The sequence below is a fragment of the Lacerta agilis genome, chromosome 8, assembly GCF_009819535.1.
Source record: "Lacerta agilis isolate rLacAgi1 chromosome 8, rLacAgi1.pri, whole genome shotgun sequence".
Taxonomy (NCBI): Eukaryota; Metazoa; Chordata; class Lepidosauria; order Squamata; family Lacertidae; genus Lacerta; species Lacerta agilis.
Genome location: NC_046319.1, coordinates 82,930,601 through 82,995,957, shown reverse-complemented (window position 1 = coordinate 82,995,957; position 65,357 = coordinate 82,930,601). Strand labels below are relative to the sequence as shown.

Here is a 65,357-nt window from a genome sequence, read left to right as displayed (position 1 = left end):
CTGAAGGGAGGGCGCCACCACCGAGAAGGCCCTCTGCCTGGTTCCCTGTAACTTGGCTTCTCTCAGCGAGGGAACCGCCAGAAGGCCCTCGGAGCTGGACCTCAGTGTCTGGGCAGAACGATGGGGGTGGAGACGCTCCTTCATGTCTACTGGGCCTTTGAGGCCGTTTAGGGCTTTCAAGGTCAGCACCAGCACTTTGAATTGTGCTCAGAAACGTCCTGGGAGCCAAAGCAGGTCTTTCAAGACCGGTGTTATGTGGTTTCGGTGGCCGCTCCCAGCCCCCAGTCTGGCTGCCGCATTCTGGATTAGTTGTAAGTTTCCGGGTCACCTTCAAAGGTAGCCCCACATAGAGCGCATTGCAGTAGTCCAAGCGGGAGATAACCAGAGCATGCACCACTCTGGAGAGACAGTCTGCAGGCAGGGAGGGTCTCAGCCTGCGTACCAGATGGAGCTGGTAGACAGCTGCCCTGGACACAGAATGGACCTGCGTCTCCATGGACAGCTGTGAGTCCAAAATGACTCCCAGGCTGCACACCTGGTCCTTCAGGGGCACAGTTGCCCCATTCAGGACCAGGGAGTCCCCCACACCAGCCCGCCCCCTGTCCCCCCAAAACAGTACTTCTGTATTGTCAGGATTCAACCTGAATCTGTTAGAATGCCCGTCCTTGGGTACTCCCCCCCCCAGAAAAGAGGAAAGGTTGGAATCAGTGGCCTAAGTTGTGTTGGATGTTTGAATTCTTTGGGAGAGTACACAATGCGATGCCTGGGTTTTATATCCTGCCTTTCCTCCAGGGAGCACTCAGTGGCTTGTACATGGCTGTCCCCTTCTGCAATTAATCCCCACAACAACCCTGCGAGGTAGGGTTAGACTGAGAGCGACACTGCCCAAGGTCACCCATTGAGCTTCATGGCGGAGTGGGGGATTTGAGCCCAGGTCTCCCAGGTCCTGGTCCAGCGTGCTGACCACTATATCACACTGACACTCAGGGAACCTGCCTTCACTTTAAAACAAGCCAGACGGTTTTTCAATTGAGCAGGGGTTGGCCTAGATGGCCTCTGGGGGTCCCTTCCAGCTCCTCAATTCCACGAGGGAGGGAGCCTCAGGTTGGTGAAGACCCAGGGGTCAGCAAACCTTTTCAGCAGGGGGCCGGTTCACTGTCCCTCAGACCTTAGGGGGCGGCGGACCATATTTTGAAAAAAAAATATGAACGAATTCCTATGCCCCACAAATAACCCAGAGATGCATTTTAAATAAAAGGACACATTCCACTCATGTAAAAACACACTGATTTCCAGACCATTCGCGGGCCGGATTTAGAAGGCGATTGGGCCGCATCCAGCCCCCGGGTCTTAGTTTGGGGACCCCTGGTGAAGGCTGTTCTAATGGGCAGGAAGCCTTGCGTCTTGCTACTCCCTCTGTAAACTGCTGCCGGGTTGTGGCCTCCGCAAGCAAGGAAGCCCTCTTAGGGTAGCTTGGCGTTTAATTGCTCCCTTTTCGGCTACTCGGAGAGCCTGCCGGATCCCTGAACGGCGGCTGCACACTCAACATCCTGAGTATCCGTTTCTTCACGCCATTCCCATTTTAATTACCGGCATACTGTTTTTATAGATGCGGCAAGCGTAAAGATCTTGGAGAGGGGGAATGGACTTTGAGCAGAGACTTCTGGAGCTGATTTGTGGTAATGGCTCCTTCGCTGCCAACTGAATTCCTGGCAAAACCTTGACTATCGTCCCAGCTGCAGGGGAAACGGACGCCAGCCCCCCCCCCCCAGACCCAGTTTCCATCCAGTCTCTCTCTGCTTCGGGCAGAGTCTTCGGATGGGGCCACTTTGCCCCTGCTCTCAACATCTGTAGGCGTTCTGGGTGGTAATTTGGGGACCTTGGACAGCAGCCATGAGGTTCAGCCATAGCTGTACCACTGGGGAACATGCGCACATCAATATTATTCATATATATAATCCAGGGCCCGATTTACGTATAAACTAAACATGCTATAGCTTAGAGCCCCACTCTCTTGCGTCCCCCCCCCTGCAAGAAACCTTGATGCACATTTCCAAAATATAAGATAAAAAATAAAACCATACAGCAACAGTGGCAAATGGCTTTAGATCTCTATTAGGTCCATAAATTACAATACAGCATATATTGAAGAAGTGTGCATGCACACGAAAGCTCATACCAAGAACAAACTTAGTTGGTCTCTAAGGTGCTACTGGAAGGATTTTTTTAATTTTTTATTTTGTTTTGACTATGGCAGACCAACACGGCGACCTAGCTGTAACTGAAATATATATTCAACAGAAAAAAACAGTGGCAATGTGTTCTCGGCAAAGGACAGCTGGACATACAAAGGGCCCCATTACCTTCAGGAGCTGAGGGCCGCATCAAACCTCAATCCGGCCCTGATATATTCCCACTTTCCTCCCAGAACCAGCATACAAGGCAGTTTGCAAAAATAAATACAGATAAAACATAGCTAGAAATAAATGAGGATGGTTCTAAGGTAGTTCGGTTTCCTATGGAATAAAACAATATTTTTTTAAAAGTATATTAAAATGCAGACAGTCAAGCCCACAAGCCCCAGTACAGCCCAGTATGAAGTGAGAAGCGGGTTGCACGTTGGAGCGCTCCAGAGCTCTGTGCGTGCACAAGAGATCCTTGCAAAATACAATGTGCAAATTACAGGTAGGTAGCCGTGTTGGTCTGCCATAGCCAAAAAATAAATAAAAATAAAAATAAAAAATTCCTTCCAGTAGCACCTTAGAGACCAACTAAGTTTGTGCAAATGTTAATCTGTCATACCAAGAACAAACTTAGTTGGTCTCTAAGGTGCTACTGGAAGGAATTATTTATTTTATTTTGTTTTGACTATGGCAGACCAACAGGGCTACCTACCTGTAAATAATACAAGTACAAGGAGAAGAACTAAATAAAAAAATTCTTCCCAGTAGCACCTTAAAGACCAACTGAGTTTGTTCTTGGTATGAGCTTTCGTGTGCATGCACACTTCTTCAGATACACTGAAACAGAAGTCACCAAACAGAAGGAGAAGAACTGGAAGTCTTTTATTTAGAAAGTCAATGAACGGTTGTATAATAATGTAAATTCTTGTTTTGTACAGGTGTTCTCCCCCCCCCCCCTCTCTTTTCTCGTCTTAATCTTTTCTTTTTTATCTTTATGTATGTATGTGTATATATATATTTGTATTTTAATTCAATAAAGATGATTAAAAAACCCAGCCCCGTGAAGTTGGCCACCGTGGGAGCTTGCAGCGTGAGCTCCCGGCGGAGAAGGGATCCGACCCCGGGACTTTCCCGTTTCCCTCCCCCCCTCCCCCCTTCCCCCTCCTCCCCTCCCCCTCCGCCAAGGAGGCGGGGACCAGCATCCCTCCGTCTGGTGCTGATGCTGCGAGGGGCGGCGCATGAGCCTCCATTCTCCATCCCCGTCTCCATCCATCCCCGTCGCCAGCGCCGAGCCAGGAGGGCGCGCAGCAAAGGGCACCCTCGGAGGGGACACCAGCCTCCCACAAGGTAGGTGATGGAGGGGTGTAGGGGGGACCCCCATCCATCCATCCATCCATCCCCACAGCGGAGGGAGAGGCAGGCAGCCATCTCTGGTCTCGGGCCCAGCCCCTCCATCCCTTGCTGAAGACCTTCAAAGATGCCAAAAAATAACCCCGCACCTGCGCCTAGATTCTCCCCATCTCCATCCTTCCCCCCCAAAAAAAGACAAGCTCCGCTGCTCATCCTCACGGCTACCTGTTCTCCCTAGACATCCCCCCCCACGTCCCTGTGTCCAACCCTCCCCCCCCCAGCTGCGCACACCTGAAACCCCCCCCCATGTCTAATCTGCCCAACCCTCCTCCCTTTCCAGTATTTCCCACCCCATCTCCATTCCCAGTTACGCCTCGCAGTGGATCGCATCCTGACACCCCCCCTTCCCATATTCTAGCACCCTGCCCTTCTGCAACAACACACCTATTTGTGCCTAAAGTCTCCAGAATCGCACCCGGTTCCATCACTTGTGGTAGAGGCCACACCCTAATAATAATAATAATAATAATAATAATAATAATAATAATAATAATACCACTACTATTCCACGGGCGTCAGCAACTGACATATTGCCATATCCCCCAGAATCCCTGTGGCCTGCCCTCTTCCTCGCTCACACCCATCACCCACTCCTGTAAACAGCACCTTCCAGTAGGGTCCCCCCACCCCAAGCACCCCCATTTCCCTCCTGTATTTGCCACCCCCCCCAGCTGTTTTCTATGCCTCCTCCTGGCATCCCCCCACGGCATCCCTTTTCCTTCCAGATGTTTGCTTGCCTAAAAACAACATGGCCATTTCCCTGCTGTCCCCACCCCCTAGAACTGCCTGTCAAGACGCCTAACCATCCCTGAATGTCTTTTGACAGCCTCTCAAGGCCGCAGGTTCGATGCCCCGCATCTCTAGGCAGGGCTGGGAGAGACTGTGCCTGAAATCCTAAAATGGAGAAGTAAAAGGCAGTGTCCGTACGTTCATCCCTTGCATGCTTACTCAGAAGTAGGCTCCGCTGTCTCCAGCGGGGCTTACTCCCTAGTAAGTGTGTTGCACAATCAGTTATACAATCGTGGTGCTGCTAAACACTGTCCCAAAACATTCTCAAGAGGTTATTTTATTTTTTGTAAAAGAAAAGAAAAAAGAAAACTGTTCTGGTGAGCTTAGTTGTATATTTGACTTTGGCATGGGACCGGGGCTCTTGCATAGTATTTTTTCCCCCTCCAAATTTTTAAATTAATTTTATCATAACACAAACAAAACACAACACAAAAAATACAAACAATAAAGACAACATACCCCACTACTCCACCAGAATACTTATCTAAACCTAACTATTCTTCTATATATCCTTGTAAATTGACTTCCTCACGTCCTCTCCGACTGCTTTCTTTGCAATTCATCTTTAGAAATTTCCTTACCTTTTTCTAATCTTATATCAAAATACTATTCAACTCATCTAAATTTTAATAACCTTAACATTACTTACTATATTACTAAACCTCATCTGTCTTCTACCTCTGTAGCCTAACTATTTCCACCTGACTCCTTTACATAATAATTTTAGCATTTTCCTTCAAATATGTTGTTGTTGTTCAGTCGTTCAGTCGTGTCCGACTCTTCGTGACCCCATGGACCAGAGTACGCCAGGCACGCCTATCCTTCACTGCCTCTCGCAGTTTGGCCAAACTCATGTTAGTAGCTTCAAGAACACTGTCCAACCATCTCATCCTCTGTCGTCCCCTTCTCCTTGTGCCCTCCATCTTTCCCAACATCAGGGTCTTTTCTAGGGATTCTTCTCCATCTTTCCCAACATCAGGGTCTTTTCTAGGGATTCTTCCTTCAAATATACTTTAAATTTAATCCAGCCTTTCTCCACCGCGTCGTCCCTCTGGTCTCGGAGTTTCCCGGTCAGTTCAGCGAGCTCCATATAGTCTATCATTTTCATCTGCCTGGGTCTCTTGCATTGTAAATGAAGAAAACCAGGCCAGCTGCGTGTGGGGGAAGTGTTGTGTAATGGTTAGAGTTTCAAACGAGGACCTGGGAGGCCTGGGTTCAAATCCTCGTTTAGCCATGGAGCTCGCTGGCTGATCCTTGGGCCAGGTACTGCCTCTCAGCCTATCCTACCCCACAGGGGGGTTGTGTGAGGATGAAATGGGGAGGGGAAGGGCCGTGTATGTAGGTACTGTGAGCTGCTTGGAGGAAAGGTATCTAGGTAATCATTAAATCAAACAAATAAATAAACGTGGCACGGGGAGTCGCATGAGAAATTGCCAGTACACAAACGTGTCTCTGTTTTAATCTGTGAAACCCAGGAAGATACCCAAGCCATATGCAGCCAAACTTCCTCTATAAACTCTTAAAGAGAGGGTTTTGGTTTTTTAAAATCCTCGGCAAATAAAGGGTGCTTCTGGGCATGTGTATATTGTGGGATGGATGCTCCTTGTGTGTGGACATATTTTTTTTTGCAGAGTCTGCACAGCATCCTTGGCATCTAAATGCCAGCCCATAACCTCCCTCTCAGCCCTCCCACACAAATTTAATCAGGATTTACCCTTTCCAGGGAAGTTTTTAATGTGTGATATTTTCATGTGCTTTAATCTGTTCGAAGCCGTCCAGAGTGGCTGGGGAAACCCAGCCAGATGAGTGGGGTACAAATAATAAATTATATTATTATTATTGTACAAATAATAAATTATATTATTACTACTACTACTACTACTACTACTACTGCTACTACTACTACTACTTGATAAGTTAAAACAAAACCTGTTGCCAGAGAAGCATCTGCGATATCTGAAAGATCTGTTTACAATATTAAGCCCCTATCTGGACGCGCCAAAAAATGATTGACGTTATATCCTGCGCCATCCATTGATTCCTCCCGACAGCTCTTTGTGCTCAGAAAGGAACACTTGCTCCCATTTCTACCTCTGGATACACATCCAAACACATAGAGTTGTTAAAACAAAATAAAATAAAATAAAGAAATTCCTTCCGGTAGCACCTTAGAGACCAACTAAGTTTGTTCTTGGTATGAGCTTTCGTGTGCATGCACACTTCCTCAGATACACCAAAAACATGCACACGAAAGCTCATACCAAGAACAAACTTAGTTGGTCTCTAAGGTGCTACTGGAAGGAATTTCTTTATTTTATTTTATTTTATTTTGTGTTGACTATGGCAGACCAACACGGCTACCTACCTGTACATAGAGTTGTTGGTTTTTTTTTAATACCAACAAGCACCATGGCATTCCAAAGGAGGCTTGGGAATAGCAGTTTTGCAAGTGCAAAGTCAATTTTAGGGATTTCAAAGTGCCCACTGGAAATTCCGCAAGGAACCGGAGATCGTGGTATTCTCCTGAAAGCTGTGTTGTAAAAGGATGTGATAATTACGTTTGTGTATCCTAGTCAGTATTTGGAGACACCGTCTTATATCTCTAGTTAAAAGGTAAAGGGACTCCTGACCATTAGGTCCGGTCGTGTCCAACTCTGGGGTTGCGGCGCTCATCTCGCTTTACTGTCCGAGGGAGCCGGTGTACAGCTTCCAGGTCATGTGGCCGGCATGACTAAGCCGCTTCTGGCAAACCAGAGCAGTGCACGGAAATGCCGTTTACCTTCCCGCCGGAGCGGTACCTATTTATCTACTTGCACTTTGACATGCTTTCGAACTGCTAGGTGAGCAGGAGCTGGGACCGAGCAATGGGAGCTCACCCCGTCACTGCGGGGATTCGAACCGCCGACCTTCTGATCGGCAAGTCCTAGGCTCTGTGGTTTAACCCACAGCGCCACCCGCGTCCCACCATATCTCTAGTTAAGAGCTGCCAAATCAAGCAGCCCCTTAAACTGAAAATTTTGGCTGCGTGCATGCTATAACTTTAAAGCACATTCAAATCAGCTTCTTTCCCTCAAAGGATTCTGGGCACTGTAGTTCATTGAGGCTTGGTAGGAGCCTTAACGCTGTGAGGTTACAGGTAGGTAGCCGTGTTGGTCTGCCATAGTCAAAACAAAATTAAAAATTAAAAAAAATTCCTTCCAGTAGCACCTTAGAGACCAACTAAGTTTGTTCTTGGTATGAGCTTTCGTGTGCATGCACACTTCTTCAGATACGCTGAAACGCTGTGAGGGTTAAACTACAGTGCCCAGAATTCTTTGAGGCGAATAACGTGTTTTAAACCTGCTTCGATTGTCAACCTGCAGGCAGGGCCGATCTCGTTTCTAAATTGTGGCTAAGCACCGTAGACAGATTTTCATCGTTATCCTTATCAACGTCAGTAACACCAATGTGCCTTTTGGAGGAAGAGGAACATTAATTTTACAAAATCCTCAATTGTTAAAAAGACAAGAGTCTGCTTAGAGCCTGATTTTTTTTTCTTAAAAAAATATTTTTATTGAGAAATAAAAAGTACAAAAGTACAAGTGCACAGAGTAAGATAAGACACAAAAAATAAGAAAAAATAAGAAATAGTACCCAAGGGGAAAAAAAACATAACAGGAAAAAAATATTGTGTACAGTACATAAAGGGGTAGGGGTTGTTGTTGTGGTTAACCAGACCTTAATCTAATATGGTCTTTATAAAAATCAATTCCAAGTATCATTAAATTTGTCCATGGCAAGTCTACGTTTGTACGCAACTTGTTCCCGTGTAGCGAGTTTGCGGCTCCCTTTAATGACTGGATTGAAGGTGTGCTCAGAGCCTCGATATGACAGTCCTAATAATGGGTTGAGTCTTCCAACAGAGTGTTCCAAAGTGTACAATGGATTTCAGAGGTACAGTATAGGCACATTAATCCATTCCTCTCCGCTCTATTGTGGCACAAGCTTTCGTGGGCGAAACCCCGCCGTGCATCTGATGGGCTCAACCTGTGAAATCGTACGCCACAAAAGTCTTGAAGCCGCCGTGGGACTTTTCATGGTTCTAGATTAAAAATAGCGTTTGCGGTGCTGTTTTGCTGGGACCGCTCAGGTGTTAAGGGGCAGGCCTATCTCCTGTTCCTTATCATCTAAAATCTGGAATGGCTCAGAGGCCATCTCTGTCACCTCGCTGCTAAATAAATACTTGCACCCAGTGTTCCCTCCCCCCCCCCAAAAAATGTTTAGGGGTACTCTCATTTTCCTACTCCTGTTGAAATACTGCTCCTCAATGAGGCCAAACTTAGATTCACAAAATGTTTAGGGGTACGCGTGCCCCCGCGTCCCCCCAGGGGAAAAAAATGCTCTCACCCTTTCCTGAAGGTGTCCGCCTGATAAGGCTTTTCATAGAATCATAGAATAATTGTGGAGGTGGAGGGGACCCCGAGGGTCATCCAGTCCAACCCCCTGCAATGCAGGAGTCTTCTACCCACTGTGGGACTCGAACCCACAATCCCATGCTCTACGATGTAAAGGCCAAGTTTGCACAGTGTGCAGATCATGAGCAGCGGTCCCCAAGCTACGGGCTGCGGGCCGGATGAGGCCCGAGGGACTTGTTTATCCGGCCCACGGTGACCCTCACCGCCCGCTGCCACAGCCCACTCTTACTGGCGCTGCGCTGCACGGCTGCCCACTTCTGGGTCGGAGGAACACCAGAAATAGCTTGTGTGCATGCGCAAGAGTTATTTCCGGTGCACATCCGGGTCGGAGGAGGCCCGTGCACACGCGCACAAGCTATTTCCGGTGCTCCTCCGATCCGGAAGTGCGCTGGAAATACCCTTCCATATGTGATCGTTCCCCAGTGTGAAGAACAACACACACACGAGCCATTGATGAGGCTTAATGATTTATTGTAGGTAAATTGCAGGATATGTCTCTGCTAGCCAGCTCAGATCGTCAGAGCTGTGCATAAAAGCGTCTAGCATGCCAGAAATGAAAGTAAAGTAATACAATAACATCACATGTGCGAGAAAGCAGGTAAGATTGCTGGCTTTCTCACGGGTAGGGGAACAGACACATGTCACACCAGCTTTTGCAGCTCGGTCTGTACAAATATCCCAACACGTGCTCCCTGGCCCTCCGCGCGATTGGCGCTGGAGACACCGGCCCGAGACTCTCTGGAGAGATGATTTCTCCAGCCCTTGGGCAAAAGTCATACACTCGAAATTTGTGTCCTTTGGGTTATCCCCATCCGAATTATTAAAATTGGACTTAGCCTCAGCCAAGAGAACTGTTATCCAAAAATTAGAGGAGATTGATCTCCAACATAATATCACAATGGGCAGTGGTACCTGCTCACCGATAAATCTTGGCTTAACGCCATCTCTGAAATTTCCATCTCACTTAACTACTCTATCCGTTGCGACATACAGGTATGCCTTCATAAAGGCCAGATTCAATGCTTTCCCGTCAAACGACTCTCCAACGGCCAGATTTCACTTCTATGCGACTGAGATAGTGGTTCTATAGAATCCTTGAATCATATAATCTTTTGTCGTCCATTACATCAGGCTGCTCGGACCAGGTTTCTGTCTCCATTTTTATTGCGAACTGCGGGTGAAACTAAGGAAGCCCAACTAATATACGTACTGAACGATGAAGAGTCGAGCAGATCCCTTATGGTCGCTAGATTTCTGATTAATGTTTTATTTCAAAAGAAGAGGAATGGATCAATTTATGATTTTGATAGCTCAGCTGAACCAAATAACCATTAATGGGAACCAGAACTTAGCTGTAAAATTATATTTTATTTGATAGAGTCTAAATTAAGTTTTAGATGGACGAATGAATTTTATTGAATACAACTGTCTTATCCAACTGGAAATTTTGTATATATATATATAGAGGCTGTTTTAATTTGGAAAACTGTTTTAAATTGTATCAGTTCAAATGTATTGTTGCTATTGTTGTTTTGATATGGACCAATGGTCGTAATAAAATTACTACTACTACTACCGAGGCCCGAGGCACGGTAAGTTTGCTGACCCCTGACATGAGGTTGGCCTAAGATAGGTCCACAGATCTGGAAGTTTCAAATTCTGCTCCGTTCAGCTCGATTCCTATTCTCCCCTGCTTCTCCCCTTTAACAGAGGCGGAAAAACTTCCAGGAACCATGACCAAAGACGACTCGACGGACCTCCCTTCGGAGGAGGACCACCAGCCGCTGGAATTCCGGAGCCCTGTCTTGGAGAGGAGGAAGAAAGCAATGGTCCACCCTTCTGCCCCAGCCCCACTCCCCAAAGACTATGGTGAGTCCATTCCTTTCATTCCATCATTTGCCTTGAATTCCGTCGTTCCAAAGATGGAAAGAGCAGCAGGATCCTCAGCCCAGTTTGTGCATATTCTGATAAAGACAGGAGGTGGGCAGTCAACGGGTCAGAAATTATGTCCGTGGCAATACCGGACAGGAGGACCCAAGGGGTTGCATGGGATCAGGGCCGGATGGAGGTTTGATGCGGCCCTCAGCTCCTGAAGGCAATGGGGCCCTTTCTATGTCCAGCTGTCCTTTGTCAACAACAAATGGTCTGTGTTTTCTGTGTCGAATATATGCTAGATGGTCATTTATGGACCTCAAAACATAAGATAAAAAAATCAAATAAAATAAAACCGACACACAGCAACTGTGTTTTGTGTTGTGCCGGCTCCTATGATGTAAGTCACGGGCCCCGCCTGTTAGCCTGCTCCCTAAAATATCCCTGGTTTCCTCCTTTCTATATATAGGGTGCCGACATTCTGCATGGACTGGTTGCACGACAACATGCGCAAATGGCTTGAGATACCTATGAGGTCCATCAATTACCATATAGCATATTCCTTCCAGTAGCACCTTAGAGACCAACTAAGTTTGTTCTTGGTATGAGCTTTCGTGTGCATGCACACAGATATCTGAAGAAGTGTGCATGCACACGAAAGCTCATACCAAGAACAAACTTAGTTGGTCTCTAAGGTGCTACTGGAAAGAATTTCCTATTTTGTTTCGACTATGGCAGACCAACACGGCTACCCACCTGTATTTGAAAAATAGGATAGTTGTTTATTTCCTTCCCATCTGATGGGAGGGCGTTCCACAGGGAGGGCGCCACCACCGAGAAGGCCCTCTGCCCGGTTCCCTGTAGCTTTGCTTCTTGCAGGGAGGGAACCGCCAGAAGGCCCTCAGAGATGGGACCCAGGTGTCCTGGCTGAACGATGGGGATGGAGATGCTCCTTCAGGTCTACTGGGCCTTTGAGGCCGTTTAGGGCTTTAAAGGTCAGCACCAACACTTTGAATTGTGCTCGGAAACATACTGGGAGCCAATGAAGATCTTTCAGGACTGGTGTTATGTGGTTTCAGTGGCCGCTCCAAGTCCCCAGTCTAGCTGCCGCATTCTGGATTAATTCCAGTTTCCGGGTCACCTTCAAAGGTAGCCCCACGTAAAGCACATTGCAGTAGTCCAAGCGGAAGATAACCAGAGCATGCACCACTCTGGCGAGACAGTCTGTGGGCAGGGAGGGTCTCATCCTGTTTACCAGATGGAGGTGGTGGACAGCTGCCCTGGACACAGAATGGACCTGCGCCTCCATGGACAGCCTTGAGTCCAAAATGACTCCCAGGCTGCGCACCTGGTCCTTCAGGGGCACAGTTACCCCATTCAGGACCAGGGAGTCCCCCACACCTGCCCGCCCCCTTGCTTGGGGTGTGTATGTGTGTGTGTGGCAGGTTCTGAGGCCGAACCCTGGTGAGAAGCAAATAACGGAAGCATTCAGGGATGGCCAGGTACAAATACGCAACGGCTGTGGGGTGCGCCATTTAGCCTGGTCCCTGCGGCGCCTGCCGGTCCTCAGCTCAACAGGCTTTTTTTTTGCATTCCGTTTTTGGCGCTGCCCATGGAGGAAAGCCATAAGCGAGCGAGTCGAGGGGGGCAGGAGTGAGGGAGAACAAGGGGAATTGGAAGCCCTGGGCATGGCTGAGGGCCGCTTCATTCCAGCAGAGGCTGGGAAAAGGGACAAGGGAGGCTTTTTAGAGGTTGCCCTGGAGACAGCAAGGGCCCATTGTTGGTTTCCTCTCGACTGCAAGGGAAGAGAATAAGAGCCGCTTCAAATGTGCTTCTTCTCCTTCCTGGCACAGAGGCAGGTCCAGTGCCAGGTTTATGTATAAGCTAAACAAGCTGTAGGCCCCACTCTCTTGGAGGCCCCCCCCCAAAAAAAAAGAAAATTGAAGGAAAACTGGATGTGCATTTCCAAAACACAAGATATTCCAAAACACAGCAGCAGGGCAAAATGATCCAGAGCGCTCCCGATTATTTTCATAAATTGTTGCTTTCCTTGAAGTTCCATTGTATGTAACAGAACTTGCATAACTGTCTCCTTAAGCGGTTTTTTCAGTGTTCCTCATTGCTTAGTCTCAGGGCCAGGGCCACATTTAGGTTTGATGTGGCCCTCAGTGGCTCCTGAAGGTAACGGGGGCCTTTCTATGTCCAGCTGTCCTTTGTCAACAACAAATTGCCGCTGGTTTTGGGTGTTGAATATATGCTATATGGTCATTTATGGACCTCACAGGTATCTCAAGCCATTTGCACGTTGCCTTGCAACCAGTCCATGCAGAATGTCGGCACCCTATATATAGAAAGGAGCAAACCAGGGATATTTTAGGGAGCAGGCGAGCAGGCAGGGCTCATAGGAGCTTACACAACACAAAACACGGTTGCTGTATGTAGTTTTTGTTTTATTTGTTTTATATCTTGTGTCATGGGCCCCGTCTGCTAGCCTGCTCCCAAAAATATCACTGGTTTGCTCCTTTCTACAGGTGAAACTCGAAAAATTAGAATATGGTGGGAAAGTCCATTTATGTAAGCAATTGTTTTCATTAGCTACTGGGGTTTAATATACAAGATAGACTCATGACATGCAAAGCGAGATATGCCAAGCCTTTGCTTGTTATAATTGTGATGGTTATGGCGTACGGCTGATGAGAACCCCAAAGTTGAAATTGTTAATTTGGGGTTCTCATCAGCTGTACGCCATAATCATCACAATTATAAGAAATAAAGGCTTGACATATCTCGCTCTGCATGTCATGAGTCCATCTCATATATTAGTTTCACTTTTTAAGTTGAATTACTGAAAGAAATGAACCTTTCCATGATATTCTAATTTTTCAAGTTTCACCTATATATATATATACACATACCTATATACATGTATATATACAGGTATAAGGCCTTGTTTTCTAACACTATGTATCACAGTTTTTGTTGATTAAACCGTAAATTATGCTGTAGGAAGGGTTCCCTTCAAGGAACCTGCATTATCGAGTTTGGGAATAGCGTGCTGATTAAATTGAATTGGTTAATCAGCAAAAGGGCAGGTGATGAATAGACTGCAAGGCATTCATCCGGTCAAGAAGTGCCTTGGTGGAAATTGGACCCGGCTCTTCTCCTGCAGCAAATGTTCATTTCAACGAGTTTAGCACAAAGGACCGTCCCGGCAGATTGAATTTATAGTTGGTTTATCATACGGAGATGAATTGCAGGGGTGGCCAATGCCCCCCAGATAATTGTGGGCTACCGATTCCCATCCGCCCCAGCCAATATCTCAGAAGCCCACTCTGCCGTAACGCGGAGGGGGGGGGCTTTTAATTTAGCTGCCCCTCTTCTGTGAAATAGCATTCCTGTCAAGATATTATAATAATTTATAATAATAATTTATTTGTTTATACCCCGCCCATCTGGCTGAGTTTCCCCAGCCACTCTGGGCGGCTCCCAATCGAGTGTTAAAAACAACACAGCATTAAATATGAAAACTTCCCTAAACAGGGCTGCCTTCAGATGTCTTTGAAAAATAGGATAGTTGCTTATTTCCTTCCCATCTGGTGGGAGGGTGTTCCACAGGGCGGGCGCCACCACCGAGAAGGCCCTCTGCCTGGTTCCCTGTAACCTGACCCTTGTAGATGGGACCCAGGTGTCCGGGCTGAACGATGGGGGTGGAGACGCTCCTTCGGGTATACAGGACCGAGGCCGTTTAGGGCTTTCAAGGTCAGCACCAACACTTTGAATTGTGCTCGGAAACGTCCTGGGAGCCAATGTAGGTCTTTCAAGACCGGTGTTATGTGGTCTTGGTGGCCGCCCCCAGTCACCAGTCTAGCTGCCGCATTCTGGATTAATTGCAGTTTCTGGGTCACCTTCAAAGGGAGCCCCACCTAGAGCGCAATGCAGTAGTCCAAGCGGGAGATAACCAGAGCATGCACCACTCTGGCCAGACAGTCCGCGGGCAGGGAGGGTCTCATCCTGTGTACCAGATGGAGCTGGGAGACTGCTGCCCTGGACACAGAATGGACCTGCGCCTCCATGGACAGCTGAGAGTCCAAAATGACTCCCAGGCTGCGCACCTGGTCCTTCAAGGGCACAGTTACCCCATTCAGGACCAAGGAGTCCCCCACACCCGCCCGCCTCCTGTCCCCCCAAAACAGTACTTCTGTCTTGTCAGGATTCAACCTCAATCTGTTAGCCACCATCCATCCTCCAACCGCCTCCAGACACTCACACAGGACCTTCACCGCCTTCACTGGTTATATTAAGACGCACCCCAAATATCTACACTTTGCCAGAACAGCTGAAGACACTTTTGATCTTCCCCAGCTAGATCAATGGGTCCAGGCCCTGTTTATTTTGTATTGTTGGAGGGTTTTTTTTAATGTTTTGGCTTTTAGGGGTTTATTTATTTATTTTTTGGCATAACAAAATATGGTCTGAAGCTCAACATCCAAAAAACTAAGATCATGGCCACTGGTCCCATCACCTCCTGGCAAATAGAAGGGGAAGAAATGGAGGCAGTGAGAGATTTCACTTTCTTGGGTTCCATGATCACTGCAGATGGTGACAGCAGTCACGAAATCAGAAGACGCCTGCTTCTTGGGAGAAAAGCAATGACAAACCTAGACAGCATCTTAAAAAGCAAAGACATCACCTTGCCGACCAAAGTCCGTATAGTTAAAGCTATGGTTTTCCCAGTAGTAATGTACGGAAGTGAGAGCTGGACCATAAAGAAGGCTGATCGCCGTAGAATTGATGCTTTTGAATTATGGTGCTGGAGGAAACTCTGGAGAGTCCCGTGGACTGCAAGAAGATCAAACCTATCCATTCTCAAAGAAATCAGCCCTGAGTACTCACTAGAAGGACAGATCCTGAAGTTGAGGCTCCAGTACTTTGGCCACCTCATGAGAAGAGAAGAATCCCTAGAAAAGACCCTGATGTTGGGAAAGATGGAGGGCACAAGGAGAAGGGGACGACAGAGGATGAGATGGTTGGACAGTGTTCTTGAAGCTACTAACATGAGTTTGGCCAAACTGCGAGAGGCAGTGAAGGATAGGCGTGCCTGGCGTACTCTGGTCCATGGGGTCACGAAGAGTCGGACACGACTGAACGACTGAACAACAACAACAAAATTTATTCACTTTCCAATTAAAACAAACAAAAACATCTACAACATTTTTTTCTTAAAAAACCATAGTTTTGATTGACTCCCCTCCCCCTCTCGGTTTCATTATTTAATACTTTCCCCGTGCACGTTCTTAAAACCTCATATTCTTACTGTTTCGATTTGAAATCTCCTTCATCTTATTCCAAGCGACATGTAGAAGTTTTCCTAATGCGAGGAGGATCTGTTCTAGGGTCCGAGCTTAGTAGAGAACACCGAAATTACTACTTGACTCTGAGATTATTTCAGAATCTATACACAAAGCTTGTGAAAAATATGCAGTTGTTTATCCCCTAAGATTGGGGGGGGGGGGGAGAAAACGTCGAAGTCCTTTCTTTCTTGGGTTTCAAATTAAATAATTTGTCCCGCATAGTTCAATAGTTTATTTTACCAATCTTCTTTTTATCTTCTTTGGCGGAGATTTTTTTTTAACAACAGGATCACACTTCAAAACAGGGGCGTCGCTAGGGGGGTGCGGTGGGGGCGGTACGCCCCCGGGCGATAGGGGCGAGAAGCGGCGGGTGGGGGCGACAAGCGGCGCCCCTCCCGCCACTCCCCAGGCAACGTCGGTCACCCCGGGAGCAGCAGCGCTGCACGGACGGGGTGCTCCCTCGGCCATGCGCTGTTGCTCCCGGGGCGACCGGAGCGAGCGGCGGCGCATGGGGGTGACAAGCGGCAGCCCCTCCCGCCATTCCCAAGCGCTGCCGCTCCCTCCGTCACCCCAGGAGCAACAGCGCACGGCCGAGGGAGCACCCCGTCCGTGCAGCGCTGCTGCTCCCGGGGTGACCGGCAGCGTGGGGAGTGGCAGGAGGGGCCGGCGCTTGTCAGCCCCACGCGCTGCCGCTGGCTCCGTCCCCCCGGGAGCAGCAGCGCTGCACGGACGGGGTGCTCCCGGGGGGACGGAGCCAGCAGCGCTGCAACGGAGCGAACGGCGGCACGTGGGGGGGACAAGAGGCAGCCCCTCCCACCATTCCCACGCGCTGCCGCTCCCTCCGTCACCCTGTCATCGGATCGCCGCTTCCACAGCCTCCTTTTGAGCCGGAGAGCTTAAAAGCGAGCTCTTCGGCTTAAAAGAGGGCTGCAGAAGCGGCGCCGGCACCCCCGGAAACGCCCTGGGGGCGGAGCGTCATGATGTCACAATGTGATGTCACGACGCCCCGCCCCCCGGGGCGTTTCCTTTGCCGCCCCGGGTACCGCGGAGCCTTACTCCGCCACTGCTTCAAAATGACCGTAACAGATTAGAGAACTGGGCCAAAGCAAACAAGATGAATTTTAACAGGGAGAAATGTAAAGTACTACACGTGGGCAACAAAAAATGAAAGGCACAAATACAGGATGGGTGACACCTGGCTTGAGAGCAGTACATGTGAAAAGGATCTAGGAGTCTTGGTAGACCACAAACTTGACATGAGTCAACAGTGTGATGCAGCAGCTAAAAAAGCCAATGCAATTCTGGGCTGCATCAATAGGAGTATAGCATCTCGATCAAGGGAGGTAATAGTACCACTATATTCCGCTCTGGTCAGACCTCACCTCGAATACTGTGTCCAGTTCTGGGCACCACAGTTCAAGAAGGATACTGACAAGCTGGAACGTGTCCAGAGGAGGGCAACCCAAATGGTCCAAGGCCTGGAATCGATGCCTTATGAGGAACGGCTTAGGGAGCTGGGTATGTTTAGCCTGGAGAAGAGAAGGTTAAGGGGGGATATGATAGCCATGTTCAAATATATAAAAGGATGTCCTATAGAGGAGGGAGAAAGGTTGTTTTCTGCTGCTCCAGAGAAGCGGACACGGGGCAATGGATTCAAACTACATGAAAGAAGATTCCACCTAAACATGAGGAAGAACTTCCTGTGAGTAAGAGCTGGGATTTGCTGCCAAGGAGTGTGGTGGAGTCTCCTTCTTTGGAGGTCTTGAAGCGGAGGCTTGACAGCCATCTGTCAGGAATGCTTGGATGGTGTTTCCTGCTTGGCAGGGGGTTGGACTGGATGGTCTCTTCCAACTCTAGGATTCTAGGATTTCCCACATTCCTCTCCAATCTTTATATATCTTCTCCCAGGCCTTTTAAATAATTTTGCATCACCACCACATATGATAACCTTTTATTGTCCTCCCATCCTGTTTCCTTCCTATTACAGTCAAAGCCTCCCAGATACTTTCACCCCAGATCTCTCTCTCTCTCTCACTTGGTGCTTTTAACTGCATTTTGCAGCTTTGATTGTACATCGCCTTGACTGTGCAGGATTAATAAACTTGCCATAATATCAATACCAGGTTGGCACCCCATGGCTCCAAGCCTGCAGACCTAATGAATACCCAAAGTCTTTCAATATGTACATAATAAGGAGCTGGACTCGGCTGACGTTGGCAGAGAGAGCCAAACTGGCAGATGACCAGTTTCTAAAATAATATTGCTTTGGCGGTGACTCAGGAATACAAGCAGAAGCGATGAGTCACTGAATGTGGTGATATACAGAATCTCTCCTTGCAGCCTGCTGTTCCCGTAAATTGACTAGGCATAAATAAGAATTTCTTTCTTTCTTTTTCTTTTTTGTCTGAGAGAAGGTGAGAGGGAGAGAGGCACAACTTTTAGTTATTAAAAATCCGGGATCGGCGTCTCTCTTTTTTGGGGGGTAGGAGGAGAGACAGGATAGCATGGCCATAGTTTTATTTGTGAAATACACACCTCTGCGATTATGCTTATGGTGCAAGCTTAGGAAAGATTTGAAAGAGCAGATTACGGGCTCTTTAATTATCCAGAAGCTTAGTAGTGAAAATAACGTGGTTATTTAGTTTTTTAAAACAAAATAAAAATTTCTTTCCAGTAGCACCTTAGAGACCAACTAAGTTTGTTCTTGGTATGAGCTTTCGTGTGCATGCACACTTCTTCAGATACACTGAAACAGAAGTCACCAGATCCTTAAATACAGTGAGGGAGTGGGGAGGGGTATTACTCAGAAGGGTGGTGGGAATGGGTGATCAGCTGATAGGTGTGGAAAACCTGTTGACGACTCTTAACGGCTGCAATTAGTCTTGCAGGGAAAGGCAAGGGGTGAGATGGCTAAAGATGGCTTTGTTATGTATAATGAGATAAGAATCCAATGTCTTTGTTCAGACCAGGTTTCTCCATGGTTTTAAGTTTGGTGATTAGTTGCAATTCAGCCACTTCTCTTTCCTCTTTTAAGGATCTGGTGACTTCTGTTTCAGTGTATCCGAAGAAGTGTGCATGCACACGAAAGCTCATACCTAGAACAAACTTAGTTGGTCTCTAAGGTGCTACTGGAAAGAAATTTTTATTTTGTTTTGACTATGGCAGACCAACACGGCTACCCACCTGTAACTAGTTTTTAAAAAATTGCTTAAGAAAGTATGAAAGTGGAGGAGCTAGAACATCAGGCCTGCCAGTTCTGTGAAGATAAGAACATGAGAGGAGTCTGGATCAGGCCAATGGCCCATCTAGTCCAGCATGCTGTTCACACAAGGGCCAACCAGATACCCAGACATAGGGAGACTCCGGCCCTCCAGACGTTTGGGACTACAGTTCCCATCATCCATGACCACTGGTCCTGTTAGCTAGGGATGATGGGAGTTGTTGTCCCAGAACATCTGGAGGGCCGGAGTCTGCCTATGCCTGCAGATATGCGTATGGGAAGAATCCCGCAAGCAAGACCTGAGCACAAGAGCATTTCATAGTGTTCATAGAATTGTAGCTCTGAAAGGGACCTCGAAGCTCATCTCGGTGGGTACGCAAGGGTGAGGAGATCTTTCAGCTTTTGAAAACCCACTTTAGTTTTTCGTTTCCTCTGGCCGTTTCCCCTTCCGCCATTTTACCCTCCCGCCCTCTTCAGCTTTCACTTTCTTCGACCCAAACGACCCGGCGTGTCAAGAAATCCTCTACGACCCCATCACCACCGTCCCGGAGTTGTTTGCCATCATCCGCCAGTGGGTCCCGCAAGTGCAGCACAAGATCGATATCATCGGCAGCGAGGTGAGTGGTGGGCGTCTCTTGGGGGACCGTGGCCCGAGTGGGGGGAGGAGGAGGAGGAGGGTGGCGTTGGAACCTGGGTGAGCCCTGCTGCGCTGCTCCTTGCTATTCCACAACCAGGGGGCCACCACTAAAACGGCCCCGTCGTGCGGGTGGGGTAGTTTCCGCAAACGCTGGCACACCCCCCTCTCTTGCAGGTCTGTAGCTAGGGGCCAAGAGGTGAAGGGGGGGGAAATGATGGACTATATGCAACTCGCAGAAATGACCGGGAAAATCCGTGACCAGAGAGACGACGCGGTGGATAAAGCGTGCAGAAAATTTAAACTGTATTTAAAGTCTTATTGTAAGATTGAAAATTAGATATATTTTGAGAATAAGATAGGCTGTAGAGGTGAAATTAGAAGTATTTGATATAAGATGATAAGATAAGAAATATAATTAATTAAATAGATAAAGAAATAGGAGGTTAGAGTGTTAAGAGATAAGAGATAATAATGGTTAAGTAAGAAAATAGATTAGAACTAGTTAAGATTAGGAAGTTACGTAAAAGGTATTCACAAGGGACGCAGAAGGAGGTGATAGGAGGAAGTCCTACTAAGATGTGAGGGAAAATTGAATTATTTCTATTAGAAGTAATAAGTTGTAATTTTTATTGTGTTTTTTGTTATTGTTTGTTGTTTATGTTTTTTATTATGTGAAAAATTCAATAAATATCATTATTTTTTTTAAAAAAAGAGGTGAAGGGGGAAGGTCCGGAGCTCCCAGCCGCAGCCTGTTAGCAGAAAGGGAGCATCACGGAGGACCCCCTCCCCAATTCCTCATAATATAATGTGCAATAAGTGCTGTATCGTTGGGGGGCTGAGGTTTTTTTAGATCGCAAGTGGGGAGCCTCAGGGCCCGAATGTGGCCTCCCTGTCCTTGCCGTTCAGCCTATGGGACTCTCCCAAGACCACCTGCCCCCTGTCCTGCTCTCCCCTGGCCGCACCCTTCACAGGCCTGCGACAAGCCCTCCATGAAGGCTTTCGACTGGATGGAGTGTGAGTCTTTGCACTGTGAGAATGCTTCTTCCTTGGCTGAAAGGAGGCGTAGAAACCTCTGGCTTTTGTGTGGCTGGAGTACAGCTTGCCGTACAAAGTTAAGCAGTCTTATTCAACATCTTCATCAATGACTTGGATGATGGGCTTGAGGGCATCCTGATCAAGTTTGCAGGTGACACCAAATTGGGAGGGGTGGCTAATACCCCAGAGGACAGGATCACACTTCAAAATGACCTTAACAGATTAGAGAACTGGGCCAGAGCAAACAAGATGAATTTGAACAGGGAGAAATGTAAAGTACTACACTTGGGCAAAAAAAAAAAAAAATATGAAAGGCACAAATACAGGATGGGTGACACCTGGCTTGAGAGCAGTACATGTGAAAAGGATCTAGGAGTCTTGGTAGACCATAAACTTGACATGAGTCAACAGTGTGATGCAGCAGCTAAAAAAGCCAATGCAATTCTGGGCTGCATCAATAGGTGGGTGGTCAAAGGCCTGGAAACAATGCCTTATGATGGTGTTTCATGCTTGGCGGGGGGTTGGACTGGATGGCCCTTGTGGTCTCTTCCAACTCTTTGATTCTATGATAAGCATCATAGCCCCACCTCAGCCCAACTTTTGCCTCTAGCCACATACCCTTTGCTTCTGCCCTCACCCATCCGATCCCTGGCGCGCGACCCCAGGAAAGTCGTCTCTCGGGGAATGTGGCTTTTAGGCTGAAAAGGCCGCTCTGCCCCTCTTTCAGATGCGTTTGCAGATGAGCTCCAAATTTAGGCAGGGGGTTCTTGTTGCCGGCAGGGGGGTGGGCTGCGCTGGATGGCTTCGGACGCCCCTTCCCAGCTTAAACTCATCGTCGGCCACGCCCAGCCTCACAGATCAACTGGTGTGGGTGGTACAGGGGAGAGGGATCCGTTTCCACCTCTGACCGGCTCCCTTCTCGGTGACTTGCACCCCCCCCCCAGATCTTGAAGCGAGGCTGCCACGTCAACGACCGCGATGGGCTGACGGACATGACGCTGCTGCATTACGCCTGCAAGGCTGGCGCCCACGGTGTTGGTAAGGAGGCCGGTGGGGTGGTGGCACTCTATTCTTGGCGGGGGCGGCTGGGTGTCACTCCTGGGCCTCAGCTCTCTCAGGAGAACCACGCTCCCGTCTTTTAAAATTTGACTCCCTGAAACCGCCGGTGGGTTTTAGTCAGTTTTGCATTCACGGCAATATCTGCGCTGCAACACACTAAGGCAGTGATGGCCAAACTCGGCCCTCCGGCTGTTTTGGGACTACAAATCCCATCATCCCTGACCACTGGTCCTGTTAGCGAGGGATGATGGGAGTTGTAGTCCCAGAACAGCTGGAGAGCTAAGTTTGGCCATCACTGCACTAAGGCGTTTGACCGTATGGATGAAGCAGTCTCTGGTGGTGATTGGCTGAGCTGCCTCTGACATCACAGAAGCTTTTGGTTTATCCAAGGCCGGATTTAGAGTTTTAGAGGCACTGAGCGCTGGAAAGATTGCCCCCCCCCCCAGATTCATAATTCAAAATAAAAACAATGTTAAACCATAAAAAGATTCCCCCCCCCAAATGAGACAAAACCTACATGTATGCTGAAATTAAATGACTACTTCAGTACTTTTACTTCTGATCGGCAAGCCCTAGGCTCAGTGGTCTAAACCACTGAGCCTAGGGCTTGCCGATCAGAAGGTCGGCGGTTCAAATCCTCGCAATGACGGGGTGAGCTCCCATTGCTCGGTCCCTGCTCCTGCCAACCTAGCAGTTCCCGGCGGGAAGGTAAACAGCATTTCCGTTTGCTGCTCTGGTTCGCCAGAAGCGGCTTTGTCATGCTGGCCACATGACCCGGAAGCTGTACGCCGGCTCCCTCAGCCAATAGAGCGAGATGAGCGCCCCAACCCCAGAGTCAGACACAACTGGACCTAACGGTCAGGGGTCCCTTTACCTTTACCTTTATGGTACCTCGGGTTAAGTATGCTTCAGGTTAAGAACTTTGCTTCAGGATAAGAAGAGAAATCGTGCTCTGGCACTGCAGTGGCAGCGGGAGGTCCCATTAGCTAAAGTGTTGCTTCAGGTTAAGAACAGTTTCAGGTTAAGAACGGACCTCCAGAACCAATTAAGTTCTTAACCCGAGGTACCACTGTATTATTTTTTTGTGCTCCTACTTTGCTGGTGCCCTAAGCCTGCGCTCCGCCTACCTGTTGGATAATCCAGCCCTGGGTTTATCGCTGTGTAGGGGCATGGCGGGGGGGCGGGCCGCCCCGGTTTTCATAATGGAGGGGGTGACAAATTATCAAGGAACATTTTCCTTTGAATTTTTTTTTTAATGCCTGCTCCGAAGGTCTTATCTTACTATACAAGGGATTATATAGCTGTATATGAAATTTCATGCATATCGGTTAATATCTTGACCCTCCTCCACCAAAATAGCTGTTCACTTGGCTGTTTTCCTTTTTTTTTTAATATAAGGAATTTATTAGGTTTTTCAAGATACAAAAAGAAAGTTAACAAAGAAAAAACAATAACAATAAAAACAGATACAAAGAAGAAAAAACAAAAACAAAAAACAACATATTGAAATACAACAATTATCTTGGCTGTTTTCCTATGTCGTGAAGGCTGGAAGTTCAGTTCAGATAACACTTACTGTTGTTCCCAACCCTAACCCTGCGGGAAGCCATCTAATTAGGCTTTAATTTGATTTGGAGATGTTTTTAGGAGGTAATTTAATTATTGTTTGATTTTATACCAATGTTATGTATCTGATGTTAGCCACCCTGAGCCCGACTTCGGCTGGGGAGTTTGGGATATAATTTTTTTTTAAATTACTTGTTATTATTCCTTTGTAAGAAAATATAAAATAACTTAAAACCATTTGGGGGGGGAATCAATGGGAGGGGGTTGACAAGAAATTTTCCGCACCGGGTGCCACCTGACATTCCCATGCCTCAGGGGAGGGGGGGGGAGACACAATTTTTTTTTTTTTTTGCCCCGGGTACCAATTTACCTTGCTACGCCACTGTTGCTGTGGTCCTCCCTCCCTCCCTCCCAGGTGACCCAGCCGCTGCTGTGCGCCTTTCCAACCAGCTCTTGGCTTTGGGCGCGGATGTGACCCTGCGCAGCCGCTGGACCAACATGAACGCCTTGCACTACGCAGCTTACTTTGACGTCCCGGAACTCATCCGCATCCTGCTGAAGGCCTCCAAGCCGAAAGGTGGGTTGGGGGAGAAGGGGGTGGGGCCTGCCCAGAAGAGGGGCGGGACTTCCTGCGCCTCGCCTCGGAGCTTACCTTGAGGGCACTTTGAGCAGGGCTGCGATGTTGGGTTGGATTAAATGGTGGAAAAAAAGAGAAGTGGACTTTTTAAAGTGTCCCCTTTTAAAGAAGATGGCAGGAGGTGTGTGTTTGTGTGTGTGCCATTTTCTCAATTCAGTCAAGTCAGGATCCAATGAGTGATATAGATAGAGATACGGTATATATAGATTTTTTTTATAGATAGATATAGATACCTTAATTGGTTAGAGCCTGGTGCTGATTTTTTTTTTTTTAAAAAAAACTTTATTGCAAAATAATTTACATATAACAACACAGACAAACAAATACAACACCTCAGTGACAACTCAACATTAACTAACAACACATCGTCTAACATCACACACGTTTTTGTCTTCCGATTCACCTCATTGTGCTTTCTACATATTCTTAACCTTTGCGAATTTCCTGTTATTATCTGTTACTGCATGCTTCCCTGAGTTATTCAAGCCCCTTCGCCACGACAAGGCAGTGATCCATGAAGGAGCAACAATTATCAGAGCAATATAAAATAATATCAGCATATAAAAGTGGGGTAAAAAATTCACGAAATAAATAACGAGTAGTCCTCTGTAAGGAAAGGTTAGTAAGGATACTGACAAGCTGGAACGTGTCCTGAGGAGGGCAATCAAAATTCTGGGCTGCATCAATAGGAGTATAGCATCTAGATCAAGGGAAGTAATAGTACCACTGTATTCCGCTCTGGTCAGACCTCACCTGGAGTACTGTGTCCAGTTCTGGGCACCACAGTTCAAGAAGGATACTGACAAGCTGGAACGTGTCCAGAGGAGGGCAACCAAAATGGTCCAAGGCCTGGAAACGATGCCTTATGAGGAACGGCTTAGGGAGCTGGGTATGTTTAGCCTGGAGAAGAGAAGGTTAAGGGGTGATCTGATAGCCATGTTCAAATATATAAAAGGATGTCATATAGAGGAGGGTGAAAGGTTGTTTTCTGCTGCTCCAGAGAAGCGGACACGGGGCAATGGATTCAAACTACAAGAAAGAAGATTCCACCTAAACATTAGGAAGAACTTCCTGACAGTAAGAGCTGTTCGACAGTGGGATTTGCTGCCAAGGAGTGTGGTGGAGTCTCCTTCTTTGGAGGTCTTGAAGCAGAGGCTTGACAGCCATCTGTCAGGCATGCTTGGATGGTGTTTCCTGCTTGGCAGGGGGTTGGACTGGATGGCCCTTGGGGTCTCTTCCAACTCTATGATTCTATGATTCTAAGGGGCATGGAGTCCATCTGTCATCGCTACTCCCTTCCAGATTTCGCCGCCCTATCCTCATGGGACAACGACAAAATTCGCAACTGGATTCTTGCTAGGGACGCAGCCCTTGATCAAGAACTATCTATTGCGGCCAGACTCTCCACGTGGTTCCCTCGCGTGAAGGCAGTTAGATCTCTGGCCCACTAGCTGAGTGATCTGATGGATCCTACGCTGAGAAGGGCTTTTACACTGGCTCGATTTCATGCCATTCCCACAGCATTCCTACAGGGGATATTTTCCAATACCCCTCTGGATCTTCGACTCTGCCCATGCAACAGGGGAAAGATAGAGGACTTTATTCCCACTATATGCCTCAATAAGATCTAGGCTTCTCCCTCTAATCCTGCCGACTATCGCCAGGGACGATGACCGCATGAAATATTTACTGGCGGATGCCAACCCCTTGGTTTCACGTGGAGTGGCCATCTACGCATTACAGGCCCTGAAACTCAGGACCACCTTTTTGGCTAACTTCCCTTAGCCTTAGTCTTATGTATCTTCCTGACATGGAATCTGTCGTCATGCCCTGCTATTGCTCTCTATTTTATTTGTATTTTCCAGCACGATTTTACCTCCAATGTTTTAACTGTATCTGTTGTATTCTTTGTATAATCGTGCCAGGCCACTGCCTGGTCTTTTACTACGTGCTACGGCCATATGGCTAATGTAATAAATAAACTGATTGATTGACTAAGCCCAAACTATGGCTTAGGGAGAGTGAGCATTTCACCCTTCTCCCAGTCTCGCTGCTGCCAGGCTACTTGGAGCTAAGCTATGGTTTGTCTCCCCCAACAAACCATGAGCTGTAACCAAAGTCGTTCCTGCTTTGCCGCTCGTGGTTTGTTTGGGGGAGACAGACCGTGAGCCTAGGTTTGAAGGTGACTAAGGCGAACCATGGCTTAGCTCTGGGACACGTGGCGAAAGGAGAGCTGGAGGAGGGCTGGAGCAGCCTCAGTTTCCTCTCTGGTTGCCTGCACGCTTGCCCATTCTCACTAAACCATGGTTTGCCTCATCGCTGGGAGGAAGTGCGAAATGCTAACAGTGGCAAGTTGGTTCCGATACCTGCGCGACCTGTATATCCCTTCTCCCTTCAGTTCTGAACTCGACGTGTAGCGACTTCAACCACGGAACCGCCCTCCACATTGCCGCCTCCAACCTGTGCCTCGGGGCAGTGAAATGTCTGCTGGAACATGGTGCCAACCCAGCCGTCAGGGTAAGAAAGGGAAGCTGTGGTGGATAAACGTATTGATGATGATGATGATGATGGTAGTAATAAATTATCATTTCTTACTTATACCCCGCCCATCTGGCTGGGCCTCCCCAGCCGCTCTGGGCGGCTCCCAACCGAATATTAAAAACACGATGTAACAGCAAACATTAAAAACTTCCCTAAACAGGGCTGCCTCAAGGTGTTTCCTAAAATTCAGATAGCTGTTTATTTCCTTTTACATCTGCTGGGAGGGCGTTCCGCAAGGAGGGCGCCACCACCGAGAAGGCCCTCTGCCTGGTTCCCTGTAACCTCACTTCTCACAGTGAGGGAACCGCCAGAAGGCCCTCGGAGCTGGACCTCAGTGTCCACTCTGGGCGGCTGATAGGAAATGCTCTGGGGGAAGGAGGGACAAAAAAAATGGGGGGTTGAGGAGGGTCCTTTGGGGGAAAGGAAGAGAGTGAGAAATGTCCCTATTTTCATTTGAGGTATGTTGGTGTGTGTGTGTGTGTGTGTGTGTGTGAGAGAGAGAGAGAGAGAGAGAGACTGAAAGGAGAAATCTAGTCTTTAACACAAATATAAGAACAGTTCCTGTACATTTTGCCTCCCATCTCATGTTCTGCAAATGCTAGAAGCTTTCTCTCCCTTTCCAGTGAAATCTGGTAGTCTGGGGGTTACGGTTCATGGGGTGTGGAGGATTTTCCCCACCCCCACGGACCCCCATGACGTCTCCTCCAGCTCAATAACTTCCCTGCCCAATGCCCTCTCCCAACAGAACAGCAAAGGCCAGGCGCCGTCCGACGTCGTCCCAGACCCCATGGACATGACCTTGGACAAAGCCGAGGCGGCCATGGTGGCGAAGGAGCTGAAGCAGCTGCTGCTGGATGCCGTACCCTTGAGCTGCAACCTCCCCAAGGTCACCCTGCCCAACTATGACAACATCCCGGGAAACCTCATGCTCATCTCCCTCGGCCTCAAACTCGGCGACCGGGTCATGGTGGACGGGCTGAAGGTAAGGCCAAAGTGGGGGGGTCCCTCGTCATGGCAGGTGGGTTTGGTGTCAGGAGGCGTCCTACACGTGAGTAGGACCTTGGCAGAGACACATGCCCGACTGGCATGTTTCCTCCCTCCTGGACGATCGTTCGGGAGCTTCAAAAGCATTCCTCAGCCTGAACATCACAGCGACTGATGCCAGAAGACATCAGCACACCTAGGGATCCGCAGAGGTTTGCGCAGTTGCGTAACAGAACTCAGCAACTCAGCATCTTGGCTAATCTACTTTATTTACATATAAACACACACGGAGCACTTCAACATGGCTCCCTCTCTCTCTATCATCAGACAGCAAAGAGAAAGAACTAAGGACAATAGTCCCATTTCAGGGAACACAGTAAGAATAACACCCTGTCTGCGTCACATCCTATTCCTGTGTTCTCAAAACACATGTGATAGACAATAAACCCATGACTGCACACGGGGAATGAATCTCCAACATTTGGGACCACCAACATGAGTGTCTCTTGGCTAGGACTGGACTTGGAAAGCCCACGGCGGTTACATCTAATGAGTTCTGTCCAATGCTAGTCCTACTCAGGGGTGACCCACTAACACAATACTGTTCGTGTTATGGAAAAATTCAGGGGTGAGAGACTACTCCACAGCCCAGCTTGTCGGGGTGCAAGTCCCCCGCGGGTCCATGCAGTCAGTAAAAGAAGGAAGTTCCAGCCAAGTAATTTGGAGCAAAACAGCGGTCAGTAGACCATGATCTTTATTGTTGCGCAACAGGTTCCTCCCAGGAGTAAGAACCCTGAGCACGGGGTGACATCCTCTTTTTAAAATTCCTCCCCCCCCCCCCGAATACACTTCGAGAGGCATCGTTGATACATCGTTGAGAGCCAGTGTGTGTGGGAATGTTGAGGGATGTGGGAGAGGATATCCTATCCCAACTTGCGTTTACAAGCTCGATAATATCAGCAGAGCTAACATTCCCTTTTTACCTCACACGCACAGTGGATAGTTTGCATAGACTCGCTAGAGTCATAAAAATGTTATCCTGGTGTCTTCCCCTTTTTATCCCTCTTTCAATAAGACACTTCACAGTCTTCGGTCAAGTGAAAAACGTTTACTCACAAGTAATCATCTAGTCACACACAGCATCCTAGAGGCAGGCTTAAAAGTTACTTAAACAATATACGTGTGGTGACTTTCTCCTTATGAGAGAAAGTCGCCCTTTACTACTCTTGGCCTAGTGCCAACGGTACATTTTTAGTAATGCTGCTTTTAAACTGTCAGAGAGAGAGAGATCAACACGACAACTGACCAGCGACAAAATGGAGCCCGGCCTGAGCTACAGTTGGCCGCTCCCAACTGTAAAGTTCCATATAAGGAAGTTTTGTCTCAGTCCAGGAAGACAGGAAGTTCCGGCTTGAGGACTGAGACAACCTTCTAGAAAAAGTTGGGTTTGACTGCCCCTGTTCCGTTTACATCCCACAGTGTGGTGTAGTGGTTAAGAGCAGTGGACTTGTAATCTGGGGAACCGGGTTCGCTTCCCCGCTCCTCCACATGCAGCTGCTGGGTGACCTTGGGCTAGTCACACTTCTCTGAAGTCTCTCAGCCCCACTCACCTCACAGAGTGTTTGTTGTGGGGGAGGAAGGGAAAGGAGAATGTGAGCCGCTTTGAGACTCCTTCGGGTAGTGATAAAGCGGGATATCAAATCCAGACTCCTCCTCCTCCTCCTCTTCATCATCATCATCATCATCATCATCATCATCACTACGTCAGCAGCATGTCACAAATGGGGAGGGGTACACAAGGGTTACACAAGTTCAACATTAGGTCACTTTCTCAGACACCTCTCCCAACACCTCTGAAGTCCCCATCACCGAAAGAACAATAAAACTTGACATCTCCTTGCCCTCAGGACTGGTCTGGAGATGGGCTTTCAGAACACCTGACTTGCTCAACTGCCTCTGCGGATGTCTAGTGTTGCCCCCCTGGTCACTCCCTGGGTGGGGTGCCGTGTCTGTGCTCTCACGCTTGGGGAATTATGGCGGGATGCCCTGTTCCTGCTGCCCGTGTGACTTCCTGCTTCTTGGTTCATGGAAGGAGGTGGAGCCCAAATTCGCCTTTCCTTCAGGTTTCAAATGGCGTTGGAATGAGGAGAGTCGGTTAAAGTATGGATTTTCTACAAATTCCCTGAGCTGTCAAGTCGAAGGGATACATTCAGGCGTAATATTTGTAACATTGTAACAACTTTAAAGATGGGGGGGCTTGTCATTTCCGTAACAGTTCGAAAGCATGGGAAGCTGCTTCCAGCCTGTGCCAACAATATTAATTTAGATGTGCCAGTGGTCCGGTTCATTATTATAAGGCGGCTTCCTCTGTTGTGTCTTCTTTCCCCAATCTCGCCATGCCTCCCTGCAGTTGGGCACCTTGCGTTTTTGCGGCACGACAGAATTCGCCAGCGGCCAGTGGGTGGGCGTGGAGCTGGACGAGCCCGACGGCAAGAACGACGGAAGCGTGGGAGGAATACGTTACTTTATCTGCCCTCCGAAACACGGTAATCTGAAGCGGGGTTGTGCCTGCCCGACACCGGCACTCCTCTGCCGTCAAATCCAGCAGCCGGCCAAGTCAACTACACAAATATCAAATCTGAATAATAATAATAATAATAATAATAATAATAATAACTTTTATTTATACCCCGCCCTTCCCAGCCAAAAACTGGGCTCAGGGCGGCTAACACTAATTAAAACGACAACAAAAACATAAAAACAATCCATTTAAAATACAGATTAAAATACAAATTCAAAATTAAAACTGCAGTCTCATTTTCAAATAGCCCACCAATAAAAGAATGAAGCATAAGTATCAAACAGAAACCAACCCAAAGGCCAGGTGGAACAGCTCCGTCTTGCAGGCCCTGCGGAAAGATGCCAAATCCCGCAGGGCCCTGGTCTCTTGTGATAGGCTGTTCCACCAAGTCGGGGCCAATACTGAGAAGGTCCTGGCCCTAGTTGAGGCCAACCTAGCATCTTTGTTGCTCGGGACCTCCAAAAGATTATTATTTGAGGACCGTAAGGTCCTACCCGGGACATCCCAGGAGAGGCGGTCCCTTAGGGACGAGGGTCCTAAGCCGCATAGGGCTTTAAAGGTCAAAACCAGCACCTTAAACCTGACCCTGTACTCCACCGGGAGCCAGTGCAGCTGGTAGAGCACTGGATGAATGTGGTCCCGTGGCAAAGACCCGGTAAGGAGCCTTGCCACGGCATTCTGCACCCGCTGGAGTTTCTGGGTCAGCTTCAGGGGCAGCCCCGCGTAGAGCGAGTTACAGTAATCAAGTCTGGAGGTGACCATCGCATGGATCACTGTGGCCAGGTCAGGGCGAGAGAGGTGGGGGGCCAACTGCTTAACACGGCGGAGATGGAAAAATGCCACCTTTGCTGTGGCTGCAGAAGAATGGAACTCCTGGGTTCCCCCCAGCACACGCCTTCTAGGCCAGGAGCTCCCAAAGTGGGTGGTACTGCCCCCTGGGGGAGCGGGATTTCCTAGCGGGATGCTAAGAAGGGGGTGTCAGGGCATCGCCGGAGGTATAAATGACTGCCATTTTGAAAAGCTGGTATCACCAATTTTATTTTTTTTGAATTGATTAAACTAAATGGTTCTAATTGGATTTCGAATAACGTGCACTTAATGGTTACAGTTTTGAACTTTATGCCGTTCTTTTTGTTACAAAAGTTGGGTGCCACAGGGTATTCCCCTCCCCCCAAGGCCAGGAGGGAAGCCCCCCCCCCAACACAAAGGCAGGCTTCCATGGTGGCACGCGATGGAGAGTCTGGTGGCCTCGTAAGGGCGATGGCAGGACCTTTCTCTGGAGCCCTGGGTGTCTCATGGGGCTGGATGGAGATAGCCCAACCGAGGAAGCAGGGAGAGGCGGAACATTGGGAGAAGCGGGGAAGGTGGAAACAGGGCGATGTCAAAAGTGGCAGGTTCAGAAGTGCAGAATTCCTTCGTGAAAGCCGCGCCCGTGCCCCCAACACAGCCCCAGCCCCGCCTAAGAACGTACAACCTTCTAAGATTATACAAAACAAAATAAAAAATAAAAAATAAAAAAAATCCTTCCAGTAGCACCTTAGAGACCAACTAAGTTTGTTCGTGGTATGAGCTTTCGTGTGCATGCACACCTCTTCAGATACCTGAAGACATCTGAAGATCATGAAGATATCTGAAGATCTGCACTCTACCTGAAGATATCTGAAGAAGTGTGCATGCACACGAAAGCTCATACCAAGAACAAACTTAGTTGGTCTCTAAGGTGCTACTGGGAGGATTTTTTTTATTTTTTATTTTGTTTTGACTGCGGCAGACCAACACGGCTACCTACCTGTAACTAAGATTATACAGTAATCTCATTCTTATGCAGTAATAAGAAGCAGGGGTGCATTGCAGCGATCCAGGCAGACCTCCAGATCTCTCATTTTCTGTGCCCCTGCCTGCATGGGCAAATGATCTGGAGTGCTCCAATATCAGCTCCAAGACTCTGGAGACAGGGACCTGCTGCAGAAATAGAAACAGGTCTTCAGGCCCCGCTCCTGCAACTTAGGACCACTATGCCTCTGGTTTTCAACCTCCTCCCTTCCATATCCGAGGCTACGGGAGAGGATACCTTGGGAAAACCATCTATCTAGCCTGGTGGTGGAGCTCCTCTTTGGGGTTATAACTTGCACAATTCTTACCCGCCACGTAAACTTTGGGCTTCCTGTTTTCCTTCCCCTTTGCCCTTCCCAGGAGTGTTTGCTTCTGTGTCCAAGATCACCAAAGCCGCCGATCAGACGCCTTCGTCGGTGACCTCCACCCCACGGACCCCCCGCATGGACTTTTCCCGCATGACCGCAAAGGGACGGAAGGAGAAAGACAAGGACAAGAAAGGCAAGCTGGACTCTCTTTCATTGTGGACTCTTCCTTTTAAGCAGAGGTTGGAGGGCGCCCTGTCATGGATGCTTTAGTTGAGGTTCCTGCACTGCAGAGCGTCAGACTAGAGGACCCTCGTGGTCCCTTCCTGTTAGGATTCTTTTCCCGTGTGTTTATCACATGACGGTGTATGTTTTCATTCCACATTGTGGGAAGCGACGGAGGCAGAATGTTTTTTTACTGTGTTTCCGTGGTGTAGGACATTTGTCCTTTGGTTCTCTCTCTTTAGGGATGCGGTTGGCGCCGTGGGTTAAACCACAGAGCCTAGGGCTTGCCAATCAGAAGGTCGGCAGTTCTGACGGGGTGAGCTCTCGTTGCTCGGTCCCTGCTCCTGCCAACCTAGCAGTTCGAAAGCGTGTCAAAGTGCAAGTAGATAAATAGGTACCGCTCCGGCGGGAAGGTAAACGGCATTTCTGTGCGCTGCTCTGGTTCGCCAGAAGCGGCTTAGTCATGCTGGCCACATGACCAGGAAGCTGTACGCCGGCTCCCTTGGCCAATAAAGCAAGATGAGCACCGCAACCCCAGAGTCAGACATGGCTGGACCTAATGGTCAGGGGTTTCCCTTTACCACTGCCTCCTTCAGTTCCCGTGGGAAAGTCCCCGTGCCAAGGGACAAGTTGATGATCTCACCCAGGGGGGCCCGTACCTCGTCTGGACACGCTCTAATCAGTCAGGATGGGCACGGGTCAAGGGGGCAAGTGGTGGGCCTTCCAGCTCAGAGGAATCTGTCTACATCGGCAGGGAGTATCCAATCAAAGTGGTACAATATTGGACCCGAGGACAGTAAGTGTGCTGATGCCTCTTGGTATCAGTCGCTGTGATGTTCGGGCTGGAGAAAGCTTTTGAATCTCCTGAAAGAATGACCAGGAAGGAGAGAACATGCCAGCTGGGCATGTGTCTCTGCCAGCTTCCTACTCGTGTGTAGGACCTCCTGAAACTTCCAACTCTACAGTTCTATGATTCTATACAGATAGTTTTACAAACAACAGACATAATAAAATTATAGACCTGGATATGTCGTAGGAATCCAACCCACAATTGTTTTCAGGTGTTCACCATGTTATTGGATGGTTTAAAATATGTTTTATTTTAATCGAGATAAATAAAACAAGATAAATAAGTTACGCAGCAAACTAAAGCATCCAGATCTCACTTCTCTCCACCCACCTGCTCCGTCCAGCTCTCAGGAAGAAGTCCTTATCTGTTGGCAGCCTGGACCGTGAAGGACTGAAGATTGAGATTGGGGATCACGTCTTGGTGGCAGGTCAGAAGCAAGGCATCATCCGTTTCTATGGGAAGACAGATTTTGCCCCAGGTAAGACAATAGCTGGTGAGCTGGGAGGCCATTTCCATTGGAGGAGTTAAGATCCTGGCTAGAGGGTGGGGCAGGGAATTGAGACCGACGTGCAGACTTTTGATTGGTAGCATTAAAAAAACAACCTCAGGAGTCCTAATTCGAGCTCAGGGTCCTGAATTCAAGTCCTGCCTCTGCTGTGATCTCCCTGGGTGGCCTTAGATCACTCTCAGTTTCACCCCTTTGACAATGGGAATAATCGTGGTGTACCTCATGTGTTGTTCTTTTGGGATAGTGCAAACGAGGACACCGATTGCAAAGCGTTTTGCGGGATTAAGGTTGTAGTCCTCAGCGTTACTGATGTGGAAGGGAGTCCCCTTTGGAATCGGTGAGACGAATTCCTAGTCTCTGTTGGAATTAGCAACAGTAATTTTAAAAATCTGCATTTCTGACTAATTTGCATATTTCTCTCTCCCTCTCTCTCCCTCTCTCTCTCTCTCTCTCTCTCTCTCTCTCTCTCTCTCTCTCCAGGCTACTGGTTTGGCATTGAACTTGACAAGCCCACAGGAAAACACGATGGCTCTGTCTTTGGAGTTCGCTATTTCACCTGCGCCCCTAAGCATGGAGTCTTTGCCCCTCCTTCCCGAGTGCAGAGGTGTGTGGGATTTATATTTTGCGTGATTTAACAAGCTACTAAAATAGTTTTTAACATGGCTACGGATGATCCTGTTCTAATTTGGGGAGCATATTCTATAGATAAGCTTCTGGTTCGTTTGCTACCTTTTCTTGAAAATTAGGCGGTATATATTATGGGATGTGATACATAAGCAGCAGTCAAGTACAAACATTCCTTGTTTTCCTAGAGTGGACATGCAAGGGGATGTTTGGTCCAGCCAGTCGAAAGCTTCCTGTTTCCTCCTGGCTGGGACATACTTCCTTTGCATGTGACTAGAGGTGGGCGTGACCTTACCTGTGCAGGTAACAAAAAGGACAAGGCACGCAGCACACACTCTCTCTCTTTGACTTCCTCCATCGTTGGAACAGCTTTTTAGCTAGAGATGCTCTGTTGGTTTCCAACCAACAGAGAACACTGGGATTATCCCCATATGGGATAGATCCACATGTATATACTTTGTAACTAAGTCTGCCTTCAGGGATCCAACTACGAACTGAATGTGAGTAAAAAAATATACTTTACATAAGATTGTGGCGTGTTTATTCTTTTAAGAGGGATATAAGGGGACTTACCAGGAAACTAATTGTGAGAGGCTTACACAAGCCTGCAACCAGTTATCTACTGTGCATTTAAAAGGGGAATGTGAAACTCTGCTAAGTAAAGAAACTTGCTAGCACAAGTTAGGAAGGATATTAATAAACCATATATCCACTCCTCTCCCCTGGACATTTTAAAATAATCATAGCAACTACTACAAACATCGGAGTTCCAAAGGGGGCATGTTGAGAAGGATGTTGAGAAGCTGGAAGGTGTGCAGAGGAGGGTGACCAAGACGATCAAGGGTCTGGAAACTAAGCCTGATGAGGAACGGTTGAAGGAGCTGGGTAGGTTTAGCCTGGGAAAGAGGAGAAATGAGAGCCATCTTCAAAAATCTGAAAGGAAGTTGGAGCAAGCTTCTTTTCTGCTGCTCCAGAGGGTAGAACCCAAACAGTGGCTTCAAATGACAAGGAAGGAGATTCCGACTAATAATCAGGTGGAAAATTCCGACGGCAGGAGCTGTTCGACAGTGGAACAGACTCCCTCAGAAGGTGGTGGACTCCTTTGCAGATTTTTAAATAGAGATTGGGTGGCCATCTGTCAGGGATTATTTAGTTTGTGATTCCTGAATTGCAGGGAGTTGGACTAGATGACCCTGGGGGGGGGGTCCCTTTCCAACTCTACAATTCTGTGGTCTCCTGGCGAGTAATCTGGGTTTTTTTTAATGCTTGCATTGTTCTTGGTTTGTGAATTAATCGTGGCCGTCTCTCTGCTGCAGAATCGGAGGCCCCAAAGATTCCCAGGGAGATGGCACTTCGGCAAAGAAAGTCCACCAAGTCACTAGTAGGTACACCCTGGGTTTTGCTCCCCATTTCCTCCCACGTGAGCAAAGATGCAATACGAGAGTTTCCAAATATCTATTTCCCACTTTTGTAGGCCTCCTGTGCTTTTTAATGCTGCCTGACAAGTTCAGCAGCTGATGTTTTCTCATATACAGTGGCACCTCTGGTTGCGAACGGGATCCGTTCCGGAGGCCCGTTCGCAACATGAAAAGCCTGCAACCTGAAGTGCCGTATCTGCGCAGGTGCGCGGCGCAATTTGACACTTGTGCGCATACGCGAAGCGCAATTTAGTGCTTGTGCACATGCACAAGCAGCGAAACCCGGAAGTAACCCTTTCCGGTACTTCCGGGTCGCCGCGGGACGCAACCTGAAAAAACACAACCTGAACCAAATGTAACATGAGGTATGACTGTACCGTATTGGCCCGGATATAAGCTGCATCCAAAAATAAGCTGCAGCTTTAAAATTCAGGGGGGGGGGAGACAATACCCAAATATAAGCCGCTCCCTTAAAATTCGACAGCACTCCCACCCGTTCCGTTTTACCATATGCCTGTTCCAGCAGCGATATAGCAAAATCCCATTTTTGTAAGGTCGCGAATTTAAGCTGCACTTTAACTTTTCACCGTCAGAATTTGGAAAAAAAGTGAGGCTTATATTCAGGCCAATACAGTAGATGAAGTGGCGTGAATTTTTTTTTTATCACATCTCTACCTAGACGTGTCCTATTATTGTGTACATTTGTTTTGGAACTGCTGACTTATTTACATGTTTTGATCAATTTTAGGTTAAACCTTTTTTCTTTTCTTTTTAAGAATGCTTCATTTCATTGCTCTTTTCAAATATTTTATATTATTTTATCCAAACCACTTAGGGTTTATTTTTGTTGATTAAATGGGATATGGATCTTGCTAAATGAATAAAAATTTGCTAGGTTTCGGGTGCAGGGGCCCACTCCCCCCTAAAAAATACCAACCATTTGGCAACCCTATGCAACAACCGGGGAGCAAAGGGCTGAATTGGTTCATGCGTGTTGTAAGACAGGATTTCGTAACAGGACATATTGTGCAAAAAGAAGAAATTATTTTGCAAGAATATACACCTGTGGGTGGGTTTGCTGTTTGTTTGTTTGTTTTTTGCAAGAGAGAAATGAATTAGGGGAATCTGAGAGATCCGTTTCACTTAATCTTCAGGTGTGGCGTGGATCATATTTTCCTCCTCTCCTGGATTTCCAGTGCCCATACCCTTCTTTCTCTGATGGATATGGGGGCGTCCCATTCCATAACGATAATTTTACCATTTATACCCCCCCCACATCTTACTGGGTTTCCCCAGCCACTCTGGTCAGCTTCCAACATACATAAAAACATAACAAAACATTAAACAAGCTTTTAATGTTTAACAGACTATTGTATTTTAATATTTTGTTGGAAGCCGCCCAGAGTGGCTGGGGAGACCCGGTCAGCTGGGCGGGGTGTAAATGGTAAATTTTATTATTATTATTATTATTATTATTATTATTATTATTATTATTAAAACTTCCCTATATGGGATTGCCTTCAGATGGCTCAGGGATAGGATAACTCCATACCCTCCAACATTTCTCCAATGAAAATAGGGACATCCTAAGGAAAAGTGGGACATTCCCAGATCAAATCAGGAACCGGGACGGCTTCTCTAAATCAGGGACGTCCCTGGAAAATAGGGGTACTTGGAGGGTGGCTGCGGTGGCTGGGAATGCCATCTTACCCGGGGCAGAGATAGGAACCCTCAGAAGGTGGGAGCAAGAAAGAGGCATCATTAACTGAAAGTGCCCCCCTTTCTCTGCTCTTAAAAGGACCCCCTCTTCCTTTTCCTTCTCCTGCAGTCTCACAGCCAAAGCGCAACTTCACAGCAGTCAGAACCCCAAAAGATATCACATCGGAAAACTCCATCTCTAGGTAAGGACAATCGGCACGAAATTTGCCTCCCTTTCTATTCTCTTCAATTCACACACAGCAGGCATGCCCAGCTCCTAAGAGACTGCGATCTACTCCCACTGTAAAAAACAAAACAAAACTGGCAGTGATTACCCACTGAATGGACCAAAGTTGTTGAGCGGTGGGGGTGGGGTGTCAATCAGGATCACGTGATCGACCAGGGACGCCCCGTGATCGACCGGTAGGATCTAGGAGTCTTGGTAGACCACAAACTTGACATGAGTCAACAGTGTGATGCAGCAGCTAAAAAAGCCAATGCAATTCTGGGCTGCATCAATAGGAGTATAGCGTCTAGATCAAGGGAAGTAATAGTACCACTGTATTCCGCTCTGGTCAGACCTCACCTGGAATACTGTGTCCAGTTCAAGAAGGATACTGACAAGCTGGAAGGTGTCCAGAGGAGGGCAACCAAAATGGTCCAAGGCCTGGAAACGATGCCTTATGAGGAACGGCTTAGGGAGCTGGGTATGTTTAGCCTGGAGAAGAGAAGGTTAAGGAGTGATATGATAGCCATGTTCAAATATATAAAAGGATGTCCTATAGAGGAGGGAGAAAGGTTGTTTTCTGCTGCTCCAGAGAAGCGGACACGGGGCAATGGATTCAAACTACAAGCAAGAAGATTCCACCTAAACATTAGGAAGAACTTCCTGACAGTGAGAGCTGTTGGACAGTGGAATTTGCTGCCAAGGAGTGTGGTGGAGTCTCCTTCTTTGGAGGTCTTGAAGCGGAGGCTTGACAGCCATCTGTCAGGAATGCTTTGATGGTGTTTCCTGCTTGGCAGGGGGTTGGACTGGATGGCCCTTGGGGTTTCTTCCAACTCTAGGATTCTATGATTCTATGATTGGACATGTCTGTCATACATAAACTCCTGTTTCCGCCCCCACTCTAAGCAGGGTAGTGAGTGGGTGGAACTTGAGTGGACCAAGGAGGGAAGCCAAGGACCAGTTTTCGGCACCCACTGGGTGAGAATTTTGCAACTCAAGGTGGAGCCTGGCAACTGAGGTGGATTTTGGTGGGCTTGAGCAGGTCAGGGGGTGAAGCCTAGCGGATTTGGGCAGGTCCGGGGCTTAACCTGGAGCGGGGATGGGTAACCGGTTGCCTTCCTGATGTTGTTGGACTCCAACTCCCATCAGCCCCAGCCAGCTGAGGTCATGGATGATGGGAGTTGTTGCTACAAGGAAGAAGCTGGAAACATCCACTTCCTAATTCGCACTTAACCACAAATTATTGTAAGGTTTCGAAAGAAAAAACAGTGGGGTGGGTAAACGATGAACCGCAAACAAGCCAGGGTCAGAAACCATGGTTTGATGATGGCTTGTTTCAATAATACATAGTTTGAACTGGCCACAGTTACGCCTTTTTGGACGTAAACTGTGGTTAGTGTTAAAAACAACAATGGAAGCTTGCAACCTTATTGAGAGGAACGGCTGATGTGCAAACCCAAGGCTCCCTTGTACTCATTTATACAACCGTAGTCCTTTAGTACTTTTTTTTCATAACTGCCCCAGTAACTTAGTGATGGACGTTGTTGGCTATTCTCTGGGTGCCCCCCCCCATATTGTGCCTTACGATCTGAACTATGAATTGTTTCGCAAGTCTCTCTGAGTGCAGAGAACATAAACATGGTTTAAATGAATTCTGCAAATACATTTGCTCAAAGCCACCCCATTGCCTCCGGAGCAGAAGCTGGATTTTGCCTTCCGGATCCGCACCTGCCTTTCAAATCCACACTAGCGTATATGCAGCTGGTTTGGGCTTTGCCTTGCCAAGCGTTACACTGAGAGGAGTTGGTTTAAACCCGCCTTCCCCAACCTGAATATTAGTTGTTATTATTTATTAAAATTTGTTAGTCGCTTCATCTTTCGCAAGCCAGTTCAAAGCGACTTGCAACCTCCAGATGTTTTGGAATCGCAACCCACCAGCACATCTGGAGTGGTCAGCACATCTGGAGCACATCAAGTTGGAGGAGGTTGGTTTAAGGGACGTCCAGAGCATCGATTGTTGAGATGCACATGGAGGAACCGTGAATCGTTTAGCGGTTCTAGCCTTCCACTTCCGGTTTATTCAATTTTTAAATTACATTTCCATAACAACCTTTATCCGAAGATCAAAGGGCAGTTCATACAATGTAACATGTTTCCTCTGCTGCTGCTTCCTGTCCTCCTCCAGAGCTTCATCAGTATTAATTTTTCAAACTCTCTCTCCCCTTCCCTTCGTCTCCTGCAGGTTACTTTTCTGCTGTTGGTTTCCGTGGATGCTCCGTGCGGAAATGCAGTCGTAAACCTACCCGCAGCTCCCTCTTCCCTTTTCCTCTGCTGTTTCTTCGCTCTCCAAGTAATCAAAGACTGCTCTCCGGTTATATTTTGCCCTCATCAATCCTCCCCTGATTGCCGTTCTAGTGAACCCCAGTGCCTTGTTAAAACATATTAACACAACCCCTCTAGTAGTTTGTGAGAAATGCTATACTTATACCTTCCGTCCCCCGTTTCCTGGCACTCTACCCATGGGATTTCGGCTAAAGCAGGTCTCTCCTGGCACCTCTTCGTTTTCCAGCGTATTAATTGGCACCTAAAAGCTCACGCGGTTAGTCGGCTCAGATGTCTTTAAATGGAGGACAGAGCCCTAGTAGCTATGGTTTGGAGAGAAATCTCTTGACTTCCTCCCCTCCCGCCCGCTCGCCTGGTGCGTGTCGCAAAAGATCCCAAACCCGCGGATAATTTCTCATTATGCCTGGCTGGAAAATCAAACGTGTAGAGCGGATTGCTTTGGTAGAAGCCGAACCCTGTTGCCCGAGACGAGATTAACGTTGTCTGCCCTCCGCCATGCTCCCGGTTCGGCCCTCTCCTCGTTCTAGCTTTCCCCTATAAAGAGGGTGCCCTGGGCAACCTGGTCCCTTGCGGCGCAGGCCTGTTCAAGTGGCTTCTCAGAAGTAAGCCCCATTGAGTTCAGTGGAACTATTTGCAGGTAAGTGTGCTCAGCAGGAGAGGCTAACCCACGGCCTGCGGGCAATATCCGTGTACAACTCCCCCAGCAATTTCTGGTGGCCCCCACAAAACAACTGGCTTCTTTCCCTCTGCTCCCCAGACAGGGGGGTAGTGATGATGAGTCCCGACATCGCACAAAAGGAAAAAAAACCTGCCTTTGAACCCTAGTTGCTGGCAATTGCAGGTGCGGAAGAGCGTTGCCGTGTTCATGGCCTGTTTATGGATTTCATGTCAGGGAATCTGGTCGGCCACTGGGGTACCCAGGATGCTGGACCCCCTTCTGATGCCCTTATGAGAGCGGAGAGGTTTCCAGCCTCCCTGCCTCTCTCGCAAGCAGGGAGAGGGGATATCACCCCATTACACCTTTACCCAAAGGGCCCCTTCTCTCCTGGGGACAGCGTCTTCATCAAGAGGTATCGAAGAGGCTCAGGAAACAGGAGGAAGCCCTCCCCAGACCTCAGAATGGCACAAAAGCAGTGCAGGATGGCCGCTTGAAACCGCAACGAAACCTTCTCCAAGTCGAGTCCCTCCAGATGCTTTGGACTGCAACTCCCATCAGCTCCCCCCCCTCTCTCTCCAGCACTGGCCGTGGGACTGCTGTGGCCAATGGGAGCACAGCTGAGCCAGCTGGGGCTGATGGGAGTCGTAGTCCAAAATGTCTGGCGAGCGAAGGCTGGCTCTGCACACAGACAGGAGCAGGAGATAAATGTCCGCAGCGTCCAGGGTCCCGGCTTGTAGCACCTGAGCACACTGACTCGTCGGACAAATTAGTTTCCTTTGCGGTTGAACAATAGTAACCTGCGGGACGCAGATGCAAGTCTCATCTAAAATGTAGTGTGTGTAAGCAGCTGTGCTTAGCATTTGTGTGAGTTAGCCTACAGGGAGGAGGGAAAAACACCCAGTGACAGCCGTGATGGTTTGTAGTATGTGTATCTCTGTGTGTATATTGAGCATATATTCCCAGAAGTCACTTTTTCCTGTTAAAAAAAAATGGGGGTGGGTGGGAGAGAATAAAGAAATATTATAACTTTGCTTTTGCCAGCCTGGTACCTTCCAGATGTTTTGGTTGCGCTGTGCTGCCTTCCAAAACACCTGGAGGGACGCCGGGTTTGCAAAAGCTGCTATAACTCGCTGTTATTTCAACTCCAGCATTCATTAGCCGCAGCATGTTTAGCTATTATAATCCATCTCAGTTAACATTTTAAACATACGGCTTTTGCTCAGAGGTCCCTATATTTTAGCTCACTTGGAAAGGGTTTAATCGAAATATTGGGACAGCAAGAGAGCACATGGTACCTGCCTATCGGGACAGTCCCTGAGGCTGGCAAGGTGGAGAGTTCCTGGGTTTGAATATCGCTGCAGTTATCAGCAGAACGGGTCAGGAATCAGGACGAGCGTTAAAGTGAGGTGGGAAAGCAAAATCTTCAAATCCAGTCACCCTTTTGAAGTTTTGGTGGAGGGATCTCTGCATCAGCGCTTTAAACGTTTTGAGATTGTGGGTGCAAACCAGGTGGCACCTGGAGTCAGAATACAAAGTAGTGTGCATAATTTCATTCCAGACCGAGCCGAGATTCCCAGACTTCCTCCCAGCTTGGGAGAGGAGTAAGGACAAGGGCTCCTTTCCCCAGCTCCTGAGCAAATTGCTTCCTTGCTCATCTCTCTGCATGTGCTTCCGTTTCCTTCGTTATCACACCTGCAAGGTCGGTTTGGAGACTGCGGAAAGCAATCCTGGAAGAAAAAAAACAACAGGCCAAAAGGGCTTTGGGAAGGTGACTACGGTTGCCACATTCAGAAGTCTTCTGCCTTCAGCATGTGCAGAAATGCAACAGGTGCAGCCTTTTTGGGAGAGGTGCACAGGCTCCCGGTGATGATAACGCCACACCTGTTGAATTAGGGCTGCTTGGGAGGATGCTTGCATTCCAGCATAAAAACTCCAAACCCGGAGAAACATTTGGGGTCTTGAGGAAAGACTGGTAGGCGAAGATTGCAGTCCGAGCCTCTTGGCTTTCACCCTCCCCTCCGTGCTAACCCCCCCCCCCCATATTCTCTTTTGTTTCGAGATGCCAAGGTATCCCCCAATCCTTTGGCCATCAGCTTGTCATCACTCAGCTGTAAATACACATGTCCTCATCATCCATCACTTGTCCTTCTAACTTCCTTATCACTCTGCAACCCTTCACCGACCAGCAATAAATAAACCTTTCAGTTGATTTCAGCTTCGCATTTGTCCACTAGGGGAAAGAACCTAGGCCTGTCCTTCCACCTCCCTTGTGGGAACCGGGGGGTAATAACCCTCCCGCTGTAGAAATCGCAGTGGGGATTGCGTAGTCTTCCCCAAACATAGCAATGACAACTTGCCGCTGGCGTTACGCCGATCTCAGTCGCAGGCCTTCCCCGTGGTTTCCCGTGAGATTCCCTTCCTTTTTATGTAGAAACCACACTGGATTGTGTTCTTTCTGCCTACATGTATATTCTTTATTTTTTAAACAAAACAAATAACTTTGTAAACTGTCGAGTGAGATGGCTTGCCGTGCCCTCTGCTGAGCTCTCTGTTGAATCTTGCATGATTTCTGTCTTCCCTGACCCACCCGGTCCACCCAGGCACACTGGAAGAAGGAAAAAAGCGGGGTGGCCAGGGGCCGTAGCATGACGAAGATATCACTATGCTATTGCTTATCTGTTATTAACAAATTAATAAAAAGTGTTTCTATGTGCATGGTGTACAGAACTCTTCCTTTCTGCTCTGAGATGGATTCGGGGAGTAATCTATAGCTCAGCGTTTCTCAACCTTTGGCCCAAAGATGTTGGACTCCCAACTCCCTTCATCCCTGATCTTGCTAGCTAGGGATGATGGGGATTGTAGTCCAACATCTGGGGGGACCCAAGCTCAAGAAAGGCTGACCCAGCTCAACGATAGCCAAGCTGGCAGCCTCCAGATTCTGTAGACTCCAGCTCACATTGGCACCAATGGTCAGGGATGATGGGAGACGTAGTCTAGGTCAGTGTTTTTCAACCTTTTTTGGGCAAAGGCACACTTGTTTCATGAAAAAAATCACGAGGCACACCACCATTAGAAAATGTTAAAAAAATTAACTCTGTGCCTATATTGACTATATATAAAGTAATTTTCCCACGGCACACCAGGCAACATCTCGGGGCACACTAGTGTGCCGCGGAACAGTGGTTGAAAAACACTGGTCTAGGTGGAACATCAGAAGCGCACCATATTGGCGACCCATGATCTAACCCAAGAGCCATAAACAAGAGCTCACTCCAGGAAATATAGCAAAAAGCCGCAGTTCAAAACGCATTTTCCCAAATGCGTTGTTTATTGTGCCACATTTAGAACCCACCTTCCCTCCTAGGACCTCCAGGCGACATGCATAGTTCTCCCCATTTTATTCTCACAGCCACCCTGCAAGGTAGGTTAGTAGGCTGAGAGACAGTGATTCTCCCTCCCAAGGTCACCCAGTGAGATTTATGTGCATGAATGGGGATTTGGACTCTGGTTTCCTAGGTCCTAATCCGACACTAACCACTAGACCACACTGGAATTGAGAGCAAGGGCGTAGCAAAGGCAAAGAACAAAGCAGATGGAGCGCAGGAAAAAAGTTTACTGAACAAAGCATTATACAGCTTCAGAAAGAAATGGAGGGGGGGGTGCCTTTCCAAGAGGTCTTGCTCAGAGCAGGGTTAAGAGTCCACTCAATTTCCCCAAGAAAACCTCATAGCAAGACATCTTTCTCCCACACCCCCAAGGGGACCCAGGAGTCCTGGCCCCTCTGCTTCCTCTAGGCCCCCAAAGGAACCCAGGAGTCCTGGCCCCTATCTTTCCCCCAGACAATCAAAATAACCCAGGAGTCCTGGCCCGCCTCCTTTCACCAGACCTTCAAAGGAACCCAGGAGTCCTGGCTCCCAGCGTCCCTTGCTCTTCAAGAACACCCACGCCCCCTCCCCACCAAAGACTCATTTTGGCCAGCCCGCAGACAATTGATTGGTTCACCAGACTGAAGGAAGGCGGGACCTACAAAGCTCAGCTGCTTACTGAGGCTTTCCCCGCTTTCTCTCATTGGATGGATGCAGCTGTCAGTCAACGAGCTACCCGGAAATGTCCTCTTGCTTTCTGCTGGAATGAGTGAGTATGCATGGAGCAAAAGGGCAGGGGGGGCGGTTTGCAATGGGGAGGGGGCGGCTCAGGACTCCTGGGTTCCTTTTCCTGCCCTTGGGAGCCCTGCTATAGGGCTTAAGCGTCCTGGTGAGGCTTGGCTCACTTGCAATGGGGGAGGCTTCTCCACTGCACCCCTTATTCCCATTTGCAAGAATTTCCAGCTGCATGGCAGGCGGAAATTCAGCAGGTTCAGCTGTTACTCCAGGTAGTATCTATGCAACAGCCACAAGGGACGTGGTGCTTCGTCTGCCTGGTTTTTTTTTTCCTGTTCGTGGTCCCCCCCCCCCCAAAAAAAGAGTTCCCTTGCCGCCCTTCTAACATCGGGTTTCTGGGCCATGTGGAAATATAAAAATAATATGCAAAAATGCAATCAAGGCATTAAAACAGCTGTAAAAAAAATCTCTCTTTTTTGGGGGGGGGGGGTAAGATATGCAAAAGTCCTTTAAAACACTGTTTAAAAGTCTCAGGATAAAGTGGCAATTGTAAGACAAGGTGAAGCAAAGCCACAAAGAGGTCGCTGCCCCAAGGAGCTTCCAAACTAAGATGCAAAAATGCAATCAAGGTATTAAAACAGCTGTAAAAAAAATCTCTTTTGGGGGGGGGGTAAGATATGCAAAAGTCCTTTAAAGCACTGTATAAAAGTCTCAGGATAAAGTGGCAATTATAAGTCAAGATTAAGCAAAGCCACAAAGAGGTCGCTGCCCAAAGGAGCTTCCAAATTAAGATGCAAAAATGCAACCAAGGCATTAAAACAGCTGTAAAAAGCATCTCTTTTGGGGGGGTAAGATATGCAAAAGTCCTTTAAAGCACTGTTTAAAAGTCTCAGGATAAAGTGGCAATTATAAGTCAAGGTGAAGCAAAGCCACAGAGAGGTCGCTGCCCCAAGGAGCTTCCAAACTAAGGGTAGGTAATTCAGAGAAGCAGCAGATAAAGGGGAAGGGGGGATATAAGAGGCTGGGGGAGGTAAGAGTAACAAGGGCTGGATGTGAGCAAATGTCTCTAGCACTAGACGGCCTTCCTTGAAAGCAGGTCATTTCCCATGTCTAACATGCTGCTGCTTTTGTCTTTCCCAGGTGAGCAACTGACTGGTGAGGCCCAGGGATCTGTGATGGAGTGAGAAGAAACTAAGAAAGCTCAGCTCTCCGTTCTGAGATGTCGGCGACTTCTGCTGGGATTCCGGCTCTGGAGCCGTTTCGTGTAACGCAGGTACCGTCCTGTGAGAGGGATGTTTTTTGCTGGAATGCCCTCGCTATTTATTAGGAAGCTTTGTACAGTGGTACCTTGGTTCTCAGACTTAATCCGTTCCGGAAGTCCGTTCCTGAACCAAAGCGTTCCAAAACCGAGGCGCGCTTTCCCATGGAAAGTAATGCAAAATGGACTAATCCGTTCCGGACTAATCAACGGTCTCGTTAGATACTAAAATTCATGTTAAATCGCTGTTTTAGGGGTTGTTAAAACAACCCCTAAAACAGCAATTTAACATGAATTTTAGTATCGTAACGAGACCGTTGATCCATAAAATGAAGGCAATAAACAACGTACTGCAGTCACATGATCGATCGATCAATCTGTAGCTGAACCAGGTTCCACACAGTCACAAGAAAGAGCTGCAAAAAAAACCAAAAACCCGCAAAATGAATAGCAAATACAGACAGATTTCAGCGTAACACTCAATCTGAAGCCTAACACTCAAAAATGAGCATGTTCAACTTCCGGAAAAAGTTCGCAAACCGGAACACCTACTTCCAGGTTTGCAGTGTTTGGGTTCCAAGTTGTTTGAGTACCAAAGCGTTTGAGAACCAAGTGACAACTGTATTGTGTTCACTGATAGGAATACACTTGTTCACAGACACACACACACACACACACACACACACACACACAGAATTGAATTAAGCTGGAAATGAAGCAGTCATGGATTTGTCTAGAGGTGGTGAAGGTTTTCCCAGGAAGGAGATGAGCACAACCCACTTTTAATTTTACATATCAAGCCATAGTTAAGTTACAGCGGACGTCACACCTTTTTGCTCACACCTGTTGAGCGACGTCTCATTCTCTAGGACAGGAAGATGAAGAAACTTGAACACATTTTGGTCATTCTGGGCACTGCTTGTTACCTGGTTGAAGATAATAGTAAAGATTAAAGATGGTTAAAGATTGCTGCGGGTTGGGCTAGATGACCCTCAGAGGTCCCTTCCAACTCTACAATAAAGATCATACGCCTGTTTCGCATCTCATTTTTTTCAGTTTTTGTATTTTTTAAGTAAAGGGTTGTTTGTTAATTTAAGAAAAACAACGAAGTCAGGTTTTAATTTGTTTAGTTTGATGAATGAAAATGATATCCTTTATGACTGAGTATGAGTACATATTCAAAATATATTTGCCATTTAAAAAACAAACCTGTGTGCACACCCTCATGAAATGTGTTGCACGTGTCTATGACCAGTATAGATTGGGGTGGCGGCTAGAGAGAAGAAACAGAATAATTATCCCAGGGAGGGGGAAACAGACAAAAACCACCCCAGAATTTGAACCCCTTCTTCTTCTTCTTCTTCTTCTTTATTAAATTTCTATACTGCCCTTCATCCAAGGATCACAAGGTGGTTTGCAATATTAAAAGCACGAAAATACATACCGTAGTAACAAACCAGTTTAAAAGTCCATTTATTCTTTAATTAGCCAACATTATCAACAGTTGTTTGATTAGCCAAAGGCTTGGCTAATGAGCAACATTATCATAACCACCAAATATTAAGTGCCAGGTATTTTGTACAGAGGGAAAATCTTCATTTTATAGATATTATTCATTTTTCATACAGAAACCCATGATTCTGACTGAGGAGGAGCATGCAAAGTTCTCTAATTCACATTGCAGGGATAAAAAAAATATTTTTTTTGGGGGGGGAGGTTTTTTTATTAGATCTGCATTTTTGTACTTCTCACGTTTTCTCTTTTTTAATGCAGTCTCCACCAGCTGCCTATTACGTTCCGGATTTCATCACAGAGGCAGAGGAGGCGTACCTTTTGCAACAGGTGCGCGCACACTTATGTTCACCTTTGTGCTGTGTTTTAAGAACCGCCTCGTTGAATTCGAACCAGGGGTGGGGAACTTTTTGGCCTCCGTGGGTCACAGCCATATCGGGATCTGCCCCACGGGCCAAATTTGACGAAACCCCTTTCAAGTGTTATCTTAAAGGGAGACTCGCAAAGGCTGAGGAGCAGAGATCAAATCCTGCTGTTTAGGCTGAGTGGGCAATCCTGTTCTGTACTGGGAACAGCTTTGTGCCGCCAGTACATCAGCTGGTGTCAATAGTGATGCCAACTGATGTGCCCAGCCCGTGCTTTGGAGAAAAACAGCCTGATGAGCCAAAATTGGCCTGCAAACCAGAGGTGCCTCACCCCAGAATGTCTTCAGCATTGACCAGCCAGAGCTGCCCTTGGCTACTTCTGTTTTTGTTTTTAATATTAATAAATATTAATTTCCATTTTTCCATTTTCCATTCCAGTTGATTTCCATACGTTTCCATTTTAGCACATTTAAACAAATCCTTATTGTACTCATTAAATATTTGCTCAGTCGAGCTTCGACTCCCTCCCGTCTCATGGTTTCCATAATTCATTATCACCTCATAGCATTTTATTCATTTTCCCATTTACATTTCACTCCTTCCGTTAATCACAATTTTTAAAATAAATATAAGAAGGTACAAGTCCTTGGCTTTGCAAGTTGTCTTACGACAACCCTGCTAGTGTTGTTAACTGTTTGCGATTGTCCTTCAGGTATTGTACAAATTTACTCCAATCTTTTTGGAAAGCTGGATCGCGCTGGTTTCCGATTTTCCCGGTCAGCCTTGCCAATTCCGCAAAGTCCATTATCTTCGCCTGCCACGCTTCCAGCAATGGGATTTCCCGTCGCTTCCATTTTGGGGCTAAAAGAGATCTTGCTGCTGTTGTCGCATACATAAACACTTTTATATCTCTCTTTGGGATCTCATTCCCTACTTCACTTAACAGAAATGCCTCTGGTTTTTCCCCACAAATGTACAGTCATACCTCTGGTTGTGTTTTTTCGGGTTGCGAACGCGGCAAACCCGGAAGTGTTTAGTTCCGGGTTTTGCCCAGTGAGCATGCGCAGAAGCATTCTGCGCGGTTTGCTCATGCGCAGAACCATTCTGAGCAGTTCGTGCATGCGCAGAAGCCCAATATCGCACTTTCACGCATGCACGATATCGCCGCTCAGGTTACGGACTTTTCAGGGTGTGAACGGCACCCCGGAATGCATCGGGTCCGTAACCCAAGGTTCCACTGTATTTTTAAACATTTTCTGGGTACTTCTTCTGATGCCTGCAGTTTCCATGTGAATATCTTGCTTCCCCCCCCCCCCGCCTCCAGGTTTATGATGCCCCCAAGCCCAAGTGGACTCAGCTGTCGGGGAGGAGGCTGCAGAACTGGGGTAAGTGTTGCGTGTGGACACCGGAGGGGAACCTCACTGCCCCCTTTAATCGTGTGCGTCCCCATTCACTCCTATAGCGCATGAAGGAGGCTCAGAAGGCCAGTGTACAGTGGGGTCAGTTTTCTTCAACAGCATTAAGGAGGCTTAGGCAGGGGCGAACGAAGGCATTGTGACACCCGGGGTGGGCGTTACTACGCAGGGCGCATGTGCGATGCCACACATGCGCTGTACATAGCGGTTTGCCGGCGCCGCCACTCTAGCGCTATACGGATGGTGCCGGTATCCCTCCAGTGCCGCTACAGCCGCAAACGGAGGATCTTCTACATGCGGCTGTAGCGGCGGCAGAGGGATCCCACCCCCATCCGTATGGCGCTCGAGCAGCGCTGGCGGCAAACCACTATGTACAGCGCATGTGCGGCGGCGTTACGTACAACTTGTGTGTGCGACGCCGCACATGCGCTGTACATAGCGGTTTGCTGCCAGCACCGGGATCCTCTGCTCCCCCTGCCCCCCGTTGCGACGTCACTGGGCTCAGGCGGCCATTTTGCTACACGCCTGCCCCTGATCTGTGGAAAAATCCTCGCTCGGCAGGGTAATATACAGCAGCATCTCGGTTTTCAAGCGTCTCGGAAGCCGAGCGTTTCAGTTTTCGAATGCCAAAATCCTGGAAGTAATTGCTTCTGTTTTCGAACGCGCCTCGGAAGCCGAACGGCTTCCGCTGTGTCTCCCCTCCCCCCCAAAAAATTCTTCATTGACTTGCAGGCAGCCCTTTGCAAAAGATTGGAAAGGAGAGGATATCCCATTTAAATCAGATTGGCGAAACAAATTAAGGGAATGCGCTGAACTGGCGAGATGATATCAGCAAGGTTGAGAGACGTTGCAGATGAAAAAATTATCAGAGAGTGGGACATATATACAGAGTTTATGTAAAAGAATACTGTCAAATTATCAGTCCATTTGGCAGGTTCTGATTGAACTTCTGTGCATAAAATAGGAAAATTTGTGGGGTTGCCAGGTGTCCACTATTTGAGTGGACAGTCCACTTTTTCACATTATGTTCACTATTTTTTTCACAAAATAGTGGACATTTTTTTATTCAAAAGCTTTATGATGAAATGGTATTTTAAAACGTGTTTGTAAGAAAATACATAATTTAATTTAATTTAAACCCCCCCCCCCCCGCTTGTCCGCTATTATTTGGAAGCAGACCTGGCAACCCTAAAAATTTGATGAAACTCAAAGTAAGTCAGACAGCATGGAGAAGTCTTAGGCAAGTGCGTATTTAAAGGAACGCCAGGGGAGGATCAGAGGTCAAGTTCAGTTGAATTACAAAACGATGTATAAAGCAAGTATCAATTAAGCAATGAAAGATGGTATACTTTTTGTTTTGTTTTTAACAACAACTGATCATCTTTGTTATGTTATGGATGGTAATTTTCAACCGATAAAGCATTAAAAAGAAAAAGGGGGGGGAAAGACTTTGCAACCAGCCCTTTTGCGCCTCGGTTGTTGGAACATTTTTGGAAATCAAATGGTCTTCCGGAGCAGATTATGTTTGACAACCGAGGGACCACTGTATAGGCCTCTCATCACACCAAAGGCTACGTATTTTTCGCTCCATAAGACGTACTTTTTTCCTGCTAAAAAGTAAGGGGAAATATCTAAAGTACTACACTTGGGCAAAAAAAATGAAAGACACAAATACAGGATGGGTGACACCTGGCTTGAGAGCAGTACATGTGAAAAGGATCTAGGAGTCTTGGTAGACCACAAACTTGACATGAGTCAACAGTGTGATGCAGCAGCTAAAAAAGCCAATGCAATTCTGGGCTGCATCAATAGGAGTATAGCATCTAGATCAAGGGAAGTAATAGTACCACTGTATTCCGCTCTGGTCAGACCTCACCTGGAATACTGTGTCCAGTTCTGGGAACCACAGTTCAAGAAGGATACTGACAAGCTGGAACGTGTCCAGAGGAGGGCAACCAAAATGGTCCAAGGCCTGGAAATGATGCCTTATGGGGAACGGCTTAGGGAGCTGGGTATGTTTAGCCTGGAGAAGAGAAGGTTAAGGGGGGATATGATAGCCATGTTCAAATATATAAAAGGATGTCATATAGAGGAGGGCGAAAGGTTGTTTTCTGCTGCTCCAGAGAAGCGGACACGGGGCAATGGATTCAAACTACAAGAAAGAAGATTCCACCTAAACATGAGGAAGAACTTCCTGACAGTAAGAGCTGTTCGACAGTGGAATTTGCTGCCAAGGAGTGTGGTGGAATCTCCTTCTTTGGAGGTCTTGAAGTGGAGGCTTGACAGCCATCTGTCAGGAATGCTTTGATGGTGTTTCCTGCTTGGCAGGGGGTTGGACTGGATGGCCCTTGGGGTCTCTTCCAACTCTAGGATTCTATGATTCTATGATTCTATGATCTGTGCGTCTTATGGGGCGAATAGTGGTCCCTGGAGCTGAATTGCCCAGGGGCCAAAAGAGGATCATGCTTTTTATTTTACAAGGAGAAAAGGGGGTGTTGAAAGGACCCCGCTCAGCAGCTGATCAGCAAGAGATCGGGAGAGAGATAAGAGTCCCGGCTCCCTTTCAGCCCCGCCCTCCTTTGTTGAATGTGCTGCGGAGGGAGGTTGTTTGTTTCCCCAGCAACATGTGACTGGCTGATTAGATTATCTGTCTGGAAACAGTAGAAAAGCCTCCCTTTCCTTTAGAAGCTGCAGAAATGTGAGTTGAACCCCATAAAAATGGGGCTTTTCCTCTTTGCTTTTCCCCCTTTGCAAAAAACGCTGCAAAACTTTTAGCTGATCCTCAAAAAAACAGGGCTTTTCCCTTTGCAAAAAAGCTGCAAAACTTTTAGTTGATCCTAAAAAAGAGGGCTTTTCCCTTTGCAAAAAAAGCTGCAAAACTTTTAGCTGATCCTCAAAAAAACAGGGCTTTTCCCTTTGCAAAAAAAGCTGCAAAACCTTTAGTTGATCCTAAAAAACCAGGGCTTTTCCCTTTGCAAAAAAAGCTGCAAAAGGTTTAGCTGATCCTCAAAAAAATAGGGCTTTTAGAGGAGGAAAACCAGAAAAATATTTTTTTTTCTTGTTTCCTCCTCTAAAAATGAGGTGCGCCCTATGGTCCGGTGCGCCCTATGGAGCGAAAAAATATGGTGGTTTAGCGGTTAAGAGCGTTAGACGTGGACTTGGAGAGGTGCGTCTCCTGTTTGCTGTGAAGCTTATAAAACAGCATTTTGCCAGGCCTAACCTCCCTCACAGATTTGTTGTGAGGGGGGGAAATGAGGAACTCCCCACCTCAGCCTGACTTCCTTGACAGAAGAGCGGGAAATAAATATTATTATTTTTGGGTAGCGGTGATACAGACTGCCCCAAGTTGAGAAAGCTGGACTTGTTTGTTTGTTCACCCAGTTGGGAGTCAGGATGATTAAAAATCAATAATTCTAAAAATAATTTTATTTATTTATTTATTTAAACCAGATTTTTAAAATAAAATGCTTTTGGTGGAAAAACCTTTCTAAAGATAGTTTTCTATTTAAGTTACGTTATAGTCCAAAGGTTGTTCATCAGGAAATAAGGATTTGTTTAAAGTTTTTCATGTGTGTTAAAAAGCAGTCTAAGGTTTGTTTGTGTTTTAAAAAAATGTGTTTACCCACATCAGTTAACACAGTGTTTTTCAACCTTTTTTGGGCAAAGGCACACTTGTTTCATGAAAAAAATCACGAGGCACACCACCATTAGAAAATGTTAAAAAATTTAACTCTGTGCCTATATTGACTATATATAAAGTAATTATCTTGAATTTTTCAATTTTCCCCACGGCACACCAGGCAACATCTCGCGGCACACTAGTGTGCCGCGGAACAGTGGTTGAAAAACACTGAGTTAACAAACATGGATACATATGTTATTGTTTTAGTTAAATAAATTGTTTAAATTGTTATTAAGGAAATGATTATTTTTCTCCTTCCAATAAAGTAAGGCAGAAAAGTTGTCCAAATATAAACAAATTTCATAATTATCTGTCTATGTATTTCTCATAGTAATGTATAACCAAATCAGTGATTTTTGATATAACTGTAAAAACTACTCTGAAAATTTACGGTTCCAAAAATGAAAGCTTCCTCTGGTTGTAAATATTAAGAGGATGCCGGCAAGATTGAACCTTTCTGTAAAATAAATAAATAAAATGATTTAAATCAAGTCTTACTGACGAGTGATTTAAATCGAGTCTTACTGACTAGTAATTTAAATCAAGTCTTACTGACGAGTGATTTAAATCGATTTGATTTAAATCAAATCCACCATTTTGGGAGTGCTTAAATCTGGACCAGAACACACACAAATATATTGAACAACCATGAAATACCATATCAAGTCCCACTCCACCTGCTGTCTGATAACTTGCGACATGAGGTGAATAAAATAGTGAATTGCTGAGGAATTAAAACCAGGCAAAGTTCATTTTGGGGGCCTAATGTGGCCCGCCGGTCGGTTTAATCCGGCCCCCGTGGCAGTTTATTTCCTGGGGTAAAATCCTAAAAAAACCTCAACAACTTCAATCCCCAAAAAAGCTCAACAATTTTGGTTGGCCCTCTGGCCGGCCCTCACGGCCCTTCACTTCATCAAATCTGGCCCTCTTTGAAAAAAGTCTGGACCCCACTGAATTAAACCAATGTCAGCTAAAATGTTTAAAAACACTCACACACTCACACACCACAGTGAAGCTGAGGTAACATCATATTTTTGATCTGTGAAACCTTAAAAGCCTGCCAAAACAAATTGGCTTTCCTGGCAAAACTCGTGAGTGGAAATCTCCACAGGCCGGGCCTGCGAGTGACTCAGCCTGACTTTGCTGGCCTCTGTTGTGAGGTAAACAGTTTATGAGGGAAACCGTCAAGAAACATGGGCTGACTCATGCAACCATTACGTGGCCTTCCAGATGTGAAAAACCGCCATGTTTGTTGGAGTGTGGCTGCCATCAGCCTTGACATGACCACCCTCTACCCCTGTTACAGACAGCATCTTATTTTGAAAACAATTTTATTGAGTTTTACAGTTTTATATACCACACAATCATCAATATCACAAAAAAACACAGTCCCAATCCCCTCCCCTGACTTCCCTCAACTTCCCCTTCTGGTTCTTTAAATATTTGTTTCTCCTGCCTGTTTTATTCTACCTTAATTTTGTAACCCTTTACCTAAATATCATTATATTCTTACCATTTTCGTACCACATTTCCCGAATCGCATCTTACATTTCATTGTTTTCCTAGTTGTAACGTCTTAACTTTATATTTATTTTCTTAATTGTACGTGTTTACTCAAATCCTGTTACCGAGTCCACTTCTTTAGAATATTTCTGTAGATACAACATAAACAATTCCCAATTCTTATTTATTTATTTTTTATTCCCAATCCTTTTTAAAGTCTCTTTGTCCCTGTCTCTTAGTTTCCCGGTCAGCTTTGCCATTTCAGCATATCCCATCAGCTTTTCTTGCCATTCTTCTTTCATTGGTATCTCGTCTTTCCATCTTTGGACTAGTTACAGGTGAAACTCGAAAAATTAGAATATTGAGGAAAAGTCCATTTCTGTAAGCAATTGTTTTCATTAGCTACTGGAGTTTAATATATGAGATGACATGCAAAGCGAGATATGTGAAGCCTTTGCTTGTTATAATTGTGATGATTATGGCGTACAGCTGATGAAAACCCCAAAGTTGAAATTGTGAATTTGGGGTTCTCATCAGCTGGACGCCATAATCATCACAATTATAACAAATAAAGGCTTGACATAACATATCTCACTTTGCATGTCATGAGTCTATCTCATATATTAGTTTCACCTTTTAAGCTGAATTACTGAAAGAAATGAACCTTTCCACGATATTCTAATTTTTCAAGTTTCACCTGTATATCCTATGTCGTAGCGTACATAAATAATTTCTTCCGCTCTTTTGCCATTTCATACCTAACAAAAAAAGCTCCCAGACTTCTAACAAAGTTGTCTTAAACGTTCTTTTCATTTCATTATAAATCATTTCCCAATGGCTTTTCATTATTTTACAACCCCACCACAGATGGAAAAACGTGCCTTCTTTCCCTTTACACTTCCAACACTTATTGGAGCTTGTTCTGTACATTTTTGCCGGGGTGATATACCATTGATACATCATTCTAGTATAATTCTCTTTTCAAAGTTCTACAATCAGTGAATTTTAAATTCACTTTCCACAGTTTTCCCCAATTTTCCATTTGTATGTTGTGCCCTAAATCTTGTGCCCTAAGGACAGTATTTTAATAATAAATACAGGTGAAACTCGAAAAATTAGAATATTGTGGAAAAGTCCATTTATGTAAGCAATTGTTTTCATTAGCTACTGGAGTTTAATATATGAGATAGACTCATGACATGCAAAGCGAGATATGTCAAGCTTTTATTTGTTATAATTGTTTAGGGAAGTTTTTAATTTGTGACTTTGTATTGTATTTTAGTATTTGTTGGAGGCCGCCCAGAGTGGCCGGGGAGACCCAGCCAGATGGGCGGGGTATAAATAATAAATTATTATTATTATTATTATTATGGCGCACAGCTGATGAAAACCCCAAAGTTGAGATTGTTAATTTTGGGTTCTCATCAGCTGTACGCCATATTCGTCACAATTATAACAAATAAAGGCTTGACCTATAATATACCCAATTATAACAAATAAAGGCTTGACATAACATATCTCGCTTTGCATGTCATGAGTCTATCTCATGTATTAGTTTCACCTTTTAAGTTGAATTACTGAAAGAAATGAACCTCTCCACGATATTCTAATTTTTCGAGTTTCACCTGCATTTATGGCGGTCCAAATACCCGTAATGTAGATTCAGAATAAAATACAGGTTCACACACGGAGAGGGAGACCGAGATCATATTTGTTCAGTCTTGAGTATGGTGATTTTTGATACGTATGACTACCGAAAGAAACTTTGCCACGGCCACCGTAGACGGTATTTTAAATCTGTGGCGCTTTTGTGCTTCTTTTTTCCCCTCAGGAGGGCTGCCACACCCCAAAGGGATGGTTCTGGAGAAGCTGCCCGCCTGGCTCCAGGCCTGCGCAGACAAAGTGTCCTCCCTCAGCGTTTTCGGAGGGAAAATGGCGAACCACGTCCTGGTCAACGAGTACCGCCCTGGCGAGGGCATCATGGTAACCGACTGCCTCACACATGGCGCCCGGGATAAAAACCGCCAAGATGTCCCTAAGGCCCTTCGTACAAATCTGTGGCGCGGGCGCGGCGTATCGAAAAAACCGCGTGCGGTTTTTCTGGCGGCCCCGTCTCAGAAAAGGCTGGCGTTAATGTTGGGAAAGTTTCAGAAAAGGGGAAAGCAAAATGGCCCCAGGGATGGCGCTTGTGAGGGGAAAAGCTGCAGTTAAGGGGCTTTTTACTTCAGAGGAAAGGTGAATAAGAGGTGACATGGTAGCAGGGTGGATAAAAACCAATGATTTAAAAAGAAAAAATCGGTTTAAAAAATTTTTTGGATTTTTTAAATTAAATCGGATTTTTAAAAATAAAATGCTTCTGGACGAAAAACCTTTCTAAAGATAGTTTTCTATTTAAGTTACATTATAGTCCAAAGGCTATTCATCAGGAAATAAGGATTTCTTTAACGTTTTTCATGTGTACTAAAACTCAGTCTAAGTTTTTTTAAAAAACCAAACAAACCCAAAATGTTTAACCACACCAGTTAACAAACATGGATACATATTGCTATAATGTTATTGCTTTAGTTGAATAAATTGTTTAAATTGTTATTAAGGAAATGATTATTTTTCTCCTTCCAATCAAGTAGAGCAGAAAGTTTGTCCAAGTATAAAGTTAACTTATTAAACCTCATCCTAATTTCATAATTATCTGTCTATGTATTTCTAATAGTACAACCAAATCAGTAATTTTTGATATAACTGCAAAAACTACTCTGAAAATTTATTATTCCAAAAATGAAACCTTCCTCTAAGATTACACCTCCAAGAATGAGTTTTTCTGTAAAAAACATATGATTTAAATCAAGTCGTACTGACTAGTGATTTAAATTGATTTGATTTAAATCAAATCCCCCCTGCAAGGTAGAAGTTAGGCATGGCATAGAGAAAGTAGAAAGGGAAAAGGTTTTCTCCCTCATAAAACTCGTGGACACCCACTGAAGCTGAATGTTGGGAGATTCAGGACAGATAACCCTTTTCTTCTTTTTTCCACTTCAGTTAGTATGGCTGAAAACAAAAATTTTAAATATTAATATGTTTTAAAAGGACAGATAAAAGAACTTGTTCATGCAGCGCACAGTTAATCTGTGGAACTCCCTCCCACAAGAGACAGTGATGGCCTCCAATTTAGGTGGCATTAAAAGAAGGTTAGACAAATTCGGGCAGGAGAAGGGCTATCGATGGCTGCCGTCACAGCAATTTTTTTCCTGAAAACCACAGGTGGGGGAAATGCTCTTGTGTTCGAATCCTCCTTGAGGGTTTTCCATGATGGCCGTCTGGTTGAGAACAGGATACTGGACTAGATGTGGCCTTGTCCCAATCCAGCAAGGATCCTTATACCTTGAAATTGGGGCTGGGGTGCTTTGGGGACTCGGCTGCCCCAGGCAATCTCATCTCAAGCATTTGGGCCGGGGCCGGATTGAGGTTTGATGTGGCCCTCAGCTCCTGAAGGTAATGGGGCCCTTTCTATGTCCAGCTGTCCTTTGTCCACAACAAATGTTTTTTGTGTGTTGAATATATGCTAGATGGTCATTTATGGACCTCATAGGTATCTCAAGCCATTTGCATATCACAAAAGATGTATTTTACTAAAGTAATTGTTGAAATGAAATACAATTAAGAAGAAGTCTATTAATAGTGAAATACAATTAAGAAGAAGTATATTAATAGTGAAATAATTATTCAGCTCTAACTTGAAATGATTTTTTATTCATAACAAACTTAATAATGCAAAACCCATTGACATTTGGCAATAACGAAAGTTCCTTTAGCAAGACAATTTACAAAGACTCATAATCTAGTCTCTAGAAACTTGCTATAATATGAAATAATAAAAGGTGTAAATATACGATGCAAAGACTAATAATGATAAATAGCAGAATGTAGGCACCCTATATAGAGAAAGGAGCAAACCAGTGATTTTAGGGAGCAGGCTAGCAGGCAGGGCCCATTACTTACATCATAGGAGCCGACACAACACAAAACACTCTTGCTGTACATAGGTTTTATTTTCTTTGTTTTTATCTTATATTGGAAATGTACACCAAGGTGTTGTTGGTTTTTTTTTTGCCTTTAATTTTTGGGGGGAGCCCCAAGAGAGTGGGACCCTGAACTACAGCTTGTTTAGCTTATACGTAAATCTGGCACTGCTTTGGGCAGAAAAATATCTCCTTTCCCTGACATTGGGTCTGTTTTGCCCGTAGCCTCACGAGGATGGGCCCCTCTATTTCCCCACCGTCACAACTGTCAACCTGGGGTCTCACACCTTCCTTGACTTCTACCATCCCATCAGCAGAAGGCAGCAAACGGAAGGCGGAGAGGTAAATAATAATGAGCAAGTGGACGTTCTCCTCCAGTCCCATTTTATTTTATTTTATTTATTAAATATAATTTTTATTAATTTTTCTGTTTTAGAATGCGCATTTAAACATCCTTAAACTATCAATGACTTCCCTTCTTCTCTTTCCATGGTTCGTTTTGCAAGTCATGAATCCCTGCATATTTTACATAAACTAAACTATTCAGTATTCCATTATTACATCCATCAAAACTTATTTACGCTGTTGAATTCATGTTAATGCTGCCAACGTTTTTGAGTGTACCCAACTTCCCCCCCATATATTCAATAAACATTTCCCAATCTTCTCTAAACCTATGTTCTTCTTGTTCTCTTATTCTATATGTTAAGTCTGCAAGCTGCGCATATTTCATCAGCTTAAGTTGCCATTCTTCTTTCGTTGGGACCTCGCTCGTTTTCCATTTGGGGGCTAACGAAACACGGGCTGCAGTAGTGGTGTACATAAATAACCTTTTTTGACACCTGGGAATTTCCGTTTGAATTATCCCCAACAGAAAGGGCTCTGTTTTTTTCTCTTTTTTGAAAAGTATTTTAAAACATTTTTTTCAATTCGTTGTGAATTATTTCCCAATCCTCTTTTACCCTTTTACAGGTCCTCAACCTGATTGCACCTCCAGCGCTTATCGGATTCAGTCTTATACACCTTAGCAGACCTACTCCGAGTTAAATGCCACCTGTAAATCATTTTCGAAGTACTGTAGTCCAGTCCCAATTCAGCTGCTGGTCAGTTAACTGGTTCTGGCCAGAGCTGTGGGGAGTGTTGGTTGGCACTGCCACTCAGATATGGGCAGCTCAATTTCTGCTGGAGGTGAGGATCAGGGAGTTCAAGGGAGGCCCAGTAATAATTGCCATTTAGAGGAACATAGGAAGGTGCCTCGTACCAAGCCAGGTCATTCATCCATCTAGTTCAGTGCAGTCTGCACTGACTGGCAGCAGCTCTCCAGGGGTTCAAGCAAAGAGAGTCTCTCAGCCTTAACCTGGAGATCTGGCCTTCTGCATGCAAAATAGATGCCCTGTCAATAACCTGTGGCTGTTTGATCCCCCATTGCTGCCCGTTGATAGCCTGCTTGCCAGTTGCCACATTAACCATGCAAATTATCTGCTCCTTCCTCCACACCACCCCCCAAATATTTCATCTTTCTCTGCTGTTCTAGGTAGCTGCTGTTGCCCTGATCCTAGCTCTGCATACACAGTGTAAAAAAGACATGCAGAACCCACTTACAGGTGTCACCAGGCAACTGCAATGCTACTGACTTTGCTTGGGCATATTTTGGAAATGTGGGTGCATGGAATTTGGGTACCATTTAGCAGTAGAAGCAACAGATATATCAGGATATGCGGGGGGGACGACCCCCCAAGTGGCAAATCCAGGAGATGGCGTTGTGTGGCACAATAATTTGATGAGCACTGCTATAAAGCACACTTCCATTTCCGCCTACATGCCAAAATGTATTGCTCTCAGGCTGCGCACATCTTCTAGAAACATCACAGCTAAGGGTTTTTGTTTCCCTCTCCAGGGGCCCATCCCTCAGACTGAAGACCAGCGCCACTTCCTGTCCCTGCTCCTGAAGCCCCGTAGCCTCTTGGTCTTGCGGGAGGACATGTACTGCCGTTACCTTCACGGCATCCGCCCGGTCACAGAGGACGCTGTCACAGAGAAAGTGGCCAACGCAGGCATGTGTGACGCCGAACTTGGGGACATGTTGCAGCGGGGGACACGGGTGTCGCTCACCATCCGTCACGTCCCCAAAGTGCTGAAAACCTCTATTTTCCTGGGCAGGCGGAAGTGACTGTTCTGCTTTGTGGTGGCCCACGCACTGGAACACTTTTCTGTACACAAGCAGCTCCCTGCATGCAGAGAGCCAGCATCTCAGGGAGAAGGGTTCCAGCCTAGACACACTCTCTCTTTGTGTTTGTGTGTGTGTGTGTCTCCGGGATGCAGGGAATGTTTCTGTGTACAGAGAGTTTGTGGTGGTTCCTTGTTTTTTAGTATGGAGCAGTATTCCTCCTTGTAGTCCGAAGTGTTGCAGTCCATATTTGACCACATCTTCTGATGTTTGAGAGAATGAATCTTAGCACAGAGAAAGACTCTGAAATGTAGGAATTGCAGGAGAGAAAGAGCAGCTGCTGTAGACGGCAAATTTGCATGAGCTATTAAGCGGGGGCGGGGGGGGGGGGAGGGAGTGAAGAGAGAGACGAGAATAGTAAGCCCTGGAGGCAAAGGAGAGGACGAGGCTGCGCTCTGGTGCGTAACATGTTCTGTAACACACAGCATGCAACGTGGCCTGGCAGATGGAATAGATGCTTGTCCTTCCAGCAAAGCCAGAAAGTCAGGCCATCCTCATTCTCTTCCCAGCAAAGAACCATGTCTGACTTTGCTAGCAGGAGACTGGAAAACCGGCATGTCTGGGTTTGACTCACATGCCCACATAGCCATGGCAGAGAGCCTCTGCCTTGCTCTATGGGCATGTCCTTAGGCCTCCAGGCATCCCTGTTTGGCCCACAAGGCTGCTTCTGCCAAGGCCATGCCCACCTGTCCTATAGGTAAAGATGCTGATGGATGCCAAAAGGGAGTTTGCAGGCACTGGTGGTCAACTGATTGCCGGGGCCTGCAAAGCCCTGCACTTTGCAAGCCCACAAGGATCATGTCATAGTGAGGGCTTGCAAAGTGTCTTTTTTGCTTTCATGGTCTGATTGCAAACAACAAGGGTGCAAACGTTGTGGTGTCAGGTGACTTCCAAGCAGGCAGTGGGGGAGATCTCCTATCCTGGCCCTGCCATACAGGACAGAAGTCCAGTGCCCAGCCTGCAGAACTGCAAATCTGGGCTATTGGATAGGTTTCCATCTCCTGGTTTTAACACGTTGCCCTACATTGCTCCTTATCCATGCTAGTTCTGGCTCAAAAGACCATTTCAAGTAAGGCATATTTCCACTCTTGGAAATATTTTATGAGAAAAGTGCTAGCTTTGAAGCCAGGACATTCAAATAAATGACCTGCCGGGCATGTGCTAACGTCATAAAGGTTTTGTGTGCGGTTCTTGCAAAAACCTTGTGGTTCTGAAAACGTTTGAGATCAAATGAGCCCTTGCGTTTTGCCCCAAAGACTAAATCCACACTATTGTGCCTGAACTTAGCACTCCAAAGATGCCCTGAATCCCGGGGTACATTTCCAGTGTTCCGTCAGGGCATGTCAAAGCATCATTTGCAAGGCTGACTCCAGCACATCGCAATCAGTGGCGAAAATAAATGTGAAGTCAGGTTTAAAGATAGCTATGGGGCGAAGAGGTTACTGAGATACAACAGCAGAAGAAAAGAGAACATCCATCTACAATGAGACAAAGGAGGAAATCTTACAACAGCAGATATGCTGCTGAAATAGAGGACTGTATGTCTGATGCACTGGAATACAAAATAATGTTCAACTAAATAAGGAATTCCCTTTTAATAGGCATATGTTATGGGTAAATTTTTGTCCAGTTATAGGTAAATATTATTGTACCAGCGTAGCAAGCTAGAAGAGTCAAGCGTTTCAAAGTCTTCCATAATAATAATAATTTATTACTTATACCCCACCCATCTGACTTTGTTTCCCCAGCCACTCTGGGCAGCTTCCAGCATAATATAAAAACACACAGAATCGTCAGATGTTTAAAACTTCCAAGACCAGGACTGTGAATGTGTCGGGGCTGCAATCTGCCCGGCTGCAATCAATAGAAATACTGTAATAAAAGAGGTTTAGGTTGGACATGTTTGTTGGGCCCACGGAACAGCAATCATAAGGACGTCACCTAAATATTATGGGCTTTCAACGCTATTTGGCCAAGGCTGAGCTGCTGGCCTGGTCTTCGTTTGTGGCGACCCACACCAGAAGCCCTACTCTAAGGATTCTGAGAAGGAACGAACCCATAAGAAAAGGAAGCAATGGAGGCTGGTCCATGGGGATGGATTGGGCCCCAGTAACCTCAGCTTGCCCTCCACCAGGCCCCACCTTCCTCACTTCTTCTTTTCTTTCTTGCATCCAGTCCATGGGGAGCAATGCCTATCAGATTCTTCTTCCTTAGCCTCAGTGTTGCCCTTGTAGAACTGAGCAGGGAGGAGGATGGGGCCAAGCCTAGAATGAGTTGGCCCTGCCTTCAGCTCTCTATATTGGACAACCAGGCCAAACCCTACACCAAAGGATAAAATGGACATAAATCTGATATCAGGAATCACAAGACAGAGAAACCAGTAGGAGAACACTTCAGTCTCCCAGGACATTCTGTACAAGATCTCAAAGTAGCTGTCTTACTACAAAGGAATTTCAGAAATAGACTGGAAAGAGAAGTGGCTGAATTGCAACTCGTTCAGTCGTTCAGTCGTGTCCGACTCTTCGTGACCCCATGGACCAGAGCACACCAGGCACCCCTATCCTCCACTGCCTCCCGCAGTTTGGCCAAACTCATGCCAGTCGCTTCGAGAACACTGTCCAACCATCTCATCCTCTGTCGTCCCCTTCTCCTTGTGCCCTCCATCTTTCCCAACATCAGGGTCTTTTCCAGGGAGTCTTCTCTTCTCATGAGGTGGCCAAAATCTTGGAGCCTCAGCTTCAGGATCTGTCCCAGTGAGCACTCAGGGCTGATTTCTTTAAGGATGAGTAAGTTTGATCTTCTTGCAGTCCATGGGACTCTCAAGAGTCTCCTCCAGCACCATAATTCAAAAGCATCAATTCTTTTGCGATCACCCTTCTTTATGGTCCAGCTCTCACTTCCATACAATACTACTGGGAAAACCACTCATTACCAAACTTAAAACCATGGAGAGACCTGGTCTGAACAAAGACATTGGATTCTTATCTCATTATACATGACAAAGCTATCTTTAGCCATCTCACCCCTTGCCTTTTCCTGTAAGACCAATTGCAGTCGTTAACAGTCGGCAACAGGTTTTCCACAGCTATCAGCCAATCACCCATTCCCACCACCCTTCTGAGTAATACCTCTCCCCACTCTCTCACTATATATAAGGGTCTGGTTACTTCTGTTTCAGTGTATCTGAAGAAGTGTGCATGCACACGAAAGCTCATACCAAGAACAAACTTAGTTGGTCTCTAAGGTGCTACTGGAAGGAATTTTTTTTATTTTTTGTTTTGTTTTGACTATGCAGACCAACACAGCTACCTACCTGTAATTGGCTCTGGTCCCCCTACTGTCAGTCTCCCTGGCTTCTACCCTACCAGCTCCAACGGCCAACAGCCCCTTGCTTCTGCAGCTTGCCTTGAGGGGAGAAGAACCAGTAGGACTTCTGCAGCTGTACATGTAGGAAACTGGAGAACTTCAAAAGCTTAAAATTTGGGGGCGTTTTTCAACATACAGTGAATGAAAAATACATATATTTCTGTACGGTCTGTTGTCTTGCATTCAAAGCAAAGCTGTCCAGATTCAAAGCATCTTGTAGTGCGACCAGGACACAACGGGGCCGTTGCAAAATCTGCAGCAGAAGCAAGAGCGTTTGAGGCCACTGTGAGCAAAGTTTTTTGGGAATAAACAGGGTGGGCTGCTGAGAGAGCCTGTTTACTAGTTAAACACATTTCTAAGCTGCTTTATATTTTAAAATCTCAAAGCTAGGTGCAAAAAGAGAACATATGCACAATGAAACAGTTGCAGCATAAAAACAGGAATTCCCTAATAACAGGGTTCAATATTATGCGTCAGGGAAAGCGTGGGCAAAAGATATGCTGTCTTTACAAAAGGTCTGATGCAATTGTTGGGCGATGCTTCAAATGTGGTCAAGAAAAGGACATTCCCCAGTGCAGGGGCAACAGCAGAAAATGCCCATTTTCAGGTCACTGCCTTCGGATATCCTATGCTCTGGTGTTTGCTATCACTCAGAGATGGAAACAGCCGGTTCCATCCTGGTTCATAACTTTACGATGTTGATTATTCCACTTGATTAAGTTTATGGCATACTGTTCATGCGCCTTATCCTGTTTGGTGCACCTATGACTTCATTGCCTTCTTCTGCACCTGGGCTGTGGGTTAAAGTGCACTCTAGGAAGCCTTTAAAATGTACACAAACGAAAAGGTGCCTATTTATCAGCACAAGGTTTTGTTGAGAATGATGGCGCTGGTGGAAAGGACTCT

General features: G+C 46.5%; 2 protein-coding genes across 2 annotated transcripts; both read left to right on the top strand.

Annotated features, from left to right (window-relative positions):
* The first annotated feature begins 10,549 nt into the window (after nt 1-10,549).
* CLIP3 (CAP-Gly domain containing linker protein 3) lies at nt 10,550-40,688 on the top strand. Its single transcript, XM_033158624.1, has 13 exons — nt 10,550-10,705; nt 19,757-19,896; nt 21,896-21,989; nt 23,992-24,153; nt 26,612-26,730; nt 27,500-27,736; nt 30,149-30,284; nt 32,513-32,653; nt 33,876-34,010; nt 34,521-34,644; nt 35,981-36,045; nt 37,911-37,983; nt 40,249-40,688. The coding sequence occupies exons 1-13, from the start codon at nt 10,570-10,572 to the stop codon at nt 40,301-40,303; spliced, it is 1,617 nt and encodes a 538-aa protein (XP_033014515.1). The 5' UTR covers nt 10,550-10,569; the 3' UTR covers nt 40,304-40,688.
* A 4,393-nt stretch (nt 40,689-45,081) lies between these two features.
* ALKBH6 (alkB homolog 6) lies at nt 45,082-61,139 on the top strand. Its single transcript, XM_033158623.1, has 7 exons — nt 45,082-45,141; nt 46,248-46,380; nt 48,139-48,207; nt 49,567-49,627; nt 56,674-56,825; nt 59,084-59,200; nt 60,756-61,139. The coding sequence occupies exons 2-7, from the start codon at nt 46,327-46,329 to the stop codon at nt 61,026-61,028; spliced, it is 726 nt and encodes a 241-aa protein (XP_033014514.1). The 5' UTR covers nt 45,082-45,141; nt 46,248-46,326; the 3' UTR covers nt 61,029-61,139.
* Nucleotides 61,140-65,357: the final 4,218 nt, after the last annotated feature.

Coding starts and splice junctions, on each gene's coding strand:
- ALKBH6 (XM_033158623.1), top strand. CDS start 46,327: ATGTCGGCGACTTCTGCTGGGATTCCGGCTCTGGAGCCGTTTCGTGTA. Junction 48,208..49,566: donor AGGCGTACCTTTTGCAACAG/GTGCGCGCACAC, acceptor CCCCGCCTCCAG/GTTTATGATGCCCCCAAGCC. Junction 49,628..56,673: donor GAGGAGGCTGCAGAACTGGG/GTAAGTGTTGCG, acceptor TTTTCCCCTCAG/GAGGGCTGCCACACCCCAAA.
- CLIP3 (XM_033158624.1), top strand. CDS start 10,570: ATGACCAAAGACGACTCGACGGACCTCCCTTCGGAGGAGGACCACCAG. Junction 27,737..30,148: donor TCATGGTGGACGGGCTGAAG/GTAAGGCCAAAG, acceptor GCCTCCCTGCAG/TTGGGCACCTTGCGTTTTTG. Junction 32,654..33,875: donor GAAAGACAAGGACAAGAAAG/GCAAGCTGGACT, acceptor TGCTCCGTCCAG/CTCTCAGGAAGAAGTCCTTA.